This window comes from Vigna unguiculata, chromosome 3 (assembly GCF_037176805.1).
Source record: "Vigna unguiculata cultivar grain cowpea cultivar isolate G323 ecotype 2 chromosome 3, ASM3717680v1, whole genome shotgun sequence".
NCBI lineage: Eukaryota > Viridiplantae > Streptophyta > Magnoliopsida > Fabales > Fabaceae > Vigna > Vigna unguiculata.
Window position 1 is genome coordinate 63108376 of NC_140794.1, and position 72089 is coordinate 63180464.

At 27.5% G+C, this 72089-nt stretch overlaps 4 protein-coding genes and 1 long non-coding RNA gene across 6 annotated transcripts; 3 read left to right on the forward strand and 2 right to left on the reverse strand.

Moving 5' to 3' along the window:
- The first annotated feature begins 5711 nt into the window (after positions 1-5711).
- LOC114175664 (protein FLX-like 4) lies at positions 5712-8774 on the forward strand. Of its 2 annotated transcripts, none has more exons than XM_028060441.2 (4): positions 5712-5939; positions 6474-7080; positions 8172-8311; positions 8399-8774. In XM_028060441.2, the coding sequence occupies exons 2-4, from the start codon at positions 6539-6541 to the stop codon at positions 8608-8610; spliced, it is 894 nt and encodes a 297-aa protein (XP_027916242.1). In that variant the 5' UTR covers positions 5712-5939; positions 6474-6538; the 3' UTR covers positions 8611-8774. The 2 variants fall into 2 exon arrangements, with proteins under 2 accessions (XP_027916242.1, XP_027916243.1); XM_028060442.2 differs by having other exon boundaries at positions 5749-5939; positions 6550-7080.
- Positions 8775-11361: 2587 nt separating this feature from the next.
- Positions 11362-15446, forward strand: LOC114176265 (cytochrome c oxidase subunit 6b-2). The gene is made up of 4 exons (XM_028061247.2): positions 11362-11410; positions 12717-12805; positions 12887-12968; positions 15158-15446. Exons 1-4 carry the CDS (start codon positions 11402-11404, stop codon positions 15209-15211), a joined length of 234 nt encoding a protein of 77 aa, XP_027917048.1. The 5' UTR covers positions 11362-11401; the 3' UTR covers positions 15212-15446.
- A 3178-nt stretch (positions 15447-18624) lies between these two features.
- Positions 18625-19286, reverse strand: LOC146888002 (uncharacterized). The gene is made up of 2 exons (XR_014993411.1): positions 19225-19286; positions 18625-18915 (listed from the first exon to the last, which is right to left on the reverse strand). It is a non-coding gene; the product is annotated as an uncharacterized LOC146888002 (long non-coding RNA).
- An 11380-nt stretch (positions 19287-30666) lies between these two features.
- On the forward strand, positions 30667-33138 carry LOC114177795 (tetraspanin-8-like). The gene is made up of 2 exons (XM_028063334.2): positions 30667-31252; positions 32542-33138. Exons 1-2 carry the CDS (start codon positions 30746-30748, stop codon positions 32836-32838), a joined length of 804 nt encoding a protein of 267 aa, XP_027919135.1. The 5' UTR covers positions 30667-30745; the 3' UTR covers positions 32839-33138.
- Positions 33139-48318: 15180 nt separating this feature from the next.
- Positions 48319-50758, reverse strand: UMAMIT33 (nodulin MtN21 /EamA-like transporter family protein). Its single transcript, XM_028066009.2, has 7 exons — positions 50510-50758; positions 50346-50414; positions 50121-50237; positions 49719-49950; positions 49169-49327; positions 48908-49056; positions 48319-48810 (listed from the first exon to the last, which is right to left on the reverse strand). The coding sequence occupies exons 1-7, from the start codon at positions 50689-50691 to the stop codon at positions 48615-48617; spliced, it is 1104 nt and encodes a 367-aa protein (XP_027921810.1). The 5' UTR covers positions 50692-50758; the 3' UTR covers positions 48319-48614.
- Between the last annotated feature and the right edge of the window lie 21331 nt (positions 50759-72089).

Here is a 72089-nt window from a genome sequence, read left to right on the forward strand (position 1 = left end):
GAAAATAACTGTTTTGATTATTTGATAAATTTTATTTATATATTTAAGTGTCATTTTTTAATTGATTTTTTATTTTTTTTATTTTTAATATTTAAAAATTACTTAAAAAATGATACATTATATTATAAAAAAAATTGTTAAAATTTAGTGTTCAAACTATCGAAATCAAGAATGCCACGCCATCTTTCCCGCTTTCTACCCTCAATGATAAAATTATGTATTCACTTGTTCACACTATCATACCCACCCTCTTGCCATTGTCACTACGGCACTAGCTAGTAGTAACTACTCACCAATTATAAATACTCCACAATCCTTGAAGGCCTCTTCAGAGTTACTTTTCTTCATTCTTACTCTTGCACACTACATTACACACAAATGGCCGCATCTTGGTCGTCTTGTCTGCTTGCACTGAGTGGCGAGGAAGGCCTTGGGCCTTGGTGGAATTGGAGTTGGAATTGGCCTTGGTGGTGGCTCCGGTTCCAGTTCTAGCTCTGCCTCAAATTCAGCATCTTCATCTTCCAGTTCTGGCTCTGGTGGTGGTGGCGATTAAGGAATTAGTGGTCTACTGAAATGAAAGAAAATATGGCGTTAAGTGTTTTTAGTTTGTGTACGTAGTTTGCAGCAATATGTTTTTAATAAAAAAGTGAATTAATTTCAGTTTGAAACAGTTTCTATGTTTTGTTACTCCAACTCTCTTTATCCCTTTCCTTTCTACTTCTAATATGTAACGTCTAATTATTCATATATAATTAAATCAAATTTTAAATTTTTAACTATTTTTTCCAATTTCAGTAATTCGGGTATAAAAAATTTATTTGTTACTTTATTTTATAATCTTGTTTTGAAAAATTATTACAGAAAAAAAAATCAAGTAAAATATATTTTCTATTTTTATAAAAAAATTGACATAATTTAAATATGGTTGGTAAAATTTTTAAATTTGGATAATTAGAATCATCCACGGTAAAATAATAATGCTGAAAGTTTAAATTACTTTTCTCTTAAATATCCAACAGAATTATTAATTATTAACGAGTGACAAATTTAGTAAAAAGTCACAATAAATATTATCGTCTTTATTCATATGTTTTGAAATTTAATAGTTGATTGAGTTTTATCTCTAAAAAAAACTATTTTTTGAATACCCACTCTTTTTCTTACCCAAAACACAAGTTCACAACTAATTTAATATATTTTATCAAAACATAAATTGAATTAAAAATTAGTAAAACAAATGAAAGATGCTTGTATAAAGCAAGAAATTGTTGATTCATATTCTCTGCATAATTATCTAATGTTATATTATTAATGTATTTTAATTAACATGAATTAAATATTTTTTAGAATTCGAAATATAAGATATGACTAGGTTAGGTTGAGTAAAACTTGTTGTAGAAAATATTAAATGTCCAATTGCTTACGTAAAAGTATGTTGTGAGAATTAGAGATGTCAAAACAAGTAATCGGTTTGATCCGGTTCGACCCATCACGGGTTGATTACTTAGTGAGTCAACTCAACTAGACTTACTTATTAGCGAGCCAAACAAATTCGAACTCGATCTGGTTCACCATGAGTTGGTGGGTTAAATGGGTTGGTTCACAGGTTTACTTATTAAAAAAAATACAATTTTTTTATTTTTTTCAGTCAAAACTAAAGTAAAATTATAATTAAAATCTAAATAAACTTTAATACAATCCAAATAAAAAAGAGAATCGCAAAAATACAAATTATCTATGTGTTGGCTAAAAAAACAACCCAACATAGCCAAAATGCAAAACTTAACTTAATAAAAAACACTTGTGTGACCCTTTATATGCGAGTTGGTGAGCCAACCCGGCTCATCACGGATTCAACCTGAGTGAGCCGGAATCTACGTGAGCCGGGTCAAAAATCAACCCGTATTAAAATTTATAAAAGTATTTCAATCTAACCCGAACCCGTGATGAGCCAGATTGGCTCGCGAGTTCCAACCTATTTTGACAGCTCTAGAATCAAACTATGATAGTTGAATTATTACAATTTTGAATAGAAAAAATTACACCTAAACTATCAATAATAATTATATTTATAACCTTCCATTTTTCTTTTAATAGTCAAAATCACAAGACAACAAATAACATTTCATCCAAATACATTTTTGAATTCAATTATATAAGTCGGATAATTATTCTGGGTTTTGAGTATACATTTAAATATTTCATCAAATTATTACACAGTTGTTGTCCAAAAATTAGTATAAATATAGAAAATTAAAATCAAAATAACAACCTAGAAAAAGAGAAAAAAAAAGATACACATAAGTTTTTGACAGGTAAAACAATAAACTTTGATTTCTTTATAACTTTTTTCATAAAATTTCCAATGAGGTGATCTTTTAACCTAAACCTAGGTTTTTATTTTTTAAGAAAAAAATTGTTCAACTAAAAGAAAATATAGTCTATTTAAGGATCGAAGTTGAATCCTTTCATACAACAAATGATACTCAAATATCAAAATGGAAGGACTCAATATGATATATTTCTATACACTACTAGAAATAAGTGTTTTAGCGACCAACATTAGTGGTCACTATCTGCGACCGAATTAGTCACCAAATTATATTTATTGTAATCTGCGACCAATATAGCGACAAATAATTATGCTACTTAAATAAATTTAGTCAACGACTAAAATAGCGACCACAACTTTAAGTTGCAAAAATTTAGTTGCTAAAGCGATGACTATATTTATACAAATGGACGTAGAATTTTTAGCAACGACATTTGCAACTGAAATAAAAAATGTATTAGCGATCGAAAACATGATGGTCACTAAATATGTATTACATGAAGATTAGCGACTGAAAAATATTTGGTCGCTAAATATAATCTTTTTAATGCCTGAATTGGTGATTGAAAGTGCATTGATCGCTAAATATGGATAGTTTTATCGTTAGCAACCGAAAACTTGGAGGTCAGTAAATATTTATTACATGGTGAATAGCGAATGAAAATTATTTGGTTGCTAAATATAGTCTTTTAAATGTTTGAATCAGTTACTGAAAATGTTGTGGTCGTTAAATATGGATAACATTGTAATTAACGACCAAATTTGTTAGTCGCTAAATTCAATATTTTTTCAAAATTTCATTAGTTGTTAGTGTTTGGAGTTTGAAATTTAGGGATTAGGGTTACATGACTTAAGATTAGGGTTTAAAGTTAAATATTATATTAAGATCCGAAAATTTAATGGTTGCTAAATACGTATAATTTGTTGATGCTTACTTTCTTTGGTTAATAACAAAATTTAATATTAATTGGATTAAACTATAATTAATATGATAAATTTTATATCATCATTTAATATAAATTGTGATTACTAAAATTTTTTACTTTTGCAATTTGTTACTACTTACAGAAAAACATGTTCCCACTTAAACAAAACTTAAATTTTCATGGTTAACGTCAATTTCTATTCTTTAAATTTGATCAAAGGATTGAAAAAATGTGAAATTTGAAAATCCTAAATTTGTTTACGTCTGTATGACATTAATGGTTCCAATTCCACATGCCATGGATACATATGCATTGCATAATTAAAGAAATATGAATGGAGATCGAAAGAAGTCTAGAGTCGACAAAGAAAATAATGATTTAAGATTTAAAGTTTATAAAAAGTAACTATGAATCAATTTATTTGTGTTAACATATATAAGATGAATTGTATATATTTGATTTTCTCTATCTAAACATTTTAATACATGAATCTAAGCATATTAACATGTAAATCTAAGTCATTTACCTCAATTTAAGCATTCTATTTTAGCTTTTATAAAAATCTTAGTTTTCCTAACTTGAAATACGATTAGTGACTAGGATATCCTGTTACTCTTCAGACATAATTCATTCTTCTCTATTTGAGCAAGCATTAATGATTATTAGAGTGTTATGATACCAACCAATAATAAGTCTTGGTGTCCTTGCATACATTAAATATTACTCCTCATTAAATATTACTCCTCAGAATTTCTCGAAATTCCCCAAATCATATCACATTCCACACTTAAGATAAATTCACATAAATATATACACATACATTTCAAGTTCCAGTAACAACTAATGCAATATCAGATCCTCTAAAATGAAAGGGAATTATTTTATCCAAGTCTTGGTCGAGTCACTCAACAAGCACATTTTCACGATAGGCAAGAGGTGTACTCTCGACCAACGATTGCTTTCCCAACGAATTGACCACTAGGACTCCAGTGAAATAATTCCCTCATAATTTAACTAGTGAGTAGGACTCATCCAGCGACGCTTAAAACTAGTGAGCCCCTGATCCGTAACTCGCCCATCGAGCTCGTGCTCGCCCAACGACTCATGAATTAGTGAGCCATCTTTTTTACAGCTCGCCGAGCGACCCTACTCAACCAACGAGTCTGCATAATTCTGTTGATCAGAATTCTGCATAATTTGTGTGAATTCTAAACCTACATAATGGTGCATTTAAGAGTCCAGATGCTTTGCTACTAGAGACTTTCACAAATATTCCATTCATACCAAAGTCTCAGTTACAACAACATGCAATAAAAACTTTAAAAATATTGCCAATTTCACAAGCTCAACTTAAAATCAACAATCAAATTTGAAATCAATTCCTATACAGTCCATGTCACAATCAAACTAAGCAATTAACACCAAAATCAACATGCACACCAACTAAACAACTTCAAATTAGTTTTTTACCTGAATATATATTTCAGATGACTTAAAGTGTATTGAAATGCCCTTTTTGTGTCAAAGCTCACAACTCAACCTAAGAGCAGTACAAATATGATCAAGGAACATCATTAGAATCACTGATCAATAAAGAATCCTAAAGAAAACTCAAAAATCACATGCGTCTTATAATTGATCACATGTAAAGCTAAAAATAATTGACAGATAAAAAGAGTAAAAAATCAACGTACTCCATGGAAGAAACTGATCGAATATGAGAGCGTTCTACAAGAGTCACCGTAATAGTCTCTGATCGTCAAACAAATAAATGCATGAATGCAATAAGATACTATAGAGAGAAAGGAGAGATATGTCCTAAAACTATTTTCTAGAAAAATAGAATATTTTTAGTAAGATATTTTTATGAAATTTTAATTTATATAAAAACTTTTATTATTAAAATATTAATAGGATCCCATTATTTAAAATAACTAACACTCGTAACACAATATTTTTTAGGTTCTCATACATAAGAATATAAAATTTGAATAAAAATGCAGATAAATAAAAAAGAAAAAGAAAACGAAAGAAATTTTGCTATAATACATTAATCTCATAAAAATATATAATTATATATTCAAGAGAGTTTAGAGATCACCATCACAATTTTAGTTTTAGAATATGTTTGAAACATAAAAGAAGAAGTATTTAAAAACTTTATTTTACTTTAACTCCTGAAACTATTAAATGTGTCAGAACATTATCTATAGTAAAAAAATATTTTATATCATTAAAATGTAATGAAATAATTGATCGGTGAATTTTCTTTGTATAAACAATCACTAAATTCTGTTATAGAATAAATTGATTTATCTTAAACAAAATTCACGTTATATTTTAATGATAAATAAATAAGCATTAATATATTAAATACAATGACAAAAGCATACACAATTCAAAAGGAAATAATTTGATGTCAGATAATAAAATCAAAAGTACTATGACTAAAACATTGGGTTTCACTAGTAAATGGAAAATTTTATTTTGTTAAATGGTAGATTAATGATAGATGAGAAGAATGAAGGAAACCCGGGTCTTACATGTTTTAGTTTTAGTTTGGTTGGATTATGTTTTAAGGTGTTCATGAAAATTTCTAAATAGGAGTCTTGAAGGGGATTTGTGCGGCTTCTGCCTTTGTTCCGCATGGTGAAAAGGAGATTCGTGCAGCAGCCATAAGGGTAACCCTCTTCTCTTCCTCACTTCGATCTTTTTTTCATCCATTGCCGCATCATTTTTGGTTTAAATTAAATATTGAGTTTTCAATTTGCATCATTAACTTTGGTGGCGACCTTTTCGTTCCTTTATAGTTTTGCAATGAATTGTTAGTTTCTGGGTTGCTGGGCACTTGCCGATACGATTTTTGTATTAACTTGGGATTTTGATTGGTATTTTTTTTTTATTTTTGTGAAATTGAGCAACCTGTTGGTGAGTTCTGAAATGTTTCTTTCAATGAAGTCGTCCTAGTCCCAATTCATGTTTGTTATATGATGCATCACATTTGAAAACCTAAGAGGATACTGTAAAATTAGTGGCTTCACAGAGAAGAAAATTCTTAGATTTTGCAATGCTTGCTCTAACCTTGAGACCATATACTAATGAAACCATCTTTGGAGAGCAGTAGGAACTAATTTTTTAAGTTTGAAATTTTGTTCAATGGCATAGATATTCTTGTAGTGTCCTTCTTAATGGGTGAGGTGCTATTTACATTGCAGGTCCCTTGGGAGAGTTGGGTATTGATTTAATTTGCATTGGATTTATTAAGTTCATAATCTGATGAATGGCTGCTAGGGGCAAGGCTCCACCAACATTTGAGGGACGCTCTGTGCAAATTCCTGGGATGATGCGACGTGGTCAACTTTCTGGTTTAGGTTCTCATACTATGGAGTCCCTGCCTCCTCCTCAGATGTTGGAGAATAAACTTGCTGTTCAGGAAGCAGAAATAGAGCAGCTTTTAAGGGATAACCATAGTCTGTCAAGTGGACATGTGGCCTTAAGAGAGGCTCTTGTCGCAACTGCGCAGGATGTACAAAAGTTGAAGTCACACATTAGAAGCATCCAGACAGAAAGTGACATTCAAATCAGAATTCTACTTGACAAAATTGCGAAAGGGGAGGTTGATATTAGAGCTGGTGATAGTGTGAAGAAGGATCTACAACAGGCCTATGTTGAGGCACAGAGTTTGGCTGCTTCCAGGCAGGAATTGAGTGCCCAAATTCAACGAGCTAGTCAGGAACTGAAGAAGGTTAATAGTGATGTTAAGAATATTTCAGATTTGCAGGCTGAACTGGATGGATTAGTGCAGGAGCATCAGAGGTTACGGTAAGTATTGAATTCCACTGTGTGGCTATTTCTACCTTCATATGAATCAAAACTGATACTAAATTCTTCAGGTTATATAGTTAATTTTGTTAATTGTTATAGCAGGGTCTAGATTTCCCTGATGGAAACTAATATTTTTATCTGAGCCAATGTTGTTAAATAACCACTATTGCTTTGGGATAAGTGGCATTTTTCAGCTCCTTTGCCTTGGGTAATTTGAGAAGCGAGGGCCACTGTGGCAGCACCATAGTTTGGCCTTCTTCCATTACCATTGATAACGTTGATCTGTGTTGCCAATCCTTCCTCATGCGAAAGGCTTTTGTTGCTAATGATATAACGTTAAGAATGCCACACACTAACATATTATAAATCGAAGTTGCATATTTTGTACAGCCACTATCAAAATAAAAATAAAAGAAGAAAAATCATATAGAAATTTATTTATCTTGGTTTTTGCTCCAGCAAGAACCCAAAAGCTGCTGACAAGAATTATTCCTTTCATTTCACTATGAAAGTCTGTTTAGTTTGAGAAAATATCTTCTGTCTCTGTTTTTATTTGTTTTCACAATATAATTACAAAAATGACACATTATTTACATAAGGTTTCTTGTTTTCACTGTTCCTGTGCAAATATTTGAAAATAGGATGACACTTGTAAATACTTATGATTACAAGAAACAAAAATAAAGAATGTTTCTCAACTCAAGCAAGAAATAAACTTCGTAGTATCTGATTGCTTTCAAGATATGAGATGTTCTTTGAAGTGGGTATTGGGAGTGACATTATAGAGGAGTCTCCTATTGATATTGTTATATTTATGGTGAGGCTGTCATACAACGGAATGAAAGTTAGTTAAAAAATTGTATGATGGATTCCCCAACATTTGAGTATTTACTACTGAAGTATATTCAACATCTATCAAATCAAGCTTTAAGTCAGGCTTTGCTATTCATGGGTGCTATTGTACACCTAAATTCATAAATATTTGGTATTCGTTCCTGCACATCTTGGTGCATATTATCTTTTTTGCGGTTTGTTTCTCTTTATCTTGTAACTTATCTATTAATTCCTTTAAACCGGTTGAGTGACAGTGGCACCTTTGAATATGAAAAGAAGAAAAACATAGAGCTAGTGGATCACATGAAAGCAAAAGAGAAAAATCTAATAGCAATGGCAAGAGAAGTAGAAATGTTACGAGCTGAGATTTTGAATGCTGAGAAAAGAGTACATGGTAACTTTCTTGTTTTACTATGTTGTAGTGTGTTGATGCGATATTTTATACATATATGTTTGTGATGCATTCTTACTGTGTAAACAGCAGCTGATCTGTTTCGGGCTTCCACCCCTGGACACAGCAGTGGTCCATTTGTTGATGGTTATGGGAGAACTCATAGTCAGATGGCTTCTGGCCAAGGAGCAGAGGGTATGGTACCAGTTGGTGATAGCAATGGAGTAGCAGCTGTCAATAGTTCTGGAGTTAGTGGTGGTCTTTGGTCAAGTCCATACGATCCCTCAGTTGGTCGGAGGTGAAAGGGTTTTTTTTTTTTCTATTTTAAATCAAATGCAGCTTGAATTGAGGTTTTGATTGTAAAATACATGGGAACTGGTGGCTTTTTTCTATGTTAAATCTGACAGATGGGTGGTTTTATTTTTTGGTCCTTTCCATTTGATATAATACAATTTTTTGAATCAAAGCTACGAATTGAAGAGTCCAAAGGTCTGTCTCAAACAAAACTGACGGTAGAATGAATTGAATTTCTAGTCAAGCATGACCTTTTTAATAAAATAAGCTATACGAGACAGTTCTGACGTTTTTAGAGTGAAGATCGCAATCCTAGTTTTTGGAGTGCATATGAAACATGCTCACGTTAACATGTCGAAATTGTTGCAAATCACTATTGATGCTAGCAAGGAAACTCAAAATTTCCACGCCCTTGCATAAAACTTGACTTTTTAGATGAACAGTATATGTACAATCTTTCTGTCCAATAAAGATAAATAATTGTGGGATAATATAGTTGACTTGATGAAGAGGAATAAAGAGATAAGTAACTTTGCCTAAACAAATGTTATATGTAAGGGATGATTGAATAATATAACTCAACTTGTTTTTGGTTTGGTACTCAGTCATCTGCATTAATAAGGGTCTGAAGATATCTGCTTCCTGAGAAGTTCAATTTTCTTCTCGTGATTGTTGGATATTATCAGTAGGCTACCAAAAATTTATTCCGCTGATTTCTCCGAACAAGTACTAAAACTACCATGTAAAAGATCTGATAAATGAAAAAAGTTGGTTCATATATTTAATAGTCGAGAGTGACTTTCTCCTAAACAACATTTACGACTAAAATGGGTTGTTTTTCGATTACATATATGCAATGGAAAGAAATGGATGGCCCGACTCTAGTTTTCTCCATAGACCAAAAGTAATGAAGAAACAAGTTCAGATGTGTTTAATGAAGGTGTAAAATGTGGTCAAGAAAATCCTGTAATACTTTTTTCATTACAATTATAAGCATAATTACTTATTTGTTGCTCATGAAGTTATATTTTATATTTGTATACATTTTAGTTTTTAAGTGAGTATTCACCGAATATGAAGAAGAGAGCAAGAAAAAATATTATGAAAATAAATATTTTTAAAATTGTCACTACAATAGGTTTTTGATGTCTAAAAGGCTTAGATAATTGTGTCATGGGAAGGTTTAGATATGCAGGTTTGATCCATGAAAATTTGTGTTTTTTTGTTGAATATAGGTAGATTTAGAGCTTAAGGTATCTCAGCTTGATATTATTTGTTTAGTACGTGATTTTTCAATCGTACATAAGATTTATATAATAATCTTTAAATGATTTTAATGTCATATTAAAAAGTCTAACTTAATTTTAAAAAATTATATTTGTTTTTTTCCAAAATCAAGAAGAAAAGAACTCAATTCACAATTCATCAGAACAGAGCATAGTTTTCACCGGTTAAAATAAGCATCTCATACTCTAGTTTGTTTACATTGGATTTGTACCTCTTCACTGTGCACAAGTTCGGTACAGTTTTTACTCTTTTGTTTCCTCTGTTTTTCTTCAAATACGACATCATTCCCTTTTCTGCATATCTTTTGTTTCTCCTAGATAGTTCTGCATACCATGTTAACATCATTTTGAGCAGACATTGGGATTATGTTCATGTTTGGACAGACATTTTATTAGAATCTTGACTATTTTAATCACCACCACCCATCCATGCTCTCTTTTTATATTCTTGGTCTTGATCTATATCAATATGAACATCAATATGAACATGACCTTCAACTTCTTAGTCCCGCATGGATTAATTTTCATAGTACCTACCTCTAATAAAAGTCCAAAATTTTTAAAAGTTATATAATTATATATTTTTTTATCCTCTTACGAATAGATTCAACATTTATTTATTTTTTATATTTTTTTAAATTAACAGGTTACATGTAATTAAAATATTAACAATTTTTTTCTTTGACAATTCAATATTATATTTGATAAAATATTTAAAGTAAAATATATTTTAGCAAGACATATAATGAGTATATCCATTAATTTAAATTATAAAGAAAATAAAATAAAATTTATTATATTAATAAAAATTATATATATATATATATATATATATAAGTATTTTTTGAAGATGAGGATATAAATAAAAATTTAATGAAGACGGTACCTTTAGATTTAATTTCCATGTCAGTCACCTAAATGAGAACTGGAAGTGGATTTCAGTGTTTGGTATAATGGTCCAGGTGAGAAATTCAGTTGGTTTTTATTATAACTATTGCTTCCTGCATTTCACTATTATTAAGCGCACCCCTACAATAGCTCTTTTCAGCAAGGTGTTTTGAGAAACTCTTCTCAATATAACACAATACATGAAGGGATATTCCAAAAACTTAATTTCAAAAGTTATTATATGTGTCCGAAAATCCCATTTCAAAAAGTTTGTTCTGGAATTTATTTAATGCTTTTCGAAAAATGTATTCCAAAAATTATGATTCATTTTTTTTTTCAAAAATTTTGTTATGGAAATTCTAGAAAATTTTTTCCAAAATTTTTTCAGATGTGTTGTGTAATCTGAAAATCACTTATACAAAAGGATAAAAATGATCCTTTAAAAAATTTTAAAGGTGCACCAAGAAATTGTGAAGGTTCAGGGACTAAAAGCCTTTTACCGTTATGTCCATCGTATCAGAATTTCTAATTGGGCCTACTTTGGGCCCATGCGACTTGCTCGTTTACTATTTATTTGTTTAGTTGCTCTTTTCTTTTTGTTTTATTTTTCGATCGAGACTGACTCATGGCGGAGGTTAGTCTCTCTCCATTTTCTCCGACTCTGATTCTCATGTCTGAAAAACAAACTTCACCATTTTCAGCTGTTTCCCATCTCCATTTTTTTTCTTCTTATTTTCGCCATTTAAGAGTGCAATTTGTTATAATATTATTCGGTTTAATCTGTTATTCGGATCTATCGAATCATTTTACTACTGAATATTTATCCATACGACAAGAAATGAATTGCTTCTTTTCTCCTCTATGTGAAAAGAGATACATTTTGGATTTTATAGATTTGGGTTTCTGCTATTTAATATCCATATCGGGATTAAGATTGTAGAAGAGAAAAATGAGACTGTCGGGGGTGCCCTTTTTGATTGATAGCTTTAGGTTAAACCAAATTGTATTGATGTTGCCTCTTTTTTCGTGTTTACATCTCTTGAATATTTGCAATTTGATTCCTAACTTTGTAGTTTTAAAATGTTTTCGTGGACTAGGTGTTAATTGTTACAAGACTGATATAGTTATTCACTGGTAATGTCGATTCTGTGATCCCAATTCAAAATTTTAAAAAACCATAGGATGCAGTTGTGTAATTTGATTGACATCTACGGTTTCAGAAAAAAAAAATTAATTGAATTCATGAAGCCAACTTCTAATGGCAGGCGCTGGAATTCAGTTATACATTCTTCAAACTGGGGGACTTAAGTAGAAAATTTCGAAAGCGGAAGGAACCAGTTAAGATCGAAACACCTATTTGAACATCCCAAAATGTTTAAGGATCTACAGATTAATTGAGCCGTAGTTTTATTAGTTTGCTGCTTCTTGTAAATAACCAAACTTGTTGATGGTAGTATGTATATGCTTCCTTTTTAAGATTTTTTATTTTTATTTTTATTCCTGGTAGAAATGTTTGCTATCTAGTGCTGATTTGTTACTTATGATTGTGTCCACATCTTTGTTATTACATCGAGTCAACGGCATGTTTTTAGATTCTGATCGTGGCAGTTTTAGCTCACTGTCTAAATTTTGTTTCACTGTAATTGGCGGTATTGGACACCCCAATAGTGCAATTTACTTAAGATTCTGAATCAAGATGTGTTTTGTTCTTTGTTGTCATTCATATACGTCATTCTTCATTCATGAGTGAAGGAGGGTGGGTATGGGTAATATATTTTAGGCACACTTATTTCTTTGCTCAAAATCACCCTATGGCTTTCTGCTGCACTGTATACATTTTTGTTTTGAATTTGACTTTTCTAATGCAACAGGTTTGGTATATCCTGCAAATTTATAGTCTTTATTACCTTAACATAATATTTTTTGTTACTTCCTGCTAGATTGAACTAAAAACAGCACCAGCCGATTTTCGTTTTCCTACAACAAATCAAACCAGACATTGTTTCACCCGCTACATAGAGTTTCATAGGTGGATTTCCTGACATTGGCTATCTGGTTTCTGCGAAAGTGTTACATATAATCTTTTACTTAATATTGATTTTAATAACAGATGCTTGGCAGCAAAGGGTGATAACTCAGGTGAATGTGAGAAATTTGCTAAATACTACCGCTCCCTTTGCCCGGGTGAATGGGTAAGCAACACTTAGTTTCTTGGTTGACTTGTAACTGACTGCTTGTGAACTTTAATATAAAAATTGATGGCATACCAGAAATTTTATGATTTGCGGTGTTCAATTTTTGATGAGATTGATCCTTAATGTCTGCAAAATAACTGAATTCCCAGTGTCAGTGTGTACTCTCTATTTGTAATGCATGTGGATGTGGATTCTCCTTAACTTACATCATTCACTAATCCACGTTTTTACAAGTTATTATAGATCATTTTAATAGAGTTGTTTTCTCTATCAATATTTTGCCGATATATTGTATTAGTTTTGGATTTATGCCGTGTTTTTTTATTTATTTTTTAAGTCCTTTGAAGCTCTGTAGAGTCTATAACGTTCATTATTTTCTGTTTTCTTTTTTTTTATAGTAACTAAAAATACTAATGAATGACATTCTGGACTTATCAAGAGAAGAATAATTGGTGAATTTTTTTATTTTATGTTAATGAAAGAAATTAGGCTTGTTCTTGGGTATTCAACCTCCGATTGTGATTTCCAACAAAAAAAATCATCACTCATTATATTTGTGTCTGAAGATATACATACTTGGAATTTTGGGATTTAGCTCTTTTAAAGTGATAGGGTTTGTAAAACTAAGAATGAAAGAGTGTATCCACTTTAATCCAAGTTAAGTGTGGATATTCCCTTTATTACTTTGCATGTTTTTCTTACTCTGTAGGAGTCAAATCTGGAAGACATGACACACCGTCTTCAAAACCAATTTCATGCACTCTGATTGTGAAGTCTAAATAAGAACATATAAAGTTGAATAAATATGTACATTTCTGATATGATGAATATAGTTACTGTTTATTTGGTGGTTTAGTTTATGAGATATAAGTCATTCCCAACTACTCAAGAGCAAAAGAAATGTATACCCGAGTGACTCATTATTATTCGGTTTATACTAGGAGCCATTGCGTGACCATGCTCCTGCATCCTTGCTTTAAATGTTGAGTTTTAAAGTCAAGCTATATGCATTTGTGTATATATGTAAATTTTTCCTTTTGAAGACCCTTTTTTCCCTTGCTAGGATTTCTTAAGTACATACCTACATAAGTACTTCTTTGTGATTTAGTATATTAGACAGTTTTAAAGTAAAGTGATTTATATTTGTGTTTGAAGCTGACTAATGATAGCATTGGGATTTTTTTATCTTCAAGGAAGTTGTCAGCTTCTTTCACAAATATAGTAATCAATAGCTCAGGAAAGTAGAGTAGCGAGGCAGAATTGTGAAACCATTTTGGTAGCAGCTATTGCAATACAGTGATACTACTTCGATATAAGCTCCCAAAACCCATTTTTTGCCCCTGAAATAACTGTCTGATGGGTAAATTTCCAAGTCCCCTCTATTTCATTTTTGCTCCAGGAAACATATTCAGACTTGAAACCTTTACCATTCAAGAAAAAAACTACCTCCATTTACCTCTGCTCCTTCACACTTTTAAGGAATATTTTGTGTCCTCTGTTCTGTTCTTTTTTCTTCGTGAAAACTTATTATCTTGCATTCTACTATTTATTTTTATCTAATTTGTTGTATTTCTTTTCTGTTAATCTTACAATCATTTTTCATTTTTGGACTTAATTACTGTGTTCTTATTGCTCCTTGATTGGTGACCGTGTATGTTAACTATGAATTATTTATCTATAAATTTTGTTTGTATTATAATATTTAATATTTAAAATAGTGGTCATTCCATTTTAGGATTTTCAGAGTTGGCCAACATGGTTACTATGCCAAGAATACAGTTGCTTGAAACTAGTCTAAATGTTTTTTGCAGTGCCAACAGTCTAGTTGCATAATGTGAATAAGCGAAATTGGTTTAGTGATTTTTTTGTTTGTAAAAAGTTACGACACTTGTTTGTATATGTAGGTGGTCATGTTTGTTTTAGGAATAAGAAAGTGAATTTGCATGGTATACATTGTTGTATTCATGAAAATGCCCTCCTTTTCAATTAATCTCTGGACATTCCTGGAATTGATAAATATATTTTGCCCACTTCTGCATAAAACAATTTATATTTCTAATCTAGTCACAAATTTAATAGATTGGTGGTATACCACATGGAGGTCGTTAGTACAGAGATTCCATGATGTGTATTGGGTGAGTTTGCATTTCCCTTTTTTTAATTTTTTGTGGAATATACTGTGGCAGGTTGAAAGGTGGAATGAACAGAGGGAGAATGGGACTTTTCCGGGACCACTTTGAAATCATGTGCCGCTTGGATATCCTTGAGGCATGAGGAGTCTTGAACATTCTGTTGGTTTATTTTCTTCAGTTATATTTGGTTGAGTCATTGTGAATAAGGCAATTTGTGGATATTCATCACTTCGCAAATGGCTCTAGCCATTTTGCTTTTGAAGTTGATATAATTATTCAGGTTGTGTGCCGCTCTGTACTCTCTTTGTTCAGATCATTAATTTTAATATTAACAATTAGTAAACTCTATCCTAACAATGGATTATCGTCCTCTAAAGGTGAGAAAGTGTAAAAGGTGTGAAAGAGTACACATTCATCCTTCTTTTTTTCCAGTTTAAATTAAGGGTGAAAGTCCTATCAGTTAACCACCTTACACATTTTTTTAACTTAGTTTTAGGTATCCTATTACAGTCCTCTTAATTTAGGGTAAAATAGGAAAAAAAAATGAACTTGAATGTAAGTTTTGTCAGAGTAATGAGTCTGACTATATTGGGAAGTGATTGCGTAGACATTTTTTAAACTAGTTTTGAATAAATTTTTTCACCGTGAATTTCGTACGACTTCAGATCTTGATCCATTGCGGGTACCTTTGGTTAAAGAGATTGAAAGGAAGGTGAGATGTTTGGTATAATAAGGAAGTTCAGAAAATTGTACTAAATAACATAAATTGCTTAGCAGAGAAAGGTAATATGGTCATTTTGACCTAGTCAACCAGTTTTCTTTCAGTTTCTTCTCAAGAGTGATGATCTTAACGTATGATGGTCCCACTTATGTTTTCGATCCTTTCTTCTCTGTCTAAATTGTATGGACAATGAAGAATAATTTTCTCATGTTTTTTAAAGCTCTGTCTTTCATCAAGTTTCTGTCGTTTCAAAACAATGGCTTAATGTAAAAAGTGTTAAGACAATTTTAGTTTGAAGGTCTGAGGCGTGCAAAATCTCTGTTTTCATCAATTAAAATTTAACTACAGATGTATCAGAAATGAACATTTTTATGTACTTTCGAAAATTTATCAAAATTTTATTATTCATCTCATGTAATAAAATTATATGGTTCGCAATGAAATTAATGTATGTTTCTCTGTAATATTTTCTTTTCTGAATGAATTAAACACATATGAAGAGGCTTATAATAATTCACATCACTTAGTCAACCAACTTAATTATACATTTTAGGCTTAAATACCTTTTTGGTCATCATTTTCGTAGAGTTTGTGGTGGGTGGTCCTCATTTTGACAGAATGTTTAGAATGTTTAAAATGGTCATCATTTTTACCGAATATTTAAAATGGTCTTCATTCTCGCAATTCGTGTTTTATTTGGTCATTTTCTGTAACGCCGTTTAAATCATTAACGGAGCATTGTACAGGTGGCACGGTGTATTAGCATGTGTTACGTGTACTGTAGAGGTGTGGTAATTAGATATTTGGGGATGGAGGAACAAGATTGTCAAAACTCACCCAGTGCCCAAACATTCCTTACCAAAATCCTAGCTCACTTATTTATCCCCAAATATCTAATTACCACATATGTACAGTACACGTAACACACCCTAATACAAATTGTGCCACATGTCCAATGCTCCTTTAATGATTTAAACGGCGTTACAGAAAAGGACCAAATAAAACACGAATTGCGAAAATGAAGATCATTTTAAACATTCTGTAAAAATGAGGACCATTTTAAACATTCTGTACAAATGAGGACCATCCGCAATAAATACTACGAAAATGAGGACCAAAAACGTATTTAAGCCTACATTTTAAGGAACGTTTAAAAATAATTATTAAGACGCTAAATAAAGAATTTGGACTTGTTAAGAGGAGCGGTTAGTTTGAGTAACATAAAAGAAGTGCATAGAAAATGATGGCGTGCCCACATCAAATTTGCAACCTAAGCTGTTGAAATATAAGGATATCTTCCTAATATGTATGTAATGAGAGAGACAGTTTCTATCTTCTAAGATAAACATCACCTTACATGCTCTTATTATGGCTTCCGATAATCAAATGAGCTATTATTGCATAGGTCTTCTCCCACATTAATATATTTTAATCATACTAAACATTCCCTAATAATAGATCATACACTTATTTATAATTTTCCATGTAAGCTAAAAAGTTTTTATTCTTATCATAGGAATTTATTGATTATTTTATGGTGTTTATATATACTAAAGGAAAATTATACTAAGATAAGCTAAAATAAAATATAATTTATGCATATTTGTTAGAAAACCATCACATAAAAATGTGATAATTTTTTTCTTTTATTTAGAAGAAACGCTATGAATAGAAAAATATTTTATCAATGATAAATGGTTATATATATATATATATATATATATATATATATATATATATATATATATATATATATATATATATATATTCAACAAAAGAAATGATAATTTGTTGGAATTTGTTAAAATCATATTTGCTTAATCTAATTGATATATTGTTTTCAACGAAATTACATTTATTTTTAATATAAATATACGTTTTTATATAAAATACTTATATATTGAAAGAGATGTATCCGTTGCTTTATTCCTGTCTGTAAAATACCAAACCGTCACCAGTATTCACTGGATTCATTTTTTTATAAGAAGTGCCAACAAAGTTATTTCAGTAAAACAGTTCCGTATTTTCTTATTCTTTCATTTTTTTCATTTTGACATAATAATAATAAATGCATGTATATAGATTAAATAAGTATTAAGTAAATATCAATAATATAACTGACAAAAAAGTAATTAATATTAACTTCAATTTTAAAATAATAAATAAAAATACAAATCTTTAAAAATTTAACAACTAAAAAGGAGCACTAAAGTATATGATTTGATTTGTCGTAAAACAGGAGATATATTTAGTAACAAAATGTCACTCTTAACGTTTCTTCATTCATCCTTATCCGATTTCTTCTTATCTGTTCAATGTTAGTGAATCACTTGACCTGGGTATCCCATTCATCTAACCTTAGGCTAAATTTATTAAATTACTTTTTTTTTCTTTTTCCTTCTTAAATATTACTTTACATATATATATATATATATATATATATATATATATATATTATAATAATCAGAGTAGATATTTAACGAAACTATAAAATTGATTTGTTGGTAAAATTCTAAAGAAAGGGTTAGAGAGATTCTAGGTTAAATTTTTTTTATTAACATTTGGGAAATATAAGCGGGACTTTTTCATCTGAGTAAGATTGTTATTCGCTCAAAATCTATGATGCATCGGCGTACCTTATAAATTACGTGTCCCGTGTCTGATACGTATCGAACACCGGTACTCGTATGATACTTATAGGATATATTATGTTCAATTTAAAAGATATTTTTTTATCTTTGACATGATTTTGATGATTAAAATAAGGAACAAATCTTATATTATCACTACTTTTTCCATATTGGATATTAGATAGATAGATTAGATTCATTTTGTGTTAGTTGACAATGTGTTAGTTGACAGTTTCAAACTTAACATGTATATACATGTCATGTCCTGTGTCCTATAATTTTTCAATTTAGTCGTATCCGTATCCGGGTAACATAGCTCAAAACTGAAGCTCCTCGCCTTAGCAATAACTTGAACAAGAACAATGGTGAATTTTATGCTATTGTCGCTTAGGCAAGTGTTACTAGCATGGGCGAGAAAAGCAGGTTTCTCACTTGTTCACTCATGCAAAACCCATAAACACCTACAAAACAACACTCAACTCATTTCCATACAACACCAACATCAAACAAACATTGTAAACATGTTTCAGGACCAAAAACATGTAATACACTTAAAAAACTTTGAACCCTAGCTTCCCTTACTTTGACATATGCTAACCCAGCAAAATTGAGTCCCAACAAAAGAGTACCACAACACACGACTACAACTTAAGGAGTTGGCAAACAAGAACAAAGGGATGAGACAATGAGGTCCATGATCAAAAACTAAATCAGACTAGAACTTCAAAATTGAAGAGACAAAGGAAACAAATGTTTGGAGTTCAACTTACGTGAGGGGAATAAAATGTTCAGTTTGATCTCCTGAGAACTCCACAACAATCTCAGTCTTAGCCTCTATTTGAAGGAGTGGAAGCAACTTAATTAGAGAAAAAGGAAGAAAAGAAGCTGTTAAGAAATGAAAAAGTTGAGAAAAGAAAATAGAGTTGGGGAACTGAAGGACCTTCTGAAAACAAACAAGTGGGTTGACTTTGGACCATTTTTAATTAAATGGACCCATAAATATGAAATAAAAAGTGGGTTTTACATATTGTGTGTCCACATTTTATAATTTCAATTTTACCTATAATTATTAATTAAATTTTTACAAATTAAATGTTACTTTTATATGTCTTTTTATAAAACTGTCTATCTTCTCTTTTTTATTTTTTTCTACTCATCAATAGTTATTTACTTGTATTTTCTCTATTAATTTTAATAAATATAAACTTATTTTATATATTAATTTAATAACATTACAATATCATTACCTACTAATATAATATTATGTCTATTTAAAAAACAGGTACACACATGCATGTATGTATTTACACTAATTATATATAAAGAAGATTCTATTGTTTGTGTCAATAATTATTCATTTCTAATTTATCTTTTATAACATACTTATTTATTAAAAATTAATTTATTTTTACATATTTTATACAAATTTATTTTAATAAAAAAATACATTCATTAATAGTTATTTTATATTTTATATTTAATAAATATAAATTTATTTTTTATATTTATTTTATAATATTATAATATTATTTACTAATATAATATTATATATTTAAAAATATGTATACACACGATTACGTATATGTTAACACTAGTTATAGAAAATTAATAAGAATTTATATAAAAAAATTAATACGAGTGGAAGAAAAAAAAAATATCAATATAGAGTAAATATTAGTTTATATACAAAAGATTAATAAAAAAAACAAATGCGAGAATATATATATATATATATATATATATATATATATATATATCATATTTTATATAAAAATAATAATATTGGAATTTTTAATAAACAATTTAAATAGAAAAGATAGTTTTGTAGAGACAAATAATTGAGCATTCCATGACATAGCCGTCATCTAAATCTAACTACATGCTTTCAGCCGTCACATTGTCCAGCGCACCCATTACTCACATTCTCACCAAACCCATTGTCACCATCAGGTCAAAAATAATTTCATAAAGTAAATTATATAAAAAAAATTAAATTAAAAATGTTTGTAGACAAAATAATTAGATATCAAAAGACATAAGGATAAATAAAAAATAAGTCAAACTGTAATATACATTTTGCTACTTTTTAACTTATTTTTTTGTCTTCTTTTTTCTGCCAAATGTTTTAACTTTTGAGATTTATAATAGTAACAATTTAAACAAAAATATTAAAATAGAAGATAAATACTTAGATATATTTTATTTAAATATAAAAATATTTTTAATATACAAAATTTTATTCCATTGGTTGAATTCTGTTAATAACTAAGATAATTAAACACATTTATTACAGGCTCTCAATACTTATACTAAACTTATAATTATTTTATTATATTAAAAATAAAAATATTAATTGTAATAAATAAAAATATTTTCAATCATAAAATAAATTATTTTTAATATTTTAGATCAAATAATCTTACAAAATTGAATTTTATTTTAAAATACTTTTCTTGAACACACTAATTTTTTTTTTATTTCTTTCATCTGTTTCGTTTTTTCCTTTTGTTTATTTTCTTTATCAACTACATATACAACTTTCAAACCGAGGAAAACATTATTTTTTTACTCTAAAGTATAATTTATTTTTGTATTAATCATTCAAAATAAAAATGTAAATACATTTTATAAAACTTCAGCTGTTATCTAAACCTTTAAAGTCAAATATGTTCCATTTCATATCCCTGCTTATATCTTATTATCATCACTTGAATGAAATTTTGAGATAATTGGTCTTAAAATTTTAACTTCAAAAAACAATATGAAAACTTAAATAATGATTTAGTGATTTAGAATTATGGTCCAACACAAAGCCGACGGCAACGCCATCTGCCTCCCAGTAGGACAATTGTCAAATTCTGTCTTCACCGCTTAAAAAAAGTTATGGAAACTATAATAAAATGCTTATGTTTTTTTAATTATATTTTTTACTCCAATAAACTTAAGCATTACTTTTTTTAATTAAAAATCTTAACTTTTAGTTTCCAATCTTTTAGAAGGTGGTATTTTTAAATTTTGATGATATTGTAAGTTGTGATCTATTCTAACAATTCTATATAAATTTAATCGAGTTTTTTTTTAAGTTCGTTAACCATGTGTTTGGATGGAGTATTTCAACCATGTTTAAAAATTGAAATGTTTTATATTTGAATTACTTATAATTAAATTCCATTTATTTTCTAAATAATTTGTTTGGATAAGAAAATTAAAATACGTTACATTTCAATTTCTTGTTTGGAAAAAAAATTTGAATTTATTGTGAGATAAAATTTATTGGGTCATTGGGCCCGTCTAGGTCATCGTTCCCGTCCGGGTCGTCGGGCCCGTCAGGGTCGTCGGGCTACTCTGGGTCGTTGGGTCTGTTCGCGTCGTCCCGCACTTCTGGGTCGTCGGGCATGTCCGAGTCTTCGGGCCCAATGATTTGAAAGGGCTAGTCCGGGTCGTCGGGCTCGTTTGGGTCATTGGGCTCGTCCAGGTCGTCGAGCTTGTCCGGGTTGTTTGCCTGTCTAGGTCGTCAGGCCCGTCCGAGTCATCAGGCCCATATAGATTATCGGGCTCGTTTGGGTCGTTAGACCTATCTAGGTCATCAAGCCCATTTGGTTCGTCAGGCCCGTCCGGATGGTCTAGAATGTGAGGTTGAGTGAGAAGCATTTCAAATTCCACCTGTTTTGAGGATATTTGAATTTCTACTAATTTAGCTTTTTGAAATCCTTCAAAAAAATGCTTGCATTTGAAATGCTTTTTAATTTTTCTATCCAAACAAAGCATTTCATTACAAAGAAATCTAAATTCTTCAAAAAATGAATTCCTTCATTAAAATACTATATCCAAACACACTCTAAAAACTTATTGTGTTTATAATTTGTCCGGAGCATCAAATCGTTTGGTCCTTCCATTAAAAAATATCATTCTCTGGTTTTTTAATTTTGTGAAAATTTATGTTTAATTTATAACGTTAGACAATATTCGAGGTAGTTTTTTTTTTATCATTATTATATGAATTTTTACTCATCTTATGTAAATATTTTGCACACCAATCTTTTCCACTTCACTTTTGTATTTAAAATTTCAGTAAAAAATTCAATAATGTCTACCAAAAAAAAATCCTTTATTATAATTAAATATTGCCAAGTGAGTCTTGTGACACTTCTCCACCATATTCTTTATTGTTAGGATGTTGTTATAGACTAAAGTTAAATTGTTTCCCACAAGTGTCAATTGAAATTATTCTAAGATTGTTACTTTTTGGTAAAGTCAAAGGAGTAAGAGAGAATAAGAAAAAAAAAAAAAACAATAGACTTATCGTGTACGTTAATAGTGATGGATGATCATTGACAACCCTTTTAGTTCTTAACACAAACCGATTTTGTATAAAATAATTAAAGTACTTTTATTCTAAACAAGATAACAAATTTTTGAAAAACTTTCAAAATTCAATTTGATTAATTAAATTCATGCAAAAAATGGTAGACCATCACTTACTACAAATGACATATAAAATGAGGAATTAAAAATATAATTATAAAAAAACAATTAAATAAAATTGGAAACTTAGTGTTAAAGGATGAAAAAGGTAATGTGCTCAATTTCTAACACTAAAAATATATTTAACTATAAAATAATCATGTAGATCAATTTAATTAGTATAAAACCTTCCACATTTCATCATTGATTATGTCTAATCCCATGGAATAAAAATAATACTTCAAACAATCCAAAGACTAAAAAAAATGATAATTGAAGAGCCAAAATTAATAGTACCTTAAATTTGTAAAAATAAAAATATGTTTATTCTCACTACGATATTAGTAGTATAATTCGTTCCTTAAAGCACGAGTTATTATCATTATTATTTAAACTATGTTATGTAATTAACCATACTATCGGTATTTTTATTTTTTGTTCATTATCAATGATCAATATTATTTATTTTGTCTTTTTATGGTATGTTTGGTTTAAAACAAACTAAAAGAAGGAAACAAAATCAAAATGGTTTTGTGAGCTCTTTAGTGTGAAGAAAAAAAAAGTGTAGGTGAATACAAAATACTTTCAATGAAAACCGTAATTTATTTATTTTGTATTTCGTCGCCTAGATTTATTTTCTTTTTTCTTTTTGAAGTGGAAGTTGGAAAACAAAACAGTTTATTTCAACCTGGCCAAATTCAATGGATTTAGATTTTAGGTAGACCAAAAAATTTGGTATAATTTTGGTCCTGTATAAGCTAATAGGTCACTTTTGCGTAATTTAAAATAATTAATTTACAAAAACATTAATCTTTAAATTGCTAAGTCGATACATGAGAACTCAGTTTTGTATTTTAATGTAAGTATGTAAAAACTTGAAAATTTGTAAAAGTAATAAATATTTTTTTTATCTTGTATTTATTGGGACGATATTAATAAATTTTGACATTTATATTTGTTGTTTATTTTAAAGTAGAGTTTGGTGGTCACTTTAATTTTAAAAGGATTTTAATAAGGTTAAAGAAGATAAATATATTTAAATTATTTATAAGTTTGAATATTAGTTTAGATTTGATTCGAAGGATAAAAGTTACGTTAATTGAGGGTGAATATAATAATTTGTTAGTATCAATACGCTTAAAATAGTTGAACTTGAAGTTTGGACTGCAATAAAAATAAAAAATAACTTTTGAATATTTAAATTTGACTTCAATTGTTTATGTATTTAAAGTTGTGTATGTGATGTTTGAATATTAAGTTTTAGATTTTATTGTAAGATAAAAATCATGTTTGTTGAGATTGAGAGGGAATATTAAAAATTATTCTAACACCCTTTCAGTTTTGTGAGCATTTCTCCTTCTTCCTTCATTGATATTCTCAACCTACATAGGGTAGTACAAAACATCAAGAACAGAAGTTTTGGTTAGTTTAATTTTCTTCAACTTCTATACTTTTCTTTTGAATGCACGTGCATGGCTTTGGGTTGGTGGGTTGTAAGCAAATATTACTTTTGATGACAATGATCGACTTTATAAATGATCAAAGAATTTTTGAACATTTTGGTCCCATCATCTTCAACTTTAAATTCTTTATAATACAAAAAAAACTTTCAAGATAAAGGAAATTAGTTTTATTTTACTTTCCCCTTTATGTTGTAAAGGTTGTAAAGGGTAGTTTTATTTGATATTAGTGTGATAACTTTTTGTTAGAAGAATTAAAAACTTATTTATTGTTTTATGTTAAACTGATTTAATGTTAAGAGGAATTATTTTATAAAGTGCATAAACTATCAAATTACAGTACTGTTGATGTAAAATCCATTGCATAAAAGGTTTTCAGAACAATTGGGTAAAGTTTTTTTTTTTTTAATTAGAGTCAAAGTGCAATAATGGATAAAGTTATTACACCTTATTGGAAGCTATCTTTCGATGTTAGTACACTCATTTGACGAGTTATTCGAATCTACTTAATTGGATCCTATTTTATCAGCTTTGTTCCCAAGTGGTAGATTTCACAAAATGCTTGGCTGAATTCATTTTCAACTATTTATTTTCTGTTTATATCATACCACAATGAGAGAAAAAAAAAAATCATGCTTCTTTTTGTCACTCTCCCTTCTATCACGCTTTCTCTCATTCCAAATAAAGGTTGAGCTTAGACACTTATTTTAAATGAATCAAATGAAAATAGTATGCGTGTTTGGTAAGGTACTTCGATAAGAAACATTTCTTAAAACAAGTAATATCTAAAAACAAAACAAAAAGTAATTAAAGTAACGTGTGACATGTAACTTAGGAATTTTATATATAACGTTGTATTGGATGATATCAAATTTTCATCAGTTTTTTGTTTTCCCTGAACATATGTTACCATACTTTACAAAAACTATTGTAGACAAATTATTTACGGATTGTTTTTAGTGAAAGATAAGGATGTGGTAATGAGGATATTTATTGAAGATGTGGTGACAGCGAGTAGCTGACTCTAACTTATAAACCACCCTGCAGTAGCGGTCAACCCACACAAGATGATGACTTAAGGCAATTCCACAGTAAACTTTCAACTTACTAATTTCATTTAATAAATCCAATATTTGACGGGGTCCTCCGTGTTTGGTGCAGTCCAATTTTAATAATTTTCGAAATTATTAAGGTTACACTTAGAAATGAAAAGTATGATAAGTTGACTTTTTTTATCTGTTGGATAAATATTCGTCATATATTTATTTTTATATCTATATGGATATCCATTACACGAATACTTACATTCTTCATAAAATATCTATAAATATTCATAAGTATTTTAAAAGAAAATATATAATATAACATATAACAATCATATATTTCAAACATATTATTTAAATAGCGTTAAATTACAATTATTATTTTTAAACCAATTGATAAAAACTAATACATTAAAAATCAATGTATTAATATTTTAATTATTTTTTATTTAATTTAAATTAAAGTATAACGAATACATAATATCTACAAATAAAAATACTATAATACCTTGATCATTTTGTTAACATATAAATATAAAAATACTCCATGTACGATATTTATTTTATATTCATTTAAGATTTTATTGGCAATTAATCTCGTAGGTGAAGATTTTTTTTAATATCCCTAGTTCATTAAGATTTTTCGGCAATTAATCTCGCAAGTGAAGATTTTTTTCAATATCCCTAATTAATTGATTACGGAAGTAGCTTTTGCGAAGAAGTTGCGCTACTTTGGCACTCCTATAATCAAACGTGAATTAGTTAATTTCATTAGCCAAGTGTTTTTCTTTTTTGCATCATAATTTTTCTGCTACATTACAAAGCAGGGGTATGAAGACATTGAATTTGATTGCATTGCATGTATAGTGGCTTTCCGAGGTAGTTGAATTTGGTTACCTATTCTCCTTCAATTTTTCTTTCTCCACTTTTGAAAAAGTTGTACTTTTTTTAATACTATATTGGTACTACAAGATCGTCAATTGTAATGCTTCTCATTAACTAAAAGCATAGGTATTAGTTTCAGCCTTCTAATCTATTCATCCAAATGATACTTAATTTTATGTACCTTCTTACATTGAAGAGACTACTTCGTGCAAGGAAAAGGTTTTCCAAGGTCCATGTCCAATTATTTTCCATTTCTTATTTTTGTCAAGTTCAGTTTCTCTAGTAATTATTTAAAGAAAACATGATTAGTAAAAAGAGTGACTATTATATCATTTACACTTTAATTAAACGATAAATAAAACTACTAAAAATAGTCAAAACAATAAATTAATAACATAAACAAACACATGTTCTGATCAAAATGAGTGTTAATCTACAACGGACTGACCTCTATTGATTACACGGATTGGAAGTCTTGACTAATACATATTGAAAATAAACCCTCCAGTTTTTGTTTTTATTTTTTTTTGCCTTTTTTGAATTTGATATCTTTTTATTTTCTATTTAAAATGCACCCATATATTTATTAAATATTCAATTAATTAATAAAATTTCATGAGAACCAAAACATTTATTAAATTTACAAACATCCTAGTTGATTAAATTTAAAAATATTTTTAAAAAATATAAAAGGAAACCAAATATTCAAATTAAAATATATTTTAAATATTTGTTTACTTCAATTTTTTAAATTCTAATAAATCTCTTTCTTATATACTAATAAAAGTTATAATACATCACTTAATCAAAATGACGCTAAGAACAAATAATAAACATAATAATAAAATTTTGACATAGATCTTGTATATTTTCAACTCCAATATATGTTGGATGGTGATAAAAAAATATTCATGACAATTATATTGAATTTTTATATTATAGTAAATAAAAGTTATTTATACAATTGTAGAAGAAAAATTACAGTATGATTGATAATGAGTTAGAAAATAAAAAATAATTAGATAAAATATATTGAAATAGTATTCTACATGATGAAAATAAACAACAAATAAAAATATGGTATAATTATTCATTTGGTACCCATACTTTTGGTTTGTTCAATTTAGTACCCCAATTATCTAAAGAGATTCAATTTGGTCATCTCCGTTAAGTTAGATTTAACACCGTATCCGTACAAGACATGTGTCAGGCCATGAAATTTTTAATTTTTTTAATTTAATTTTTAATTTTTAATTTTTTTTTTCAAAAAAATTAAAAACTGCTACGTGTCAGTTTATCATCGTGCCACGTGGCAGTGGTAATAGTTATTTTCAATTTAGTACCCCAATTTAAATTTTTGGTTCAATTTAGTACCCTAATTTTTTAAAATGATCCAATTTCGTCCTTTCCAATTTGAGATCAAATTAGTAACTAAGTTTAATTATAACTTATATATACATGTTAAAATAATTGTTTTGAATTTATACATTAAATCACTACACCTAAATATTCAAATTATTTTATTTTTTACAAGTGTAAAAAATTTCATATGTAACAAATTACAAAGGTTAAACTGTAAAAAATAAAATAATTTAAGTATTTAGGTGAAATGATTTGATGTATATATTAGAAAAAGTTATTGTAACATGTATATATAAGTTGTAATTAAGCTTATTTAGTAATTTGGTATCAAATTGGAAATGACGAAATTGAATCATTTTAAAAAATTGGGGTACAAAATTGAATCAAAAATTTAAATTGGGGTACTAAATTCGAAACAACTATTATCGCTGCCACGTGTCATGATTGTAAGCTGCCACGTGGCACGGTGATAAACTGACACGTGACAGTTTTAAAATTTTTGAAAAAAAAAATTAAAAAAAATAAATAAATTTTTTAAAAAAAAATTAAAAAAAATAAAAAATTTCATTGCTTGACACGTGTCCTGTACGGACATGGTATTAACTCCAACTTAACAGAGATGGCCAAATTGAATATCTTTAGATAATTTGGGTACTAAATTGAACAAACCAAAAGTATGAGTACCAAATTGCACTTAACCAAAAAGTTTGGGTACCAAATCAGTAATTATAGCTAAAAATATTAAAAATTAGCAAATGCGTGTCTTAGAAACAATTTGAAAGACTATTGAAAAAAATCACACACAAAAAAAACAAATGTATGATTAAGGGTATGATAAGATGAAAAATATCTTAGAGATCTAATAAAACTTTTCAAATATCAACATATATACTCAATAGTTGTGAAATAATGAAAATTGTTTTAGCGAAACAAAAAAGTTATTCAAATGAAACAAAAATGACTAATAATAACTAAATTATATTTTTTTATATTACTTAGTAAATGAAATGTTTATATTATTAAACACTTAAATTGATGATATTAAGCATTCTCATGTGAAAGGAAAATATATAATAAATAAAAATATTTAAAAATAATAGAAATATTCAAATGTGAGACATCATTTTTTTTTAATTGGCATACATCATTTTAACATAATTACATAAACGTTATGATAAGATGAAAAATATATTAGAGATGCAAATGAGTTTCATGACAAACCAAATAATTAAAAGAAATAAAAAATAGAAAGTATATATATATATATATATATATATATATATGGTTACTTAATTAATTGTGAATATTTTAATAATTTAAATGGGGATAAAGATATGATAGAGACAAGTACATCTCCATATTCATTCTCATACCCAATTGAAAAAATCGAGATTCCCCCGTACTCATATCCAGTTAATGTGAGAATTCCCCGTCAAAATGAGGACGGGTTCAGGCAATACCCACGGGACAAGTTTATTTGCCATCTATGGATAAAGAATCAAAATTGAAGTCGCAAGGAGATAAAATAAAAAATATATAATCAAATTTTATTATAAGAGAATAAAAATAACCAATCATTTTATTTTTTTCCTAAACAAAATTAAAATTTATTATTTTTTAACTCATTAAATATCATTTTTAATATAAATAAAAATTAACAAACACTAATAATAATTTAATTAAATTTTATTCTAAAAAAGTAAACTTATAACTAATTTAATAAAAATGTATTAGCATCAAATTTTCTTAGGCTTTTTAATTTTAAATATAATTTTATAATTAATTTATTTCAAGTATATCATTTACTTATTGACATAATGGTTATTCATATTATTAGCAGCGAATCTTAAGAACATATTTTGGAAGTGTCAATTTTTTTATGAGTATATACAATTTTGGGATGTTCAATATATATAATATATTAAATCTTATTATATAAACTATTATTTGCATCTAAAATTTACAAGTAATTAAAAATAAACATCAAACAATTATTTTATTAAGTAATAACATTTTATCTTATTTTAATTGTTATAATGTTCTTTATATTTGCGTTTCTTTTTCTTTTTATCATAAATGCAATCGTTGGGTATCAATAACAAGATGCTCAAATATTTATGCATGACAATTTGGTACTATTAAAACGATTTTGTAAAGTAGTCTAATTGTACACGCAATCAAAGAGTCACACCAACAAATATTCTCAACACCATGTCACGGTTAACTAGTCTTGCAACACTCCGACATATGTCACCAATAACTTTTTAAAATTAGATTCAACTTAAAATTCACTTTTTTTTTTTCCAACCCACATTCATATCAACATATAACTGTGATGAATACTATTATTACTTATATCCAACATATCATGTTACAATATTCATAAAATATTTACTCAGGCAATGAATAAAGACAAAGTATATATGGTGATAGAATATGGCAAAAGTTATAATCTACAATCAATTTACAAAATGAGATAATTCATTAATTGCATATTTATTATAATTGATTATTTGTATTTTAGTCACTTGAAATGAATAATTATCAACACGTGGATCCGTGTAAAATTGAAAAGAAAACTTGCAGACGCGTACATAAAATAATAAACTCGTTTCTATTAAATAACAACTCGAGTCAAACCCTGAAAAAAAAAAGAGAGAGAAAAGGAAATAAAATTACAACCAAGCCTGTGGAATAAAATTATAATAAAAGGGTTTGGTAATTTAATTTGTCAAATAAAAATATTTACAATAGTTCTTAAATATACACTTCCTCTTTTTATTTTTTTATTTTCCAATTAAATCACTAAGAGGAAGGTACTAGTTCAAGAAATGAAAAACACGCGTTTAACCAAATTAATTAACCACAATGCCTTTTTTTTCCTCCAACGGCGAAATCGCGTGAACCGTGGCGTGTGCAAATAAGATCCCGAATTGTCAAACAGTTACACCTCACAACACACATCACGCGCACACAAACACATATATACGCGCCCACACACAAATAAACCTTCACCACCTTCACTCTCAAATTCTCCCTTACACAACAATCATTATTCCCCAAACACTTTCTTCACCATGGTTCGCTTCAGCAACAACATTATCGGACTCCTCAATTTTCTCACCTTCCTCCTCTCCATCCCGATCGTGGTGGGCGGAGTCTGGCTCAGCAAGCACGGCAGCACCGAGTGCGATCGGTGGCTGGATAAGCCGGTGATCGCAATCGGTGTTTTCCTGCTGATCGTTTCACTCGCCGGCCTCATCGGCGCGTGCTGTCGCGTGACATGGCTCCTCTGGCTCTACCTGCTCGTGATGTTCTTGCTCATCGTTATTCTCTTCGCCTTCACCATCTTTGCCTTCGTTGTCACCAACAAGGGCGCTGGTGAGGTCGTCTCTAACAGAGGCTACAAGGAGTATAGGCTCGGGGATTACTCCAATTGGTTGCAGAAAAGGGTGAACAACGCTAAAACGTGGAACAGGATCAAGAGTTGCTTGCAGTCTGGGAAAGTCTGTACTGAATTCCACGAAAAGTTCCTAAACGACACCGTTAATGACTTATACAAGGAGAACCTCTCCGCGCTTCAGGTTTTTTTCTCCTCTTCTCAATTTTCTTTTGTTTTCCTTGATCCTTTTTCTGGGTTGTTGCCTAAATTTCAGCTTGTTCGTGCAAGATCTGGTTTTCGATCAAGATCCTGTTTTTCAGTTGTGACTGCTTCACAATTTGAAAAAAAAAAAAGTTAATTCCTAATTGTTTAAGTGTTTTATTTTTCTTTCTTGCTGTTGGTTGGGGAATTGGGGTTTACTACCTCCATAAAAAGTGAACATAAGTTACAGATAAAATATTATTTCTCATTAATTAATTAGTTATTATGAAAAAAATAAGTAAAGAAATTGTCCTAATTTCGCTGTCCTATAATCTTTTGGATGAGGTTTATCTGATGGTAATTCTTATAGTTTCACCTCCTTGTGTGAAATCTTGGATAAATTGTAATTAAATTGTATTATAATTATTCAAATAACGGGTATATCAAAACATCAAAAACGTAGAGAAAAAAATAAAATAAAGAACTGTATGTAGCTTTTGTTTCTTGAAATCTGTTTATCTTTATTAGACCACATACTTTTGGTTTAGTTTGTGTTTTACTAGTAACTTAAAATATGTGTGCCCTTTGGCCCACCTCCTTTAAGATTTTTTGTCTCCTTACACTCTCGAACGCGAGTTTCAATATGAGTAGTTTTCTGGAAAAAGGGAACTTTCGTCAGATCAAATTCAAATTTATAAGATAATATGTATTTTATAGTCGTAGTCTCGTAGAGTATTCGAGTTGGTGTCTTTTTGAAAGGGGATCTTTTTAACTGGGATTGGCTTCCATCTGAAAAGGCTGTGTTCTTTTGCTTTATTTTCTAATTCCCAATGTATTTTTTGTCGCACTTTTTGGCATTCTTGTGTGCCATTTTTAAATAGAAATTGACTGATGCTTGTACTGCTACCTACAGAGAGCTAAAAAGTTGTTCCCTTTCTACATCCTAGTGCCCTTCATCCTGCATGATTTTATGTGCACTTTTCTTGCCAGTAAATAATCTATGGTTCCTTGTAGCATCAGCGTGTGAACGCTACAAGAGAACATATCCACTATTGGATCTAAAAGTGGAATCCACTTTCTTGGTCAAAATTTTCCCTGAGAAAGAGAAACAGAATACCAGTCTTCAAAGATATAAGAATTTTCCAACATGAGAGATTCTTCTATGATACTGTAGACATGTATATAGTTATACTCATCCACTGAACACGATTTATTTGTTTAAATTGTTTGCATCAACGAGTTTAGTTAATGGATATCTCATTGAATTTCTTTGTTGGATGGTTTGTGCAGTCGGGGTGTTGTAAGCCTTCTGATGAGTGCAATTTTATCTATGAGAATCCAACTACATGGACAAAGACCGCAAATGCTAGTTTGAACAACCCTGACTGTAATGCCTGGGATAACGATCCCAACACTCTGTGCTTCAATTGCCAATCATGCAAAGCTGGGTTACTGCATAACGTGAAGACTGCTTGGAAGAAGGTGGCTGTTATTAACATCATAGTCCTGATCTTCCTCATTATTGTCTACACCATAGGGTGTTGTGCTTTCAGGAATAACAGACAGGACAATTGGAAGAGATATTAGTTAGGTTCATTTCATTATTCACTTACTACTATTCTATTACCCTGTTCATGAATTTCCTAGGCAGTCTGGTTTATATGCTGGTTTTTTTACTTTTTAGTGAGCTTTCTATATGCTGGATTATACTATTTTAAGCACAGATTATTGTGTAAATTCCTCAGCTTTGTTTTTAGCGCGGATTTCTTAGTAACATCTGTACGTAGGTATTACTTTTGGACACTGCATTCCCATCTGCTCCAACATCTCGTAATGTAGTGGCAACAACTGAATATTCACCCTATACATCATTGATGGTTTAAAGTAGGTTTTTTTTTTTTTTATAGTTTAATTCTTTTTATTCCCTACATGCAAATTTTAATTCAGCTCTGTTCATTAATTTTTTCTATATTTTAAATTGTATATTGAAATCTCTCATTTGTGTAATTTTTTAGTTACTTTTTTTTTTTTTATGAATTGAATTGGTTAAATTTCACAAATTATGATTTTCAATAAGTATGTATATCTTCTGAAATTTGAATTCAATTTTAAAAATGGAGAATATCGTTAACATGAAATTAAAAAAAAAATTGAAATGGGTCTATCTAATTCGTGCAAGTGAAATTGTTTTGTTGGTTAGTTTGATTAATGCCTTATCATATTATAAAAGCCAAAGTATACTTCTTTGTTTTATTTCTATGATTTTGATCCTTGATCTTTTGAGAAATATCTAGTTCTTTTAAATGTAAATTAATTTGATTCTTTTAAAATACTTAGAGTCGTCAAAATGAGTTGAAATCCATGAGTCAATTCGGCTCACCTCGGATCGGGTTAAGTTAAAAATTTTATAAATTTCAATGTGGTTTAATTTTTGACTCGGCTCACCTAGAACCTAACCCACTCGAGTTAAACTTTTGGTGAGCCGACCCGCAAATAAAGGATCACATATAAGTGTTTTTGGTGAAGTTGGTCTTTGTATTTGGGTAATGTTAGGTTGTTTTTATTAGTCAACACATGAATAATGTGTATTTTTGTGATTTTAGTTTGTATTTGATATGTATTAAATTTTATTTAGATTTTAATTAGAATTATAATTTAACTTTGATTGAACAAAAAATAAAAAAAATTGTATTTTATTTAATTGAGTCCGTGAGCCAACCCATTTAATCCACCAACCTGTGGTGGCTCGAACCGAGTTCAATTTTTTTAGCTCACCAAGAAGTTAGTCGGATTGGGTTTGCTTACTAAGTGATCAATCCATGATGGATCGAGCTGGGTCGAATCGAGTTATCTGTTTTGACATCTCTAAAAATTGTAATATATTTTATTTTAGAGCATCAATTTGATTCTTTTACCGCGCAAGATGGAAAGCTTATGTCATTAGTTTCACTTAAATAAAAACTAATAAAAAGTGATTAATGGTTGAATAAAAATTTATAAAAACATGGTGTAAATTAATTAATAAATTTTAGGATTGTTGTCCTTTTAAAACTTTAGTCACACGAATATGACAAATGTTTTCTATGATGAATTGATACCATGGTACAGATAAAAAAAATGCTACGATGAATTTATTATATACATATTATTTACAGGCAATTGCTTCCTCCACCCCCATCAATTTCTACCTCCATCCCTCCTTTTTTTTCGAATTTCAGTTTCGTCCATGCGAGTTTTATTTGAAACTAAGGGAGATGGTGGTTTGTGTATGCTTTAACGTGGAGAGATTAATCTGACAAACGTTGGCTGAAATGTTGATTGTTTAGTTGTGTTGGCTGAAATAATGTAGTTAAACCCTAAAATAATGGAGTACAGAAGTATATTTCTGGAACAAGTAATCCAGAATTGGTGAAAAGGTGGAAAGTGAATTTTGGATTCATGTTTCCAAGAGTAATTTTACAATAGGAAAATATCATTTTGAAAGCATTGAAAGAGTATTCCGGAATTGGTAGAGAATGTTTTTCTGAAAAGTATATTCTTGGATTATGTTTCCCGAAAGGTAACTCCGGATCAGGGTTAAATTTGAAAACCATAAGACTATTTATGACTTTTCACACATATGAGGGGTGCAGATTAGAAATTTTTGGGGTGCAGGAATTAATTTCCATATTTACAGTCCTTCCAGCCTTGGCCTTGGGCCGACCTCCTTTTGGACTGGGCTCAGGGCCGGCCTGAGCAACGGACCCGTATTTCAAAAGTCTTATAAATTATGGGCAATGCAGCATATCCGTATCTTTAGTGTAAAATTTGTAAGCAAATGAAGTGTCGTTGCAGTTAAGAAATTCACCTTGAGTTTCAAGTGTTATCAGCTTAACCTCTTAGTTTCAATTTTACAAGTTTAGCTTGGATAGAGGGTTCACATCTTTTTTTTTTTTTGTTTTTTTCTGAACATTCTGTCTTCTTTTTTCTTCTAATTTTAAGGTTTGAGATCTTTTCAATTCTTATTTATAATAATTTTTAATTTTGTTCCACTATTTTAAATGTTCTTATTTAATTTATTTATAAAAAAATAAGCAATGTAATTCCTTCTCGTAATGATGTTACTGCATTAACACATGGCCGTCATTGTTTTATTAAGAAGTCATCATTTATTGTTCACGTCATTTTTACCCTTCATTGTTTATATAGCACATCATTATCGTAACATTCTTATAATTAATTTGATGGCAAAAAAACTATATTAATTCTTAGAAAAAGGTGAAATAAAATTGGAAAATTTTAAAATAGAAAAATGAAATTAAAAAAAAAAAGTCATCAAATGAGATGAAAGAAATGATTGGACCTAATTTTAATTATTTTTTGCGTGGTCGAAGGTGTGTGTTGTTGATGGTGAAAGTGAAATGGTGTCATTCTGAGTTGTTGGAGATGTTGTGGATAAGGAGATCTTTTTAGGAGATTATTTCCACACAGTAATGAGTGAAACTCCATTAAGTATTGGTGGTCCATTATTCATTTTCCTCACGTGAAGTCAACCACACAACACTATTCATTCCATTCCCTTCTTTGTCCATTACGTATAAACACAATAATATTTCTCTACCAATACAATGTTTTCATCCTTCCTCATCTTGTATTTTTCTCTCTGTCTCTTTCTATTAAATTAGTGCTACTTATATGTGATGCAAAACAGCGGAGGGAAAGACGTCTTCTTTGTTGGATATTTTTAGAGAAGATATAATACAAATAAGATGAATTTAAACCATATATAAGATATTGACATTACTTTTAACATAAAATTTTAAGACAATAAATTTATGGATATGGTAGTTAAATTTCTTATTTTTATTTAATGTAGTGAGATTTAGACCACACTTGAATTCTCAACCATATCCTCATTCCAATAGTATTATGAATTTTTTCGGTCACATGAAACTAGTTATGTGTTTATTAGAAAAAAACCATATTTCTATAGCGAAGTAAAATGTGTAATAACAAAAGATAGATAATACACATTTATGTACAATTTTAATACATCATAATTGTTGGAAGTTTCACATCGACTAGAGAATAAGGCCAATTTATAATATATAAGTGGATGCAACCTCACATTACAAGCTGATTTTGTGGGGTTGTTAGGCTTAAAGTCCACTTCTAACATGATATCAGAGCAGGTTAGAGTCTATCCTAGTGAACTTTCTTGGACATTCTGTTCCATCCGCTATCGGGCCGCTAACGGATCACCCACTAATTTATTGTCTCACGCACGTAATAAATAGGCGTGAGGGGGTGTGTTGTAAGACTAGAGAATAAGGTCAATTCATAATATATAAGTGAGTGCAATCCTCATCTTACAAGCCGGTTTCAACCACCCACTAATTTCTTGTCCCACACACGAGATGAATATACCTCGATGTGAGGGGGCGTTGGAAGTCCCACATCGACTAGAGAATAAGGGCAATTCATAATATTTATAAGTGAGTGCAATCCTCATCTTACAAGCCGGTTTTGTCGGGTTGGTGTGAGGGGGTGTGTTGGAAATCCTCACCTTACTAGTTAATTTTGTGGGGTTGAATTAGACTTCCACTTCTAACAATAATTTATCATAATAATAATATTTCAAAGCATTCACACCTAATTTTAATACAACACTTGGAACACTCATAAATTGTTTGAATTACATAAGTTTCGAGATTCGATGACATGAAAAATATGTACTAAACAAATTCGTTAGAGATTACCGCTTGATTAAAAATCAGAATTTTACTCACTCATAGGATATTTGACAAATTTCAATGTAGGAATCACTATAAGTTTCTAACCCGTATAATATTGTCATTATATTTGACTTAAAATATTTGTAAGGCATGCATATTTCATATTTTCTTATTACTTAGAATGTGTACCTCGCATAAATCAATTAATACATAGGTATGTACTGTTCTTATTTATCACTTTCCACATGACACATTATAGCAAATATAAGTATAGTTAACATTATTCATACACATATATAAATCTACAAATTCATAATACCAGAATTCATTTCAGTAACTAAAGCATTCATTTTATTTTATTTAGGAGGAGTATTGTTTTAGTTAGATCTTCTTACTCGAGCAATATTTTCTCGAAGGAGAAATAATTGATTCAGATCCTCCTTTATTTAAATGTCATATTGGCTACAAAATGATATAACTTGTCACTTAAATGTTCTCACAATGATTGTCAAGTAGAGGACAAAAAATTGATATAATATATTTTTTCTCGAATAATCATTTTCTTTTATTCAAAAAATAATAATTCATGCAATGACAAATGATTGATAGACTTTAGAATGTTAGTATAATTGAAATGTCCAAATTTATAGTAATGTCTAACATAATCTTATTTGGAATAAGGTTGTCAAAATGAGTCTAACCTAACATGTTTAAGTGAAAGATTTATGTGTTTATTCTTTTAAATAGAATTTTTTATTCTTAATTCTCGTTATCATATGAAAGAAAAAAATATATTAGAGTCTCTCTTACCCTTTTCTTCTTTTCTTTGGTTGTGGATGTCTCTTTTTCCTTTTTTAGGTTTTTCTTTAACACTAATTTTCTAATATATTTGGTTATTTGTTGTAATTCAATATGAAATTTGAAAGTATATTTGGACTATTTTTATTACAATATTATATACTTGATGTGAGGAGTCCCAACTCCATGATTATGACCTCAAATTTTCTAACAATTTATATATTTAAATGTGTTGAACAACTCACATTAAATAGAGATAAGACAATTTCATAATATATATATATATATATATATATATATATATATATATATATATATATATATATATATATATATATATATATATGCCTCAACGTGAGAGGAATGTCTGGAGATCTCACATAGACTATAATAAGGTGATTTAATTATACATAAGTGGATGCAAAACTTACTTTATAAGTTAATTTTGTAAGGTTAAATTAAACTTAAAATTCAATTCTTAACATTTTTCTTTAAAGCTTTTAAATAAATTCTTAACATTTTTCTAAAGCTTTTAAATATTTAAGAAATCATTCATCCTCATAAAAAAAATAAAATAACAAAAAGTATCCAAAATCTTATGTACTCATTTTACCTGGATTATGAGTTTGGAATACTTGCGTACACGTGTGTCCAAATATATATTATAAATTATAAAGTAGTTACATATTAACAATTAATGGGTTATATATGTTTTTGGTCCCTCAAGTTTTAGTGAAATTTGAAATTAGTCCCTCATTAAAACTTTTGACCAATTTAGTCATTCATCTCTCAAAATGCGTGAATTTAGTCCTTTTAACCAAATTTTGTTAAGTTTATCTGACGTTTCAAGCGCATTTCATGATAGTATTTAAGTTAACATTGAAGTAAAAATGTGTCAAACAGTATAAATAATTTAAATACTATCATGAAATGCGCTTGAAATGTCAGATAAACTTAACAAAATTTGGTTAAAAGACTAAATTCACGCATTTTGGAAGATGAATGACTAAATTGATCAAAAATTTTGATGAGGGACTAAACCTAAATTTCGCTCAAACTTGAGGGACCAAAAACATATTTAACCCACAATTAATTACATAAAAATAAAATTCAATCATTCATTTATGTTTTTATTTATTTCGAACAATACCGATCATAAAATCTTTTTTGTGAGATAGGTTTAAATTTATATTCAGTCTAATACAAATTACTTTTTTATTTTCATATTAAATTCAGCTTGCAAATGTCGTCTTCACACGGAGAATAGAATCCATGATCCAGCAGCTCAAAAGTTGAATCTCGAAAAATATGCTTCGAAAAACATACATGGCTGTGAGTGCAAACAAATGACCTGTTATTCTTGTACGCTTATTCTGTTCCGTTCCGGACATTCCTATTGTCTTCAACCTTTATTAATTTCAGAATTTGGAAGGAATTTCATATCGGGAAACTAATAAAAGATATCACAATAATAGATGTATAATGGTTTTCCACACCATCATGATCATATAATTCCACTTAAAAATTTATCACGTACATGATTTTATATTTTTTTAAATTTTTATTTTTTGTGTAATAAAAATTATGAAATACAAATAATAAAATTAAACGAAATAAAAAATTAATAAATTTTTATTTCTATTCAAAACATTATTCGTTATTTTCTCTCATTTTTTATCCTCTATAAAAATGTTAAATTTTTAATTCACATAAAAGTTTTTTTTATAGAGATTAGTTCGTGAACAATGTAGTGATAAATTATAATTTTATTTGTAAATGTAACATAAACCTTTAAATTATATCTTGATATAAAAAAGATAAAATAAGTTAATAAAAATACAAAATTATAAGAAAACTAATTTTCGATAAAAAGTTGAAATTAATTCAAACTTTAAACTAATTTAATTTCTTATATTTAAAAATACGAGGATATAATTATTTAAACTAATTTTTGTTAGGTTTATTTTAAGTTTTAACCGCATTTCTAAGTTAATATTGACTTGAAAATGTGTTAAATGGTATAAATAATTTAAATATTATTATGAAATATGTTTGAAACATAAAATAAATTTAACAAAATTTAATTAAAAAGATTAAATCCACTAATTTCTAAAATTTGAGAACTAAATTAAACTAAAATTTTGAAAAGAGACTACTTTCTATTTTCATTACGAATAAAAAAAAATATATTTAACACCGTTTAAAATTCGAAAATGAATAAATTGTTTGTAATATAATATAGAATCTCAGCGAACCTACGACTATGACATTTATTTATTTATTTATTTTCTCTTTTTGTTGTTTTATTTCTTCCACCTTAACATAATTGCGGTTCACATGATCAAAATGAGATGCACATCTCTACATCAAGATGAAATGTACATTTCCTTAGAATAAGGGTGGATACATTGGTACCACACAAAAATTCTCTTAACATCAAATGTCAAATGTCATTATTTCTGCTTTTTTAATGAACCACATGTAGCTTTTAAGGACAAAAGACAACTTATATTAAATAAGGTCAGATTATTGTAGAAAATTAAATTTTCTTCAAATATTTAATATGTTAATACAGTTATGATTTAAACCTCAAATTATTAATTAAAAAAAGAATAATTAAATATCAAACCATTCAAGCATTGTCATTCAAGAATGAGTTGGTGTTTCTAAATTTTTGAAAAATTAGTGATTATCGAGTACTTTTTTGATTTTGTATTCTAAAAAAATACCTGTTGGGTTATATATTTTTTTCATATATATGATTTATAGTTATAGTCATTGGTTATTGAGAGATTGTAGTTCCATATGGTTATAACATTAGTCTTATACACATGGGCGTACCTAGGTTAGGACCAAGGGGAGCCCTAGCTCCCCCTAGGTTTTTAATTTTAAATTTTGTATATATATTTATATATTTTTTTAATTTAAATTTATATATTTATATATTATTTTTATTAAGTTATATATATATATATATATATATATATATATATATTTATGTATTAAGTTATGTATATATTTTTAAAAAATAAAAATAAAAACTAATTTTATAAACCTTAGTTAATAAAGCGATTAAGGTTTTGTATCTGATTGTAAATTTTTTTTAGAGCAAACCATTAATAAAATATAAAAATAAAGAAAGAGAGATTGAGAAAACGAGATTGAATAAGTTATACTCACAAGATCTCCTAATCAGTATTTTAGTATAATTTATGTATGTTAGATTTATGATTATCTCATTATTATATTTCTTCTAAATTAAGCTTTCCCTAGTATGAAAACTAATTTGATTTTAGAATTTTTTTTATGAAATTGGCATGAACCCTAATTATATATTCCCAAATTAGTATTACCTACATTATAAAATATTGGAATTTTATATTTTCCACTTCATATAATAAATTAGTTGAATAATCTTGAATTGGACTAGAAATTAGAATACTTATTTTGCATGAATTCAATCTATTAGAAAAATTAAAAATTGAGAAATGTGAATTGCGGTATGAGAATAGTTTAAGTAAAAAAATAATTTTTTTAATTAATAAATTATATATAAAAAATATAAATTGGCACCTCTAAATTTTTGGTCCAAGTTCCACCACTGCTTACACATATAAGACCTTTGACACCACTTTAATCCCAAAATCTGAAAGCAATATTGTCATGGATCTTTATTGTTATATAGTGTTTAACTTTGTCTATTTTATCCAATGTGGGACTTTGACTCACACTTGGACTATTTTCAACAATCTCCCATCAAGGGTGAGTCCCTTGTTGTTGTTTTTTTTTTTTTCATATGATATATTTTCCTTTAGGTGCATGAGTGACCCCTTTTTGGATATGGTTATGCGGTCAGTCACTCTGAAACATCGACTCTGATACCACTATTAGGTTATATTTTTTCACATATATATGGTTTATGGTTATGCAGTCAATCACTTTGGTGACCCTTTTTAGTTATGGTTATGTGGTTATACGGTCAGTCACTCCGAACAGCTTACCTTTTATCAAATCTTTAGTATCTGAGTAAATTTTTATTTAATAACAAATAATATTTAACTTTTATTGATTTAAAATTGAATCATATTAAAAAAAATTCTAAAACCTTTTATATTTTTCGATTGTTTTCTTGTTATTTAAATTTGACATTATTTGAGTAACGGAAATGTTATTTTACTTTCTTATCTCCACGTGTTAAAAAAAATATTTTGTTATAAAAAATTAATATAATAGTCAAGGTAAAAATATAAAATTTCACATTTTTTTAACATGTAAATACAATAAAAAATAAAACAACTGAGATAAGATTACAAGATTAAAAAAAAAGCAAATACTCAAATTTTATTTTTAGGAACTTAAAATTTAACTAAGTACATTATTTATTATGTAATATGATACCTTTGTTTTATTATTTTTATTTTAAAATCCTTTTAAAAGCACTACGTTAAGGAATTTGTGCAAGCTGAGAAAAATAAAAGACTTCATTTGATTAATCATATTAGTATATAAATGTATATAAAACATTTTATATGTAATAATTAGTTTTGTTAAAGAATTTTTCTGACCACTTTAAATATATATGTTCATTGTTTTTTAACAGAAGTTTTATATTAAAATGCAGTAAATTGAAAGAAAGAAAATGATACATTAGTCATTTTAATTTTCTTTTCATTCTTATATTATTTCCACCTTGTCATAATTGATAGCCCAAACAAGAGATGCATTTATCCTTGAAATGAGGATAGATACATTAGTCTGACATAATTTGTCAAAAAAGTGTCATTTCTTCTGTGTCAGAAAAGTGTGTCATTTCTGTTTTTTTTTTTAGACTCTTAAATGAGTTACAATGAATTAATAAGATTATAATGAGTTTTGAGCCCATTTGTATATTTAGAACTTCAATTTGAAACTACTAATTAAATTAAAGATCTATTTATGTATGGGGTATACGAGTGACTGTTGTGAATTGATTTTCCTCTGTTCTGAATATCTCACTACATCCTTAATTATGCCTTTATATTCTTCTTAACAGATAATGACACACCTAATAACATATGAATTTATTTTAATATATTAAGTAAAAAAAATGGAATATTTGGTCATGTAATAACTAATAAAAAATCATAAAAAAAATATTGAGAAAACTTCAAATAAACAAAGCATTATAGTTATCTAGAGATAATCATCTAAATATGTCACCTTTTCTATATATCTAGCAGTTTCATATTACATTTGAAGTTAAAAGTAATTTAAATTAATTTTCTCTTTCAATTATTCAAGATATTTTTTAGGGTAAAAAATTATAACAGAAACTTGAAACTTCAAAAACAAACAATATTTTGAATGCATAATTAACTCTTCTATTCTATTTTATCTTTTAATAATTTTTAATAATTTTTTATGTGATGATAAATTATTGATGAGTTTTAGACTGTTAATATAAATAAGATCTCAAAGAATATTATGTCTACCATGATTTTATTTGAAATTAATTCTAAAAATGTTATCTTAATGTTAAAACAAATAATAACATAATAAAGTAAAAAATTATAAAAAAAAAGCAACAACAAAATTACTTATAAAAAATCATTCAAGTTCACCGTTTATTGAATTCTTAATAAGATGGGACATAAAAAATATTTAGTACCATAAGAAACTATAAACAAATTATGTAAGAAACAGATATCACCTTTAACCATAAAACCTTAAAATTATAGGTTGTTGGGTCTTTAAATTTTTCAATCAAGTTCAGGCTGTTTAATTTTTTATTATTTGGTAACATTATTGTTCTTTTATTTTCTTATCTCCAAATGTTAAAAATGAGATTTTATGCTTAATATAAGTTAATATTATAGTTAATTTAAAAACACAAAATTTTACATTTTTTAACTCATAAATACAATAAAAAAGTAAAATACCAGACAAGATAACATATATGTCAGTTAATCAAAAAAATAATAAAAACTCAATTGAAATACATACAAATTCTGAATATGTAGTATATTTAAAACATTTAATAGATCAAATTAATATCGGAAAGACTTCAAACTTAAGTAAATTATTTATTATTAATATGATATCTTTATTTTATTTTATTTTTCAAAATCTTTTTTTAAAGCACTAAGTTAAGGAATTGTGAAAGGTGAAGAAAAGTTAAGAGACTTCATTTTATTGATCATATTATTATATACATGTATATGTATATAAAACATTATCATATGTAATCATTAATTTTGTTAAAGAATTTTGCCGACCACTTTAAAGATATCTGATCAGGGTGTTTCAACAGAAGTTTTATCATATTTAAACGCAGTAAATTGAAAGAAGAACATTATTTTTATTTTCTTTGTATTATTCTATTATCTCCACCTTGTCATAATTGATAGACCAAGCATGAAATGCATTCATCCTTGAAATGAGGATAGATACATTGGTCTCACAGAACTTGTCTCAAGTGTCAATTCCTGTGTGTAAAAAAAGTGTCATTTCTCTTTTTCTTAGAGTCTTAAAAGAATTACAATCATGAATTAATAAGATCACAACGATTTTTTTAACCAATTTAAATTTGAAACTACTAATTAAATTAAAAATCTATTTATGTATGGAGTATGCAGTGATTGTTATGAACTGATTTTCATCTGTTCTAAGTATCTCACTACATATCATTTTTATTTATTATTTTACCATAGTGCATTCAATGTTATCACACTTACATATGTGTGTGTTTATTTTTTGTTTTCATTTCTGTTACGAAGTATTCTTATACTTCCATATAAGATAACGATATAAAGAGTGGACGGCACTGTTATTATGTTACATATAAAGACAATTATGTTACATTATGTTAATTGTTATAATTATGACCTTTGTGTTTTGTTTTAATAATTCTCTATTTTAATTAAATTTAGTCTCATCCTCACTTCATTATCCTCAATCTCTATCTTATCATGACTTTTATCATCCACTCTTTCAATATCGTCACTCTCCATTTCATGACCCTCTCAAACTTCACTTCATCATGTCGTTCATTATCCACTTTATTATGACCCTCAAACTTTATTTCATCATGTCTTGCACCATCTACTCTTTATCACCCTCAAACTTCCTTTCATCATGTTCCTCATGGATGAAGATAAATGACATGAGGGACATGATGAAGTGAAGTTTGAGAGACATGAAATGGAGGGTGAGGGACAAGATGTAGTGGAGTTTAAAGGTTATGAAATAAAGGATAAGGATCATGAAATGAAGGGTGAGGGTGATTAAGGAGTGGAAATTGAGAGTCATGATAAAGTGGAAGTTGAGGGTCATAATGAAGTGGAGGTTGATGATAACAAAGTTGAAAATGTGACTAAATTGACAAAATTTAAGTAAAATAGGAATTTATTTAAACAAAACACAAACAATTATAATCAAAATTGTCAACATAATAGGAACAGTATCACTCCATAGTTATCAATTTAAATGTCATAACAAATTAACAAATTCAACACAATTTAATAAAATATGGACCTAATTAAAAACACAAAAAATAAAAAGACCAAATTGAATTAGAAGAACCAGAACAGATATCAAAATAGAATTTAAGCCTACTGATGATAAATAGAATGTTAGTGATACAATGAGTAAATAATGAAAAAAATAATAATAACAAAAGTGTTGACGATAAAAATAAATGTGGGGATAAAAATAACGGTAAAAAAAGTTATGATAAAAAAAGACTATACTCACTAATAAAAGTCAGTAAAGGAAATTATCTCATCAGTGCATTATGATTAAATTTTAAAACTGACTCATGCCTTTATAATCTTATTGAGAGATAATGACACCTTATAACATTAACGAATTTATATGTTTCTTTTAATAGGTTAACTAAAACAATTGAATGTTTTGGTCATATAATAACTAATAAAAAATTAAAGAATTGGAAGAAATTTTCAAATAAACAAAGTGTTATAATTATCTAAAGAGAATCACTAATATGTGAAGATACACCTAATTTCATATACATTTAAAAGTAATTTAAATATACTGTTGTCTTTCAATTATTTGAGATCTTTTTAATGTAAAAAATTATAACAGAAATTTTAAACTTCAAAACACCAGATGAAGCAGTTTGAAGAAAATTAATAGTAATTATGTGTCTGTATCTTCGGTGTAAAAGAAATAGTTATTCTAAAGAGTTATTTTGTAAATAATATATACATGAGAAAATCATATTATATATTTGTATAAGTATTTATTATTATGAATTACTATGAATGGCATTTTTTATTTATGTTTTTAAAACATTTATGTATAGTATTTAAATTTAAAATGATTGATTAAATAACAGAAATAATTGTATGTTGATTAATTTATTTATTCATTAGTAAAACTCCATTTTTATATTTGAATTCTTTTTTCTTCCTTTTTTGAATAATAAATATTTTTAATTAAGTATTTATTAAAAATATTTTTTATTTTGATGTAAGGGGTCTACCATCTGATTTTTATCATCATATAGAAAATCGAATCGAATGTTTATTTATGTCCTAACATCTCTAATTTTATTATTTTATTTTTTTTATTAACAATGGGAATTGTCAATATTTGTTAGTAAAGGAAATAATCTCTATATTTTTATATCAACCAAACTACACCGGAAGAAAATGTCTTATTAGTAACAAATTACAAGGACCAAAGGTGGTTAGTTACTATAATGACCAATTTATATATCAATTTACAAAGTAGAAAGTTGTTGATTTCTAAAATAATCACTATTATGAATAAAAAATTATAATTGGTCTCTAATTTGATTTCTAAATTAGCTACTAAGGTTTTAGCTACCAATGAAAATTGGTCACTAAACATCATCTACTATCATAGGAATTGATTTCTAAATTAGTATCTAATTATATAGTGGCCAATTAGTGGCTAATGTTTAATGACCAATTTCCATTGACAACTAAAACTAGGGATATAAAAAAATTCCGTACCCGCGGGGTATCGCGTATAAAACCCGCAGCAGGTAGAAAATGAATATTAAAAATGGATACCCGCGGGTAACGAGTACTAGTATTTTTTATACCCGTATGTTAACGGGACGGGTATGGATATCATAGTATCCGTACTCGCTATACTCTAATTAAAATTTTAAAAAATGATTAAAATATTAACACATTGATTTTGAATGAGTTATTTTTTATCAATTGGCTTTAAAAAATCTCTATTTATTTGTAAATTATCATTCAACATTATTTAAATGGGTTATTCGCACTTTGTTTGAAGTTTATAAATGTTATGCATTGTATTTTTATTTGAATTTATAGTTAAAATTTGTTGTTAAATATTAAATTTTTCTTTTTATAGATAGTTGTGGATATCCGTGGATTTTAAAAAAAATATGTAGGTACTCGCATAACGGATACCCATATAACAAATTTCCGCACAGATATAAATATGGATACCAGGAGGATATTTATCCGGAGGGTAGGATACGGGGGACTACTACCCATACCATAGCATACTCGCTTCGTTGACATCCCTAATTAAAACCCTAGTAGTAAAATTTAGAAATCAATTTAGATACCAATTATAAATTTTTATTCATAATAATAATTATTTTAGTAACCAATAATTTATATTTTTTAAATTGATATTTTTAGTCCCTATAATTACTACCAATTGGTTATTAAAAATTAGTTATTAATAAAATATTTTCTTGTAGGATTATTTCTATATATCTTATTTATTTAATCAATGAACTTATTTATTCTCTTTATAGCCTTCGATTTGTTATCCATATTGATTCTTTCTCTTTTAGAACCGGTTAACAAAATAGTTTTAAAAGAGTTAAAAAATATATATACTAGTTGATTGACAATTTAGAGATGAAAACTAAAAGTAAGGACTACATCGTAACAAAATAAAATGATACGATATTAATAAAAGATATTTTAATATTTTGGTACTTAGTTCATTAATTTTTTTTATTAAAACTAATTCCAAAATACAAAAATATATAAAGTATTTAAGTTTTAAACAAGCTTTTATATTTTGAATAGACATTGCACAATCATTTGAAGTAGAGATGTTAAAAAAACAAAATTCTGTAATAAGTTTTTAGTATTAATTATATCTACTCTTATTTTTAAAATATCCTAATTTTAATATATAAAAACTTTACAAAATTAACACCAACAACCCATAAAGAAATTTGAACTCGAGTTGAAGCTTTTCTACCAATATTAATTTTACTTATTCATGCATTCCTTTCCACGGGATTTTTATTTATTTCAAATCTCTTAATTAAATGATTTTCTTTCTAGAATATTAATAAAATTAAACCATAATAAAAATCATCTGTTTATCAATATCTTAAATGTGTTATGTTATCTATTATCTATGATGTTAGAAAATCTTCTTCAATGAAGATTTGTGAAACTTCACACATAGTTAACCCGATTTTATGTAACCTTTTACTGAACAATTATTTATTTACTTATATAGAATAATTATTTAAATTTTAAACAAATACAAGGTTCACAATATAAAGAAAATAAAATACAACACATGAGGATAACTCTGTACTAAAATAAAATGAAAAGCAAAACACCCCTAATTTGCTAGCAAAATCGGAAGGAAGATAGCTTTGATATTTTCTCCTAAGACATATTATCACTTTTACATAATTACCATTAATCAGGGCCATGAACTGAATTTATTTTCACACTGTCATCGTTGGAAATTTTGGTGAAAGAAATGAGGTCAAGTTTGTTTAAGCTGCCACTTGTTCATGTTTTCCGTTTCTTCAATTGTGAAATGATCAAAATTTCACCAAAACTTCTATTGATTTAGTGATCATGGTTACTACACCTTGGTATCCGTCTCTGTTACATGTTCAGCTTTATCTGATAGAAGGGGTTGTTCCAAATCTATCCTACTACTTATCTCATCATCTTGCAAGTTTGGTTGTGGTGCCGCTTGTTTAATCTCAGAAAACTCTTTAGCTTTACCCCAAAGCACAATATACAAACCAGCAATAACTCCAACAGCCCCGACCAAACTGAAAAATGAATCAAGCATATGATCAAACAGTTCATATACTAATGTTTGAGCTATAATTTGTTCATGAACAAGAAAAATAATAGTGTATTTATTACCTTCCGATGTATAATTCTTCTTGTAAGAATGTTGCACTTATGAAAGCAGTGATCACTGTTGCTAAGGGGTTGAACATTGCACAGTATAGAGGACCTCTTTCTGAGATGCACCAGGACTGAATGAAGAAGCTAACCGCTATTCCGATTCCCTATTTCATATAATAATAATAATGATGATGCAATTTTCAACTAGGCACAGTGTTGTACTCACAAGAAATAATTACTAATTCAACTTTTACTGAGTGGAGTGGAATAACTTACTGCGTATAAAGAACATGAAATCTGCAAAGGTGAATTCAAAATCCATGCTTTAAGATCGGGCTCCGAGAGTAGGGCAAATAGCGCTGACTGTACAGTTGAAAAGAGACACATCCAAAAGGTTGATAATAAATGGTCTGGGCAGGACGAAGAGATTGGTACCTGATTGTTAGTTGAAGTTTTGTCAGATCTCCACTGATGGAGAAAGGAATCATCCTAGAATATTCTGCTTTTTGTGGAAAATGTTAAACTTGTACTATGTTTCTTGGAGACAATTATTTGGTCGCTCAGTTGTTGCTAATTTTTCTATTACACGTATAACTAATTATCTTCTCTATGTTAACGATTTTAAATACATGTAATTTTAGATTAATCAGAATTATAAGCATGTGTTAATTTAAGACCTTTTAACTTTTCTCTAGGGGTGCATCAATGGAAGTCGGGAAAAAAATAAGTGAAGAAAAGTTAGAAATATGATACATAATTATATGATGAAAACTAGTGACAAATAAGAAAAACATAGATCTACAGTAATATATGGGTTTGTATTTACCTGTAGAATCATCCAACAAGACCAGAAAACACTGCTTGCTAAAAGCAATAGACAACCGAGAAGCCAATCGTCACCTTCACTACTTCCAGTGAGATGTATAGAAGGAAGAAACTCCGTGTGTAAGAGTTTATGTCCTTTGACCAAGGCCATGGTTAAGGCTCCACCAACACAACAAATGGTCCCTAATACCTTCGCCATGCTTCTCAAGCTTCGTAGTTCAAGTTTCTCAAATCTGACTCATTCATTTTAAGAAAACACGTATCAGCAACACAATATATGATTTTTCGTCTTCCATATTATTAATTAGTTATATTGTATTTTAGTTTAAGTAATTCTGATTTAATTTTTATTTTCTGTCGTACGTGTATAGTTAGAGTTCATGTATATTCTTAGAGCCAATACCCCGCAATTGCTGCAATTACAAACGTTAAAGCAGGTATCAGATTACTCATTGCTGTAGCTGCAGTAGAAGATGAATAATATAAACCTCTGAAATACGCATTCTGGTTTGCCGTGACTCTGCAAAGGAAAAAAAAAAATAAAAAATCTTGGGGTAAGTCTTGTAATCGTTTTTATTTTTTGGTATAGAAAGCAGAGGACGTTAGAAGAGGTTTCAGAAAAGTGTACCCAACAAGAGCGGTGACGAACATCAAAAAGACGCTCCTGAATCCCAAACAACTTTTTACCGATTGTCTCCTGTTCTCAAAAGCAAGCATGTATATGATGATGAGTTAGTGAAAAAAATGATAAGAGTAACCTAAAAAGAGAGAGAGAGGTGGTTTAAGTGTTACCTCTTAGAAGAGAAAAACATAGGGGCCAAAGACAAAGTGGCTATGCCTTGCCGGTACACTACAAAGATTGTCGTACTCAACCCATCTAACAGGGCTGCTCTGGTGAAGATGGCAAGTGCTGCATAATGAACTTGCAGACCTATCATAATAATTAGAGGAAGATGACTCGCTAGACTACCCATTTTTTTCAGATGCAACCTAAAGTTGAAATGTTTTCTCTCCTTCTATTACATATATGTAGAGCAGGGGGTGGATCTATTTATATCAAGCCAACTTCAATTTCTACACCACTTCTCCACAACATTATCATTATTAAAACAGAAATAAAATAAAAAAAGGAAAATGAGAAACTAGTTTAATAATGTCACAACCTATCTTTTTTATCTCTATAAATATCTCAGGAAACACCTCAGGTATGGTAAGAAATTAAGTATTCAATTTAAACATTTATTCACTACCTTAAAAGAAAATGGTTCATTAAATGAATGATTATGACTATTTGACTAGCTTTTTACCAAGAATTCAAACTGAAGAGTTATTGATAATTTGAAATCAATTTCTACCATACACACCATATCCCTCGTCAAGACACGTATGAAAGATTACTGCTTCAAATACTACCATAAAAAGCTATGAAAAATTGGGGCGACTTTAGCCACTATCGCAAAAAAAAAAAAATGGAAAAAAGAAAAATACAAGTCGACAAATAGACAAATTAATGAAGAGGGACACATCCACGTTCATGAATGAATAGGTAGCAGAGATAAGGTTAGGATACGCGGAGATTGGGGATCATTTTGAAAGATGAAATACACCTACACACGTTTAAAAGAAAAGAAAAAAAGCAAGAAACGAAACTTCTAGTAGGAAAACAACGACTCCATCCCATGTAAGACGCTGAATCGTTTGTGTTTTTTACTTCATCCCATGTAAGACGTTGAATCGTTTATGTTTTTTACTTACCAACTGTATTCACCCCGGTAGATATAACTATGAATCTATCAATTTTTTGTATAAATAAGTTTCATAATTTGTTTATTTTGAAGAGATTTTTTAAACTAATATCTTGGGCTATAAAATTAAAACAAATTTGGTTTAAAAGAATAAAATTGAATTGGAAGTTGTTGATGGAATAATGGGAGAGTAGATCTAAATGGTGAGTGGTGAAAAATAATTGAAGGTGTTTGGGAGGGCATAAATAAGAATGGCGTGGCATACATAAAGTTAGGTGAATAATGCCAATTGCCAAGTGGCACAATAAACAGAGTCCAATCAGTGTGATTGAGGAGATAGGATGTCCACGGCAGTGAAGGCCAGGTCAACATTATTGGAGGGGACAGCCCACTCAGACATCTCGAGACTTCATGTTCATCTTTAATTCATACACTCCACACATCACACATACATACATAGGTTTTCAATTTTCAATTCAATAATTATTTTCCTTCAATATTTGTCTTTTTCCTCAAGCGGTGGCAGTTTTCTGCGTACGACGCCATCATCAAATTCTGCCGAAACAAAGAAAATAATTAAATGCGGAAAAGGGATATACCCGGATCGGAATCAGATTAGTTTTGATGTAACATTAATATTAATAAACAACTACAGCCACTGGTGGTACTGTAAAAAGCCCCACAACCAGACATAATAATGAACCATATATTACCATGAAGATTCCAGTAAGTGACTTGGCTTCTCCACTCCTCATCAATATCTAGTGGTTCGTCTGTTCAGTCGTAGAAAAATACTATTTACAAACTCATATAACGACATATATAATAAATAAATTAAAAAGTGGAAAGTGGAAAGTGAAAATTATATTTATCAAACTTTTGTGTAATGACATATACAATACAATATTAAAAAGTGAAAAGTGAAAAGTGAGAATTGAGAATTGATTTGTACAGAGACAAATACAGAGAAAAGTGAAAAGAGAAAGTGACAAGAGATGAAATGAGAAAAATATTAGGGTATATAATTAAATCCAATGCAGTCGATGTTACACGTTCATTACACATGAAATGTCAGACAGAAGCGTCAGAACAGTTGTTCATTTGTTCACGGGTAACTCTTTACCCAAATGGATAAACTGGTAGCACGTGCCAAAGCGATCGTTGGTTCATGGAACGGTGTATATATACTGAAGTACGAGTAGTTTTCTACGTTCTACGGTAGTAGTAGTAGTAGAGCATTAAATGAAGGAATAAAATGAATTATTGGGAGAGCTTTGTTATAGCAGAACCAAATTGACTCTGACGTTAACCCAGCCTTATCTCATCATTTCTGGGGCGAAACTTTGATATTATTGTCATGATTGATTGAATTTGGTTGGCTGAATCAATCTTTCCACCTTGAAATTATTAAAAACTATTCTCCGCATATTCTATTGCCACATGTACCTTTTTCTTGACAAATTAAACGTGAGCACTTTTGTCTATAAATTCAAATTTCCAGTTATCACACTGCGACCTTCAAAATAACATATATATATATATATATATATATATATATATATATATATATATATATATATATATATATATATATATGTCTCATTACGGATAATTGATTATCTTACTGAAATAAATAAATAAATAAAATACTGATGATTGTTTTTGTTGAATTAAAGAAAAATAAGACGAAATCTACAGTGTTTTTTATTCATTATATATCTCTTCTTTTTACTCAATACAACCTAATCTGAAAAGTATGTCCATATTATTGTCTTTAGTTCATGAATAGGTCCATATTTTGTGTTGGAATTCATAATTGATGGCTTTCTTAACCAGCTTTGCCAATGCATCGTTGCCGGCTTATTGTCCTCTACAAACTTGCCAAACCCCCATGTGCCTATCAAATAAGGTTATGTTCGAATAAAAAATTAAATTCGTTTTTTCAGATTTCAATACATGTTTTTTAAATTATATGACAAAATAAAAACTGTTGTTTCAAAACTTTATTTAATCAAAAGCATTACAAAACACGTTAAGAAATTAACTTTTAATTATAATTCAATCTTTTAACTTTTAATTGTAATTTAATTATACAAAATTAATTTAAAAAGTGCAATTTACACACTCTTATCATTAGTTGATGTGTTAATCTTAAGATTTCTACCATGAAACATATTATTCTATTTAATTGAAATGGTGTTTGTAAGAAATGTAATCTTAAATTTTTTAAGATTTTTCGATGGAGATGCCTTTAGAAGTAAAAGGGTTGTTGAGTAAGTGTATGAAACATTTGTTTGCCATTGATTGAGAAAGAAACAGAAAATATGATCAAAGTGGAAGACATTTTGGTAGTCTTGTTCTGATCCATTTCTTCATGTTCGTGTAACCGTAAGAATTTAGCGAATTTAGCACAACAACATTAAAAAACAAACTCCACCGGCTTGGAAAGAGCTTCACTAACCATGACCATATATAGCATCGTGATAACCTTCTTCTCCACAGGCATCATCTATTCAAGCCCTTCACAACATCATGCGAGAGGGATTGGATTTGCTGCTTTTATGATGACATCACATCACTTGTCTTCTTTTTAAATTTTATCTCTCTATATGTTGTTTGCAATAATACTTCCGTAGAAACCCATCTAACACATCATTGATCACAATTTAATTAATTAAAATAAAATTTAAAACACTCACATTTTCAAAACATCTTTCTTATCATCTCTTCAACCATTCAAAATTATGTTCTTTTTTTATTATTATTTAATTGAAAACTTAATTCAAAATAATCGTTTCGGTTATAAATAATTGTTTAACAGTTATAACTGAAAATAATCATTTAAATTTTTTATTCATAAATAGTATTTAAAACATTGCATTAAATTTTCAGTTAAAAAATAAAAACATTATTTTTCTTTATAAGTAATCAAATAGAAAAGACTTTTCTGAATGTACAAATCTCTTTAGGCAAAGTTAATTGAAAACAATCTTGAAATTATTTACATATTACTCAAGTTAAATATTCATATTTTCAAAAACTGAAACTTTTAATAAAAGCAATTCATTTATGTTATAAATTTTTTTAAATAATTGTTTATAACTGAAAATTTAATTTTGAATTAAGTTTTTCTCGTAAATAATAAAAATAAGATATTTAATTTTTCATTCAAATAAGAAAATAGAAAATATTTTGTAATTGTAGACTTAATTTTTACACAAAATTAATTGAAACAAAAAGTCTTAAATTTATTTATGTATTAAATTAACTCTTCGATTATTTCTTGAAAAGGTGAATTTTTTTTATAAAACTTAAATAATTTATATATTAATGTTATAACTATTATAACTAAAATTTTATTTTGAATTAAGTTTTCAATTAAATAAAAAAATATTTTCAAAATATAAATGTAAATAGTTCAGACGTAAAGAAGTACTAATAGGAAATAGGTTTTCTTATATAAACTTGAGTAAAAGAAAATTTGAACTTTTCTTTTGAATTAAGTGTTCATTCAAAGAATAAAAATAAGTACATCCTTAAAGAGTTTGAAAAATAAATTGTGAAGAATAAGATGATGGGGTCATCCTATGTAAGAAACCTAGCTGTCTGTGGTGGGTGAGAAGTGTGCTGCAATTTTTGTTTAATTAAAAATTCATTTCCCAATAGAAATGCAGTGAGCAAATTGTAAAGTTCTCAGCCGTCTGATCTATTCGCTGCAACCATTCTTATCGTGCCACGTCAGACCACGTCATCTCTTCCAGTTTTGTGCCAGAACAACTGGAAATCCGATACAACCCTCCGTTTTTGCCACAAAATGTCACGTCTACTTCGCCCAGTTCTTTTACCAGTGAAGAGAGGGAAAAATTCTTCAAATTAAAATTAAAAAAATTAGTTTTTATATTATTTATTTTTATTATAAAATCATTGTTTTTTTTCCCTTTTTTTAATATACACTCACTATGTACATATTAATCATTATCATTAATTTATAATGAATTAACATGTGTTAAGATATTTGAGGCCAATTCCTTTCACTGACATTTAATAATGTGTTTGGTTTTGAAGATGAAAAGTTTGGAGGATCATAAATATGATGAAAATTAGATATTTAAGACAAAATTTTAAGAAAACCAAGATGAATTTTTTGATTCAACTTTCTTTGCTCATATGCAAATATTCAAGAGGAATTTTTTTTTTTTAACTTTTATATTAAAAACCATTTTCATAATTATCATATAAATAAATTTATTTCATTAAAATCAAATAGAGTATAATAAATCAAATAATAATATTAATATTAATGAAAAAAATAAAAATAAAATAATAAAAAAATGATTATAACAATAATAATAAATATAAATAATAATAATTTTTCATTTTTATCAATTAAAATATTTTTTTTAATTTATTAAATCTATCACATCATTCACTAACTTTTTTATAATCTTTCTCCTCAAATTTCTTAGTCCAAATAACTTCATTCTCATCCCCTTTTTTTCTTAAATATACTCATTTCTACAGCCACTCTTTCATCTAAATATAGTCTAAGATATATAAAGTTAATTTGAAATATTTTAAATAAAGAGTAAGACATGTTATGTATTCAACTCTTTCAGTGACAAAATACTAGTAACTAATATTTACAGATAAAAAAAATGCTAAGATATTTTACATTGTCTGAATAACATGTTCTTAAAATAAAAATTTAATAATGAAATTCATTTTTATAAAAGCTTAAGTTTTATATATGCTTTGTTCGTTTGGATTTAATGTGCAGTAGAGGAAAAATAAATTAAGAATAATATATATATATATATATATATATATATATATATATTTGTATGAATTGAAAGAAGAAATATAATAAAATAATTATTTTGATTCAATTTTCTTGTTATCTTAAGTTAAAATCATTTAACATTTTAAAATTTACATCTTCAAAACAACATGTTTTGCTCAGAAAACGATGTATATCATGTCAATAAAGCAATTAATTATTCGTATAGACTTACAAAAATTATTACTTGCCTACCACTTTAAAACTATCTGAGCATCTACTTTAATTTCTCCCATCTACATTCTCTTTGCATTTTATAACTAAGTGTCTACTGAAAGTTGGGAATAAAAATGTTTGCAAGTCTGAAGTTATTTGCAGGTGGAGAAGTCATTTATGATGTGCAAAGGAAGCAAATTGTTTGATCTTGTTTTAGTTGAAGGGAAGATTTATTTACTATTTTTAATAAAATAAAAAACACAATAACAAAATCTTGAATCGTGTATAATAATGAAAAATATATACGTAACCTTTTTAGTAGGATTGGATATGTTGTCGATAACCAATAATAATGATGGGATATTTTATTTGAGAGATTAAAATATAAAAGTAATATTTTAAAAGATAATGACCAAATGATTTTGAAAGTAGAGTTGGATAAAGGCCAAGAAATTAGAGAAACGTGTGAGGGTTTCTAAGGAAGTGATGAGATTTTGAAGATTAGGTGGATTTAACAGGTGTGCATGTTGACATGATAATCTTCATTATTTCAATCTCAAACACTCATCCTTCTCCCCATCGCTTATTTCTCACTGGATTTTTTTAAGATAACAGTCATCAAAATTAAAGAATACAGGAATGACAAAAGGGTCTGTTCTTTTCCTTAAATTTAGTAAATTGGATTGGAGTTTTTTAATGTCTAAGTTTACTTCATCAATTCACTTGGTCTATTAACTTAGAAAGCAGTAGAATGAACACTCTTTGTTTTTAAATAAAAATTAGGATTAAGTATTTTTTTAATTCTTAAACTTACATATGAAATTATAATTTATTTTTATCTCAAATTTTGATATATTTTGGTTAATGTAAAAATAAATTAATATAGTTCTTTTAACTCAACAAAGTTAATTTTTTTTTACGTGTTAAGAGATGTTTCAATTTAAAATTTGAGTCTAACTTGTTAAATGTTGTAAACAACTCAAATGTCAATTTCAAATACCATTAACACTTGAAAAAGTTGACATCATTGGGTTAAAAAAATTATATTTATTCATTTTTAAAGTTCGGGAACTAAAAACATATTTAACCCTAAAAATTAAAATAAAAAGTAATTAGATGATTATTTTTTTTTTGTGTTTCATTATTTGAAAGATGCAAAATATAAAATAGTATTATAAATTAACGCTTATAAATTAAGTTTTAATTATTGTTTAGGATGACGTAATTTAACATAAAAAATAATTATTATTTTAAGATATTTGATTAAAGACATTAATTGATTAATTAAATCATAAAAAAAAATGTTTAGAAATGACATTTTAAAAGATATAATACTTAAAAATAGTGACATTCGATTATAGATATATATTAAAAGGTTTTACTATAAATAATGTAATTCTACATGAGTTTCATTATTTTAAAACACACAATCTCTCTAAAAGTCATTTTTCTATAGTTTTTTTTACTTCTCTCCAAGAATTTTTCTTCTCTGTTCGTCTGATTGAAGAATTGAAACATTAGGATTGATCCTCATGATGAGCTCTTCAAGTTAGACCAATTAATTTTTTCGTGCGTGTAAGTTGAGTTTTAACTATTGTTCTTGAACTATTTTTGTTTTTTGATACATGTGAGCCATCTTCCACTTGCATGCCTTTTTTTAATCATCAATATGAGTCTATGTTGGTCGTCATTGAACATAACAATTATGTTATGATTGTTCTTGTGATGTTTCTATGTGTAAATAGAACATCTATGAATTTAGAGGCGTTTGGTGTTTTTAAAGTTGTTTAAGTTGAATAAGAAGTAAGGAAAACTAATTACACTGTTTTTTTGTTTATTTCAACTCGTTTTCTATTTTTGTTTTTTGTTACATGTGAGTCACTTTCCACTTGCATGCATCTTTTCAATCATTAGTACAAGTCTCTATTGATCAGTAATTATAACAGTTATGTCTTGATTGTTCTTGTGATGTTTCGATGTGTAAATAAAACATCATATGAATTTAAAGGTGTTTGGTGTTTTTAGAGTTATTTAAGTTGAATAACAAATAAGGAAAACTAATTACACTGTTTTTTTAATTATAAAAACACACACACAATATTATAGTTTTTTTTGTTTCTATAATTTTTTCAATATTCATTTTTTTATTATTAATTTTTCTTATAGTTTTTTTTGGTTTCTATAATTTTTTCAATATTCATTCTTTTATTATTAATTTCTCTTAATATATATCTAAAAAGAAAAATAATACACAAATATATATAACTTTTTTATTTTTTGGTTTCTTTAATTTTTTTAATATTCATATTTTTTAACTTCAGGTGTTTTTCGAATGTTTGGTGATATGACATAGTTTCTGGATATCGACATCCGACAAATGTGTTTGAGTTATTTTTTGGATGCTGAGTTTTTGAAAGAACATGAAATCCTCACATTTATGGATATCAAGATCCGGTATGTATTTATATCTTCCAAAAGTTTCACAAATTTTATTAGATATCCACTTTCGAAACTAACTTTCACTGGAAGTCGACATCTGGTAACAACTTCAACCAAAAAACTATACACCGGAAGTTGAGATCCTGAACTTCCTTGTCCGGAAATCGACATCCAAATAAGTTTGGTAGGGTTTGTGATGAGGTCTATGCAGCTCTGATCAAACAGTTGAAGAGTTTTTTTGAATTTGGAAAATGTTTGGAAGTGAAGAAACCCCATATAATTGAGTGAAAAAAAAAATGTAATTGATTCACACTTTGTGACTCACTATAACCCAAACAAAATAATCGTCCCAGAATATCCAAACTGATTTTAGGCCCAAAAAATAATTGGGTTCAAAATTTACGGACTAAACTAGTTTGTTTCTGCAGGTCCACAAATTTCGTCCTGTATCTCCATATAAATAAAATTTTGTTTTTATCTTTTTAAAATTTTATAATTCGAACAGAAGTGAAAAATGTTTCTGAATTATATGATTAAAAAATTAAATAATTTCTATATTATGCAATCTATTTTTTATTTAATTTTAAGAAATTATTTTTTACTTATGGTTGAAAATTTCAGAAAGTTTATGTATTGCACAATTTAAAAAATTCTTTTTTTATTTTCTAATTACATAACTAGAAAAACAAAAACGGAATTTTCTTTATATGAAGTGAAGGTGCACGGGGAAATTTCTGAAGATACACGAAGGAGCGGCCCAAACTAAACTCAGCCCATAAATTACTCAGAAACAAGCTAGAAAAATAATTATGGCCTATGAATTAAAAATAAGCTTTAGAATAAAAAATACAATATGAATGAAATAAATTTAAATTATTTATAAAAAAAGAGACAAAAGCTTAATTTTTTAGTTTTCAAAAAATTAATTAACTTAAATAGTTTAAGTTAAGGTTAAATATATTTTTAATCCCTAAACTTTGATGTAAGATTAGAATCCATTTTTATTTGAAATTTTGATACATTTTAGTCTTTAAACTTTAAGAATGAATAAATATAATCCTTTTAAGTTGACTCTCGAGTAGGAACGTATCAAATCACGCAAACAACTCAAATGCTAGCATTAAATGCGATTGACACGTCAAAAAAATTTAACGAAATTCGGTTAAAAAGAATATACCCATTAAATTTTAATATTTGGGACCAAAATGTATCAAAATTCCGTACAAATTTCAATTTCACGCCAAAATTCAAGGATAAAAAACATATTTAATCCTTTAATTTAATAATGTTTGACTAAGTATGAGTATATTATTTATTGTAAAAAGGAATAAAAAATAATTGCCAATAATAGTTATAAAGATATTAGGAAATAGCCTTTCATCGATATTCTAATTAAATACTTTTTTTTAAGAATGCAATTAATTTGCTGAAAATTTCATTCATTGATCATTATAAGTTATAACTATGAAAATTCAAAGTAATTAGTTAATTTTTGTTATTTTTATTATTTAAAAATGATGAAAATAACTAAATATAGTATGTTAATAATTTGCATGAACAATTAATCGAATTGTTCAATTTTACAAAAGTTCTTATTGGGTTATTATAAAATAGATCATAGTTAATGTGGTTATATTTTATAATTATATAAATACCATAAAATATGTCAAATTTACCCTACTTATATATTATATTAGTTTTTATTAAAAACGTAAAATTGAAACTATTTTGGATTTGAAAAATAATTATATTAGAAAATGTCAAGTAAAGTGAACAAAACATATTTCTTTATCAACAGTAAATTATGTGTTACAGTTTAGTATTTAGTTACTTGGTACAATTTTAAGGTATTTTACTAATCTTTGATAATGTTAAATGGTTACTGTAAGCAACTGCTTTATAAATTTAAAGGTGAAGAAAGGAGAAAGCTGAAGTTGAGCATAGAAAAATATGTTATTGTTAAAATAAGTTATAAATATTATTTTTATCATTATCTCTTTTCAAATATGTATGATCTACGCAATAAAAAAAAAATCTATTTGTTCAGTTTGAGATGTACAATGTTTTTCTCCTAAAATTATCCTTTTATTATAATTATTTGACACATAACCGTCCAACTATGCAGCAACAGTTTTATTCAACTTTATTTTTTAAGATTTTATACATCCAACAGAATAGAGAGAATCAATTGAAAAATATTTTTAAGATTCTTTTATAACTTCTATGACATTTAATAATAATTAAATTTTTTAAATTTTGAACTTTTATAAATTTTCTATTAGTATTATAAATAATTTTAAAAAAGTTAGAATTTTATACAGTTGCTATGTACCTTATCTCTCTATTTTTTTATATTATAATTCTTTCTCTCTTTTATTCATATGCAGGTACATTCATTTTTTTCTTTCTTTTTAGTCATGATTGATGATCTTTCTTACTCCCCTTATAAAAGAGATAAAACTTGCAAAATTATTATTTAAAAAGTATATTTTTTTATCACATTAACTAAATAGTTATGTAATTTGATTTAAACTACTGCATTGAAAAATATTTGATTTAAACTACTGCATTGAAAAATATTTTATTATAAATTTGAGATGTTACCTCTTTAGTATAATTGAATTGGATTAATGTGAGTATAAATTAATTAAGTAGTCATTAGTTTGACTAAAATGCAATGTTTATTAAGTATCAATGTCATTAATGATAGGAGATAAAGTTTCACTAATACCTAAATCATATACATGATTGGTATTAAAGGTGATAGTTAACAAAGGATGAAATTTTTTGCAGTGTTACTTGGTATATTAAGTGTAAGGACTTATCTGCGTAGGTACATGTTAATCGTTATTAAATATGTTCAAAAAATTTCTTTTACTAGTGGAGCTAGACTCTAAAATAAATTTAGACTGAGATTTATTGACTCTATAAAATTTCCATTCCCATTCTGGAATTCATTTTATTTCTTTTATACTCAATAATTTAATTTATATTTAAACCAAATAATTTAATTTAATATATTATTATTTACGGTTGGAATATGGATGTAAAAAGAAAACAGTCTTGTGAGAAATAGCTCTTCCCAGTGAATTTATGAATATGTTTGATAGATAGACATATAAACTTGTAATTTAATATCTCAAAAATAAAGTTTGGTTGGGTTTGATTTCTTTGTATTTGCGACTAATAATAGTATATTATCACATACATATAATATGCTTTAGTTTGAAAATCATTATGTTTCAGTATTTTGAAATTAATTTTTATGCACGTTTATCTTTATTATATTTGTGACAGATTAAATATATTATATGTATTTTTGTAGAATTTGACAGTTTTAGGACTAAACAATAAATGTATAACTCAATAAAACTTTTTCTAAGGAGATGAGAGCATGCTAAAATCTCATATAGCACTGGACATTGCTGATTTGGGCTGAAAGCCCATACTTCTCGTATACGGGTATTTCTTCCTGCACCTCTAAAATTTCTTCTACACCTCCAAAAATGTCTAAATCCCAAAAATACCCTTTGACCATTTAATTAAATTCACTTACATCACACCTCCAAAATTACTTTCAGATATTAACTTTCGGTGAAAAATACTTTCGGAAGTCAAAAGATATAACTGGAAGTCGACTTCCAGAAGTCAAAATATATAATCGGAAGTCAACTTTCGGAAGTAAAAATATATTACCAGAAGTCAAAAGATATAACCGGAAGTCAAAATATATTACCGAAAGTCGACTTTCGGAAGTCAAAATATATTACTGAAAGTCAAAAGATATTACGAAAGTCAACTTCCGGAAGTTAAAATATATAACCGAAAGTCGACTTCCGAAAGTCAAAATATATTATCGAAAATTGACTTTCGGAAGTCAAAATATACTATGGAAGTCGACTTTCAGAAGTCAACACATATTACCGAAAGTCGACTTCCGAAAGTCAAAACATATTACTGGAAGTCGACTTCCGGAAGTCAAAATATATGTTTGTTTTTTTTGTTTATATTTTTTTAATTTAAAGTTTTGTTTTTAAATTTTATTTTTTAGTTTAATTTTTTAATACATTATATAAAAAATTATAATACATATATATAATTTTATTTTTTAAATATATATATTAAAAATACTTAATAAATAAATTAAATTAAAAATACTTAAACTTTATATTAAAAAAATATTAATTTTGTTTTAACTATTTTTAATTTTATTTAAATTTTATGTTTTATAGGTTTTAAATGTTTTTTAGTTTATTATTTATTATTTTATTTATTTTTTATGTTTTCATATTTCTTAATATAATATTTTCAAATAAATTAAATTAAAAAACATTAACTTGTTAACAAAATACTTTAAAAATTAAAAAAATGGAGAAATATATATATATATATATATATATTAAAAATTTATTTTATTTTAAAAATATGTTTTAAAAAAATAAAAAAATAGAATATTAATATATTATCAGAAATCAAAATATATTACTGGAAGTTGACTTTCGAAAGTCAAAATATATTACCAGAAGTCAATTTTCGAAAGTCAAGACTTCCGATAATGTTATTTTTGGTGTGTAGATGATTAAAGTTAAAAGGATATTTTAGATAATTTTGTAAAATATGGGGTGTTAAAGAAATTGTTGGAAGTGCAGAGAGAAACAACCCTCGTATACCGTTTAAGTGCTTTAGTTCCAACTTCAACTAATTTATTCTTTATATAATAGAATAAAAAACAAAAGTGATGGGAATAAAATAACAATAAGTCAAAAAGATAATTAAATGTTGAGTATGAGTTAGTTATCGAGACAACAGTTAACATTAATTTGATTCCGAATTATATATTATAAATTAAAGCGACAACACATTATTGTCTGGATCCATCTGAATTGCTGTAGTGATTTCTCAATTCAGTTTCTGATATGATATAATATAATAATTTCTACCCTTTCACATTCTTCTTTGATACAAATCGAGCTTTTTCTTTGTTGTCAAAACCACTTGCTTGTAGCTGCAAAAAACCACAATCGCCGACGCCAAATTTCAATAAGTCTTGCCAAGAACCGAGGAACCAACGGGAATTAGTAAATTCAAATTCTGAAAGAAGAAAAATTTTCAAAACGCTAAAATCACCTTTTTTTTCTTATCAACTTTTCAAATCACACAATTAGACAAGTATATTGAAATCACACCCTAATTGATTATCCTTAACAAGTTCTCTTCTTCGTCATTTTTATATTTATAAATTTTGAACATGAGATCTTGTTTCAGGATGCAAGTTTAATAGGTATGGTTGTTTTTTATTATTAAATATTAATTAACAACTTATTTTTAATAAACCAATTTTAAAATGTAAAAGCAAAATAGTTACTCTTTAGTTTTGTCCGGTTACACGATGTATACAAGAGGATACGTGCTTGTTAGAAATATTCGATGTTACATACAATAATCTAATAATCTATCTGCTAAAAATCGAATTTGTGATTTTTACTATAATTATTACTTATTACTTAATCAAATGATATAATTGGTAATTAGATATAACTCGTTTTACTAAGTACATCACAAGTCAATCCTAACTTAGTTATTATATGTAGCTTCAAAATTATATCATGAATATCCTTAAATAAATTCAAATAAGTAGGAGAGATGTGCATACTAATTTGAATTTATTACTTGGTGTTCAATTTGAAAATTAAAAATTAATATATATATATATATATATATATATATATAATAAGGACAAAACTGAACGAAAACATGGACCAAATTAGGACTAAAATATTAAGAGCTGCATCACCAAAACATGAGGCCTAAGCCATAAAAAAAACATTGTTGAGCACTTAGAGTCACAAGTGCACTGTTGAACACTCCCTTGACAGTTTATAAATGCAGAGTTGTCCCCTAAAGCCACTGGTGGAACATTGCATTGATAGGGGAAACCACAGCTCCCCCAAAATTTTTGGAATTATATATATATATATATATATATATATATATATATATATATTAATTAATTATAATTATATAATATTTATATTAATTTTATATTATGAAAAATAATAATAATAAATAAAATAAAAAATTTAATGGAAACATTGTTTTATAAAAGATATTAAGTTTTTTCTTTTTGCTATAAGATCTTTTTACCATATGAGGAGAATAAAATACAAAGAGATAGATTGGAAAATAGAGGTTGAAGAACACGTAGATTGAAATATACATTTTTGCATGATCTCTCAAATCAAGGTTAGTATCTTATAATAATTTATGTATACTAGATTTATGGTTCTTCTTAAGATGTTTATTCCATATTAGTAGTATAAACTGTAATTATGATTTTAGGGTTTCTTTTATGAAATTGGTAGAACCTAATTATAATTTTTCCAAATTAGTAAATCCTTAAATATGAAATTTAGGGATTTTGTGTTTTCCTGCCTATGGTAAATTTTTTAAAGTTTTGAATTTATATAGTGTTGCTTATTTAATTAAAGTGGTATGAGTTTTGTTATGTTTTGCAATGTGATAATTGTGATTTGTGAATATAAATTTTGTCCTTTTCTAAATAGGTGAGAGGTGATAAATTTCTATTAGAAAAATCATGATAAAGAGTAAAACAAATTATTATTTGTTTGAAGGAGGAATTGTGATAAAGATGAAAAAAAAAATACATCTACGTTAACTAAACTTGAGAAATTCAAAAGAACTAAGAATTCAAGACAATGAAAAACAATTCTCTAAAATTCCTAAAGTTACGTATAATGAATTTAAAAATTCATTAGAACGCGATCCGGGAAGAGCGTTCTCAGATTTCACAATACCTACCAAATGAAATTGATGAGGTACGAAGAGTTTATCTAAAATGTTATTCATGGTTTGATATCATGATATAATAACGAATGATATTCATATTTTTTTTGAATTTTACTATTATGTGTGCTTGTTTTAAGCAGAAGAAATGAAGAGAGAAAATGAAGAATTTTTTTTAACTAAAAAAAATTATATATAGAAAATATAATTTGACACCCCTACATTTTTTGTCCAAGTTCCGCCATTGCCTGAACAAAGATGTAACCCCTTAGAACTCTCTTGTATTGGTCATGTTTCATTTATCAAAGTATGTTTTCATTGTATGTTTGTGAATTAGTTTATGTTTCATTTATCAAAGTATGTTTTCACTGACTTGGGATTCAATGGGAACTGGTTCTAAGTTGTGGTCCAACTAATTCTCTTCATGCTTTTAGATACTAGGAATAAATCTAAGGCTCTTGGTGGTTATAGAGTCCTCCTGATCTTAATGCGGGTGATTCATTTAAGCAGTCACTGAGGAATCATACTGAAGTTTGATGATCTTAGGCAGTGACAGATCTTGGTCAATAATTTTAGAGGAACCAAAATAATATATACTAAAAATTTTTGAACTCATCAATAATTAAATCAGAATTAAAATTTTCAATTATTCATTTTTTAATGTAAATCATATTGCTTGCAAGAAAATCATCTTTCATTTTATTCTACAATCTTGTTTTGAGAATCTTCATTGCAGGAAATGATACATGAAGAGTTAAAATAATATGAATTAAATGATCAATCAAGTAAAATGTCTTTGATTTGTTTGTTCTTGCCAAGAATTGACATAATTCAATAGTGGTTGATAAATTTTTCAAATTTGAATAGTTAGGAGCATCAACAATGAAATGTTGGAGTGAAATTTTAAACTAATCATCCCTTTAACAATATCCCTGTATTTTTTTTAGTTTAAGACAAAAAAATAATTTATCATAATCTAATAAAAAAATTGAGATTTAATTAATAAAAAAATATGATAATCAAGTCACAATTAAAAACGATTATGAAAAAACACATTGTACATTTTTTTTCTCCTATATTCATACAAAATGAATATACAAAAGGCTCATAAGATAAAAGATAATGTTAATTATTAAACAAATATTTGAGTATCAAGTGAGACAAGAGAGTTATTTTTTTCAAGAATGAAAAAGAACAAATGAGAAATGAGAGTAAAAATAATTGGTGTGTCTAACTTCCATATTTTCTTTAGAAAAAAAAAAGAAAACATGTGATAATAGGAGATGAATACAATTCACAAAAAATTCAAAAAAAAAATAAAATAAAAAATAAAAAAAAATATCTTAATAAATATTTTTATTTTTATTGTATTTGATTTTATGTTTTATTATTTATTAATATTAAATATCGTGCTCCATAAAAAATATAGAAAGATGCTTAATTTAATTTTCATAAATTCTCAATATACACTACATATAACTTAAAAAAATTTTAAAAAAATTGAATTTTTTTTAATATACATACATATAGTTTTAAAAATTAAAAAAAAATGGGTGGCCATATAATAATATCTAATATAATTAAAGAACTGAAATAAGAAAAAAAAATACCTTACGTAAGAAAATATAAAAGTAATGAACGAATGGAAGAAAATAAATTATGACCTTAATATAATTATACTTCAAACTTTGTAAATGATTAATATAATTGAAGATGTGTTTAATATTTAAGAATTGTTATGCTCATTTATTAAAAAAATAATATTAAAATTTTATATTAAGATTATATTTTTTATTGTACTAAAAATATATATTAATATTTGTTATACTAATTACTTATCTCAAAAATTATAATGAAATCTTATTCGCAGAAGAAAAAAATAACAAGATAAAAGAAAAATTTAATAAATACTTTGAAGAAAATAATTAAAAACTAAAAAAGTAATTTGTTAAAGTACGTTATTTCAAATAGCGTATGCAAAAGTATTGCAATCTATTAAAAATAATTATTTATGCAAATTGCTAATAAAATCAAATAATTTTTTTTTCTTCCATTACCAAAAAGTGGTTCAAATAACGTGTAAAACAAAACTAGCTAAAACCTATTAATGTGATACTAAATACGAGAAACAAATATTTTTTAACTGAGAAACAAAAAACTTTATAAAAATTTACACAATAACTCCATTGGATTTTATTTATGTTTTGCTATTTTTATATACTATAATAAAAGTACGGAATAATTAAAATGTTGATGGTAGTTTAAACATCATTCATTTATTATACGAATTGTAAAGGTACACCCCTCTGCTTTCTCGTATCTTCTGATTTTAATAGTTTTTTTTTTTTTTTTCCAAAGCTTCATACCTCGATCTACGTTACTACAGTGACACCTACTACATCCTACCTAATGCAATTTACATAAAAAAGAAGAAGAAGGAATATTCAAAGTATCAATTATTTTGGTAAGATGTCTCTTATTTTAATTTAAAACACATTACAAAAATTAAAAAATAAACATGTATATCAAAAAGTGAATCCCTATATAATAACTAATGAAAACACGTATAGTACCTATATATGTGTCACTTTTATATAAATAGAAACTTGGTATACAATGAATAATTTTTATAATTTTATTATAAGTAGATAAAGTAGTTATTGAATTTTAGAAAATAATTCTAAATTGAAGAGAATAAGGTAATAAAAATATTTATATGTGAAATTGACAAAGTGTATATCACCAAAATAGAAGTTACAAACCGTTATAAAAACTATGTTCGCTTCATACTACATATCATATAAGTTAAACCATCACAAATTTCATATATATATATATATATATATATATATATTCTTTTTCAATCAAAATTCATTACATATCATCAATCATATAAATTTCATCTCAATTTAAATACTAATAAATTAAAATTAATTTTTCACTACATTGATATAATATTCAAATACAATATATTAATTAAATATAATAAAACGAAGGATAAATAAATTTTAGCATTTAAAATCATTTCAAAATTATTCTTTTTAGAGTTCATGGATACTCTTGCTTAGTCAAAATTTGGCTCCCTCGACAAATTAAATATGTATTGAAACTCACTTAGTTAGAATTAAGGATGTCAACGGGGCGGTAGAGTACAGGTAGTAGCTACTCGTACCCTACTTGTCGGATAAATATTCGTTCTGCACCCGTACTCATATCTGTGCGGGTATCTGTTATGCAGGTACACACATATTTTTTTTAAATCCACGAGTATTTATAAAAAAAAATATTTAATAAAAAAATTTAACTATAAATTCAAATAAAAATACAATGCATAACATTTATAAATTTCAAACAAAGTGCAAATAACCTATTTAAATAATGTTGAATGATAGTTTACAAATAAATGGAGATTTTTTAAAATCAATTGATAAAAAATAACTCATTCAAAATCAATGTGTTAATATTTTAATCATTTTTTTATTTATTTTTAATTTAAATTAGAGTATAGTGGGTATGAGTATCCACGAGTACTAATACTTTGATACACTAACCTACCTCATTAACATGCAGGTATAAAAAATATTTGTACCTATTATCAACGAGTATCCATTTTTAATATCCATTTCTTACCCGTTACGGGTTTTATCGCGGTACATATTTTTTTGACATCCCTAGTTAGAATTCTATTCACTAAACCAAAGGCATTAATATAATAAGAAAATTTTGGCTGGTTTGGTGAAAATTATGCTCGCCTAGCGAATGATCACTGAAAGTTTGTAAAAAAAATAGTTTCATTAAGTAGGAATATGACTTGTCCAACGATTTAAAAACACTGGGAGAAGTTCACCCAACAACCAATCCTCTTTGAGCTCTTTGGTTTTTCATAAAACTAATTTCAAAACAAGATTAAACTACTCTAAGGAATAGATGCCCTTAAGCAGCAACGACCAACAAACAACTTCAACTAACAAATGGTACAAAGTAGATGACTCATGAAAAAGCTATTAGCCCCTTCAAGTTGAGAGTATACATTCTTCATTCCCAACTTGGAATGAAGACCCTTGAAGATAATAGGAAGTAAAGGCTTGATAAACATATTTGTGTCCTAAAGGGAGGAAAAAATAGGTAAAAACTTAATTAATCATTTGTTAACTTTTTCTCTAATGAGGTGACAACCTATTTCGATATGCTTTGTTCTCTCATGGAAGACATGATTAGTTGTATACATGATAGATTGATTATCACAAAAAAATAAGAGCTAGTTCAAGGTTAGAAACAAGCAAATTTTCAAGAATGTATGCTATCCACTAGAGTTCATAAGCAGTGATAGCTAAAACACAATATTCAACTTTAGAAGAGTTACGAGATATAATAAATTATTTCTTTGATCTCCACAACATAATTGAATCTTCAATGTACATTGAATACCTAATAACAATTTTTTGTGTTTCGGGGCAACTAGCCCAATCCAACTTGTTATAAGCTTTTAGTTGAAGAATGATATTACTTGTAAGGAAGATTCCATGACCAAGATGATTCTTCAAATATCTCATAATACCACAAATGGCACATTGATGATCAATAGTGGGTGCAAAGACAAATTGACTGAAATTGTGGATAACAAAAACAATATCTAATGAGTGTTAGTGAGATATGTAAGATGATCAATAAGACATTTATACATGGAAGAATCAACATAATTTAGTTTTATACCATAATCATTATGTAACATTGAAAAATGGACCATGAGAGTGAGAATAATTGCAAGCTATCTTTTGGTTTACTTTGAGAAAATCTAAAGCATGTTTGAAGTCTCACATTAATTAAAGATAAAGTCAATTCACAGTATATAAATGGGTGTAAACCTCATTATACAAGTAAGTTTGGTTTTATGAGGTTAGTTAGGCTTAAGAGTTAATTTCTTAATATGCTATCAAAGTCATAAATTAGAGTATACCCTAACGATATTTGTTATTTGTTGAGTCTATTGTTACACACGCTATTGAGCTACTATTGGATCACTCATTGATGTCTAATATGCACAATCGAGATGTATATACCCTCAACATGAGGGGAGTGTGTTGGAAGTCCTACATCAACTATAGATAAATGTTAAGTTACAATATATAAATGAGTGCAAACTTTACCTTACAAATGGTTTTAGGTTGAGTTTGCCTCAAAGTTGACTTCTTAACAATTATTTACGTTGACAAAAATAATTTCATCCTTATTCTATACAATTCAAGTCTAAGAAATTAAGTGAAACTTCAAAGAATTTTTATACGAAAATTTTGATCAAGAAGACTATACAATTTATTTCCTCAATGTTGTCCTCGATGAGAACAATATTATCCTCTTATAAAAGACATACATTCTCGTTCTCGATTCTAACTGTCCGTAAGTCTATTGATTTCAAATTTTTGTCATGAAATATATGATTCACGTCCCAAACACCCTCCCCACAATGTATAAGTAGTTTTAGAATAATGATCGGAAAGGGACACTACATTTCACTTCCGGTCTTAAACAAATGACCACTATCTTTTGTTTTCAACAATGATCACTTATCAGCATCATTTAGTGCTCTTCAATCTTACTTTTAATTCTTGTTACTTTATTCTTCCTTCTTTGATGTTGTTATGAATGTGATCAAAGCAAAAGTGGTTAAAACAACAATCCATTTCTTTTTCTCTAATAAATATTTTATTTTATTTTTCTATCCAGATGTTTCCTAAAGCATCTTATCTGTGATAAATGTTAAATTATTATTTTCGTAATATCTTTACTTCACCAGTTGAGAGACGCCTAAATATTTTATATAAAATAAGCAATAATAAATTTGAAATGAAAATATGTTGTAAAAGATTAAATAGTATTTAAATTAAATATCTTTTTATAAATGTAGTAACAAGTCACTCTCACAATAATGTGTTTAGTAGTTAGGAAATTACGCAGTGGGGGAGACATTTTAAAAGTCATCAAAAACAGGTAGTTAATTTCGTAATCATGTGATAAACTTTTGAGTCTTTCTAATCCATATTAGTTAAGGGATTAACAAATGATTGAAAATAATAAAAACAAAATACATTAAAAATATTGAAAAACACATATATCTGTGTTCCAATAAAAGAAATATTTTTAGTATAATTTGTCTATTTTTTCTTAAGGTGTGAAGCATTAAAGTTTAACATGTCTTTTTTATTAAATAATGAATTTGATAGGTGTTGTTTGCAATAAGAATAGTAAGATTATGTATTTAAGAGGGTATGTTTACTTTTTGATGTATAAGAGTGACCCACGAGTTTGTATGAAGGCACGTGGCAGTTAAACATGGTGGGAAGAAGAACCACGTCTACGATATATGTTGGGTAGACATGATGATGACCCATAA

Bases quoted from the DNA above. Each gene is read 5' to 3' on its own strand.
- UMAMIT33 (XM_028066009.2), bottom strand. From the start codon at position 50,691: ATGGGTAGTCTAGCGAGTCATCTTCCTCTAATTATTATGATAGGTCTG. The intron at 50,238-50,345 runs GTACACTTTTCT...TTTCCTTTGCAG, and splicing joins TTCGTCACCGCTCTTGTTGG to AGTCACGGCAAACCAGAATG. The intron at 49,951-50,120 runs GTATTGGCTCTA...TGAATGAGTCAG, and splicing joins GTAATTGCAGCAATTGCGGG to ATTTGAGAAACTTGAACTAC.
- LOC114175664 (XM_028060441.2), top strand. From the start codon at position 6,539: ATGGCTGCTAGGGGCAAGGCTCCACCAACATTTGAGGGACGCTCTGTG. The intron at 7,081-8,171 runs GTAAGTATTGAA...GTTGAGTGACAG, and splicing joins CAGGAGCATCAGAGGTTACG to TGGCACCTTTGAATATGAAA. The intron at 8,312-8,398 runs GTAACTTTCTTG...CTGTGTAAACAG, and splicing joins TGCTGAGAAAAGAGTACATG to CAGCTGATCTGTTTCGGGCT.
- LOC114177795 (XM_028063334.2), top strand. From the start codon at position 30,746: ATGGTTCGCTTCAGCAACAACATTATCGGACTCCTCAATTTTCTCACC. The intron at 31,253-32,541 runs GTTTTTTTCTCC...TGGTTTGTGCAG, and splicing joins AGAACCTCTCCGCGCTTCAG to TCGGGGTGTTGTAAGCCTTC.
- LOC114176265 (XM_028061247.2), top strand. The intron at 12,806-12,886 runs GTGGATTTCCTG...TTTTAATAACAG, and splicing joins CGCTACATAGAGTTTCATAG to ATGCTTGGCAGCAAAGGGTG. The intron at 12,969-15,157 runs GTAAGCAACACT...ATACTGTGGCAG, and splicing joins CCCTTTGCCCGGGTGAATGG to GTTGAAAGGTGGAATGAACA.